General features: G+C 43.1%; 15 protein-coding genes across 15 annotated transcripts; 9 read left to right on the plus strand and 6 right to left on the minus strand.

The window, feature by feature from the left end:
- Window positions 1–707: 707 nt before the first annotated feature.
- BDB00DRAFT_875590 (uncharacterized protein) lies at window positions 708–2248 on the plus strand (the record flags this gene model as incomplete). The annotated part of the gene is made up of 7 exons (XM_053127373.1): window positions 708–872; window positions 949–1046; window positions 1132–1206; window positions 1277–1364; window positions 1452–1505; window positions 1607–1865; window positions 1974–2248. 7 exons carry the CDS (start codon window positions 708–710, stop codon window positions 2246–2248), a joined length of 1014 nt encoding a protein of 337 aa, XP_052976396.1.
- Window positions 2249–2338: 90 nt separating this feature from the next.
- On the minus strand, window positions 2339–2995 carry BDB00DRAFT_565223 (uncharacterized protein). The gene is made up of 2 exons (XM_053117872.1): window positions 2852–2995; window positions 2339–2765 (listed from the first exon to the last, which is right to left on the minus strand). Exons 1-2 carry the CDS (start codon window positions 2903–2905, stop codon window positions 2472–2474), a joined length of 348 nt encoding a protein of 115 aa, XP_052976397.1. The 5' UTR covers window positions 2906–2995; the 3' UTR covers window positions 2339–2471.
- Window positions 2996–3803: 808 nt separating this feature from the next.
- On the plus strand, window positions 3804–4755 carry BDB00DRAFT_790528 (uncharacterized protein; the record flags this gene model as incomplete). Its single annotated transcript, XM_053120963.1, has 3 exons — window positions 3804–3826; window positions 4157–4319; window positions 4630–4755. The coding sequence occupies 3 exons, from the start codon at window positions 3804–3806 to the stop codon at window positions 4753–4755; spliced, it is 312 nt and encodes a 103-aa protein (XP_052976398.1).
- A 4429-nt stretch (window positions 4756–9184) lies between these two features.
- On the plus strand, window positions 9185–9655 carry BDB00DRAFT_749236 (rho guanine nucleotide exchange factor; the record flags this gene model as incomplete). Its single annotated transcript, XM_053118589.1, has 1 exon — window positions 9185–9655. A coding segment is annotated over one exon (471 nt), but the record flags the coding sequence as incomplete, so codon positions are not given.
- Window positions 9656–16532: 6877 nt separating this feature from the next.
- BDB00DRAFT_839128 (uncharacterized protein) lies at window positions 16533–22653 on the plus strand. Its single transcript, XM_053124678.1, has 15 exons — window positions 16533–16650; window positions 16906–17075; window positions 17166–17397; window positions 17488–17573; window positions 17640–17714; window positions 17797–18003; window positions 18075–18595; window positions 18668–18735; window positions 18824–19011; window positions 19087–19420; window positions 19496–19719; window positions 19789–19952; window positions 20043–21713; window positions 21775–22057; window positions 22144–22653. Exons 1-15 carry the CDS (start codon window positions 16641–16643, stop codon window positions 22444–22446), a joined length of 4536 nt encoding a protein of 1511 aa, XP_052976400.1. The 5' UTR covers window positions 16533–16640; the 3' UTR covers window positions 22447–22653.
- A 301-nt stretch (window positions 22654–22954) lies between these two features.
- BDB00DRAFT_790531 (uncharacterized protein) lies at window positions 22955–24028 on the plus strand (the record flags this gene model as incomplete). The annotated part of the gene is made up of 5 exons (XM_053120964.1): window positions 22955–23041; window positions 23111–23288; window positions 23364–23487; window positions 23560–23641; window positions 23708–24028. The coding sequence occupies 5 exons, from the start codon at window positions 22955–22957 to the stop codon at window positions 24026–24028; spliced, it is 792 nt and encodes a 263-aa protein (XP_052976401.1).
- Window positions 24029–24547: 519 nt separating this feature from the next.
- BDB00DRAFT_565445 (uncharacterized protein) lies at window positions 24548–28667 on the plus strand. The gene is made up of 3 exons (XM_053117873.1): window positions 24548–24805; window positions 24914–27401; window positions 27476–28667. The coding sequence occupies exons 2-3, from the start codon at window positions 25041–25043 to the stop codon at window positions 28211–28213; spliced, it is 3099 nt and encodes a 1032-aa protein (XP_052976402.1). The 5' UTR covers window positions 24548–24805; window positions 24914–25040; the 3' UTR covers window positions 28214–28667.
- On the plus strand, window positions 28399–30055 carry BDB00DRAFT_769288 (kinase-like domain-containing protein; the record flags this gene model as incomplete). The annotated part of the gene is made up of 4 exons (XM_053119805.1): window positions 28399–28905; window positions 29016–29167; window positions 29255–29643; window positions 29775–30055. The coding sequence occupies 4 exons, from the start codon at window positions 28399–28401 to the stop codon at window positions 30053–30055; spliced, it is 1329 nt and encodes a 442-aa protein (XP_052976403.1).
- Window positions 30056–30621: 566 nt separating this feature from the next.
- Window positions 30622–31069, minus strand: BDB00DRAFT_839139 (uncharacterized protein). Its single transcript, XM_053124679.1, has one exon. The coding sequence runs from the start codon at window positions 31027–31029 to the stop codon at window positions 30787–30789; it is 243 nt and encodes an 80-aa protein (XP_052976404.1). The 5' UTR covers window positions 31030–31069; the 3' UTR covers window positions 30622–30786.
- Window positions 31070–32357: 1288 nt separating this feature from the next.
- On the minus strand, window positions 32358–33198 carry BDB00DRAFT_790533 (uncharacterized protein; the record flags this gene model as incomplete). Its single annotated transcript, XM_053120965.1, has 3 exons — window positions 32358–32516; window positions 32563–32666; window positions 33141–33198. The coding sequence occupies 3 exons, from the start codon at window positions 33196–33198 to the stop codon at window positions 32358–32360; spliced, it is 321 nt and encodes a 106-aa protein (XP_052976405.1).
- An 18205-nt stretch (window positions 33199–51403) lies between these two features.
- Window positions 51404–51908, minus strand: BDB00DRAFT_931432 (uncharacterized protein; the record flags this gene model as incomplete). The annotated part of the gene is made up of 2 exons (XM_053129038.1): window positions 51404–51472; window positions 51577–51908. A coding segment is annotated over one exon (330 nt), but the record flags the coding sequence as incomplete, so codon positions are not given.
- Window positions 51909–58478: 6570 nt separating this feature from the next.
- BDB00DRAFT_839199 (uncharacterized protein) lies at window positions 58479–61086 on the plus strand. The gene is made up of 3 exons (XM_053124680.1): window positions 58479–58634; window positions 58803–59749; window positions 59894–61086. Exons 1-3 carry the CDS (start codon window positions 58594–58596, stop codon window positions 61057–61059), a joined length of 2154 nt encoding a protein of 717 aa, XP_052976407.1. The 5' UTR covers window positions 58479–58593; the 3' UTR covers window positions 61060–61086.
- Window positions 61087–61948: 862 nt separating this feature from the next.
- Window positions 61949–64065, plus strand: BDB00DRAFT_769324 (Endonuclease/exonuclease/phosphatase; the record flags this gene model as incomplete). Its single annotated transcript, XM_053119807.1, has 5 exons — window positions 61949–62651; window positions 62729–62809; window positions 62913–63070; window positions 63169–63326; window positions 63408–64065. The coding sequence occupies 5 exons, from the start codon at window positions 61949–61951 to the stop codon at window positions 64063–64065; spliced, it is 1758 nt and encodes a 585-aa protein (XP_052976408.1).
- A 780-nt stretch (window positions 64066–64845) lies between these two features.
- On the minus strand, window positions 64846–66296 carry BDB00DRAFT_769335 (DNA/pantothenate metabolism flavoprotein; the record flags this gene model as incomplete). Its single annotated transcript, XM_053119808.1, has 5 exons — window positions 64846–65094; window positions 65187–65306; window positions 65383–65597; window positions 65714–65942; window positions 66102–66296. 5 exons carry the CDS (start codon window positions 66294–66296, stop codon window positions 64846–64848), a joined length of 1008 nt encoding a protein of 335 aa, XP_052976409.1.
- A 557-nt stretch (window positions 66297–66853) lies between these two features.
- BDB00DRAFT_839209 (translation protein SH3-like domain-containing protein) lies at window positions 66854–68332 on the minus strand. The gene is made up of 5 exons (XM_053124681.1): window positions 68186–68332; window positions 67980–68075; window positions 67771–67874; window positions 67519–67658; window positions 66854–67400 (listed from the first exon to the last, which is right to left on the minus strand). Exons 1-5 carry the CDS (start codon window positions 68291–68293, stop codon window positions 67264–67266), a joined length of 585 nt encoding a protein of 194 aa, XP_052976410.1. The 5' UTR covers window positions 68294–68332; the 3' UTR covers window positions 66854–67263.
- Window positions 68333–69423: the final 1091 nt, after the last annotated feature.

Here is a 69423-nt window from a genome sequence, read left to right on the forward strand (position 1 = left end):
CACTGATGTTGGATCTACGTGTATGTTAGAGTGTAATAGTTTTGCTAACACCATGGCATCCATATCACTGTCATCTAACATTGAAAGTATTGGAGAGATCACTAAAATGTAGGCTCTTTGAGTGGTACAGTTGCTGTATGTAGCTAGCATGATACAAATTACACGACCTAGAGCAGCTCATTCATTAAGAACAGCACGATTTAAAAAACTTATTCTGCAATCTCGGATGACATTAACCTTTCCTTGAATACATGGAATCAATGCCCGGTTCATTTAAAGCATTTTGAAGGTTTTCTGTAATTATTCTAAAGATACCAAGCTCTTCTTTTATTAATAACAAGCAGGTCCACGGCTCTACTTATAAAAACGGTCCCCAACAATTGATATTCGCAGATATCATTCGGTATAACCAATGATATCGCTGGATATCACTGTGGTCCTGCTATCGGGATTTCAAAAAATGGTGGACCCAGGTGGACTTTGGTGGACCTCAAGATTTTATACTTAAGTTTGCCATGATTGACGAATTTGGATGTTGCGCAGCATCCTACTTTTCTGTCTCGTTAATGGGTCGGCATTGAATTAGAGGCGCAGTAATAGTTGGAGAACCACCTGAGCGGCGCAGTAGAACTTTGGCAATAGCTTTATATGTAGCCGTTTAGCAGTCGCGCACTCCCTATTGATACTTTGTACCTTCTTTGTAAAATATGGCCAACAACCAAAACTTCCCAGTAGTCGACTTTAGCGATTTTGGAAACAGATACGACATTATTGCTAAGGAGGTGCTCGAGGCATGCAGGACCATTGGCTTCTTTTACATTAAAAATCACAATGGTCCTACTTCATTGCAATTTAAACGTGCTTTCGAAATGGTATACTAGATCCGAGCACGAGAATGCTATCTAAGAAGAGGCTAAACTAAATTATTATACTATATGCGCTTATTAGAGTGAAGCTTTCTTTACACAACCGACAGAAACCAAGATCCGATTTGGCAAGTTCGAGTTGAGCTGCCTCGAAGGTTACATTAGTCTTACCCCGCAAAGGTGCGTATCGTCAGCGGGCTTAAAGATATTATTGATTCCGGGGCGCAGCACCATTTGAGCTTCACTAATACAATTGCTTTTCTAGAGTGGACGATAAAGAAATCGTCTATGACAATGACAAAGAGCAAGTTCCCGAATATTATCTTTACCGCGGCAAGCTGTTGCATCTATACCACTTCTATTATCAGGTTACTAATACATCTAGTATTATAAATTACGGATTGTTATAGAGTGTTTGATATTTTGCCTCTTTCCAAACCTCAAAATCTCCCTTTTGCTTTTCAAGACAACAAGCAAGAGCTAGATGCGTTCTATAAGGTATAGCGTCTTCTCATATAGGCAAAACCAGACAAACTTGCATTCTGTCCACATTACCAAGTGCCATTTTTTGCGATTCCTTTATAGGGTATGCATTCAACAGTAATGAATATCTTCGAGCTTCTTGCATTTGCGTTACAGGTGATGTATAGCCTTACGACAGCTGATGTTATAATGCTTCTTTGACAGCAGCTTTATCAATCGTTTCCTTATATATGAAATATGTTATTACTGGTTATTAGATTCCTGCAAATCCAGAAACTGGAGCCAACGACTATTTGAGCTCGCGCCATCGATATGAAAAACCATTTGCTACCAGTATTTTGCGTTTCCTTCGTTACCCAAGCGTAGAGTCAACCGGTCGTGATGAGGAAGTGGTTGCTTCTGCGCATACGGATTATGGATCGATTACATTGCTTTCTCAAAGAGACATTGCTGGTTTGCAAGTCGAAATTGATGGTGTTTGGACTGAAATTCCAAAGGTCGACGATGCTATTCTCGGTTAGTATCTTGGTATAGTTGAACCCTTACTTTCTGGATCAGCTAGCTGCGTTTCTTAAAGCTCCAATACGTCGCTAATTAACTCTCTGCTGTCATACACGATCACAGTCAATGTCGGTGGTGCGCTGGAATATTGGACCCGAGGATTGCTCAAGGGTGCACTTCATCGTGTTGTCGCTACGCCAGAGTTGCAGGCCAACGATAGATATTCTATCGCATTCTTCGTCGTCCCAGAGACCAACACCATGCTCACTGGTATGCCTAGTCCGTTGCTTCCGGCCAAAATGCCAGATCTCGAGGACGTTCCTACCGACAGAGAATTGACATCGGACGAATACATGATGGAACGCTTCAAGAGCTCATCATATTTGAAAAGAGACTAGAAGCATTCATACTGCTCTACAAGAACAGAAGATAATCGATGCTTAGTTGTATACTGCTTCAAACTTCTGCTGCTAGAAAAATTTCCGCTGTTCATGTAATTTTTGTTGATGTTCCTTCTTAATACTATAGTACTGTGACTTTTGTACTGTAATAACTTTGAACAGTACCACCTCTGTTATTTTTTCTTTATACCTCGTATGACCAGCAATCAATGATGGTGGCTCATTTTTGATAAGAAAAAAATAAGGGAAGGAAGGGCCTCTTCCAGATAAATCCTCGAGATGCACATATTCGTGGCAAATACAGTAATAGGATCAGTGGAAAACATAATATGAAGAATGATTCTGTGTTGTTGATTGCTTCGCATAAAAGTACGGAAAACACGACTAAACAGACAGGGGAATGAATTGCATTGGTACATCCATTATATACGTAGACCGACATTCGACACCGATAAGGTACATGCTGACCGTTTGCTCGACAACAGTTATACAACCCGTTTTTTGGACCGTCTTTCTATTGGTATTTCGTGACCTTGTTAATTGTCTACTCCCTCTATGCACTTAATCCACCTTATCTTTATGAAATCTGTTGTTACAAACTAGTACTGGTAGCAAAAGCGACACCAAAAATTGTACCCATTGAACGTAAACCATACCAAATCACTCTTAATACACGTGATCTCTCTGTTGCCAGCATTATATATCATTTTATAGTTAGATGCATAGGGTGCATAAACAAATCTTGCGTCACACGAAAGAAAATAGCATGAGCGCTTGCATGATCATCATACATTTACAGCGAATCATAAATCAGGGATGTGCACTCTCTGTCTCTCTGTCTCACATTTTTTCTCTCATTCATTATCTAAAATGACTAACCCAAGCGTACCGGTGGTAGACTTTTAACATTTTGATGCCAAACGCAGGACCATTTCCGAGCGAGTCTTTAATGCGTGCAAAACGCTTGATCTTTCTACATTATCAATCACTCGGTGGCCTCATCGCAAGTCGCACAAGCCTTTTCGCTGGTAAAAAAAAGACATATAAGCTTTTCAAATCATATAAAAGCAAAAAAAGCATGTTCTTATCAGCCAGTTTCCTTTATAGTAGATGATCTTTGAGTTGTCGGCTGAAATGAAGACTGAGTATACCAAGAAGGTAGGCAAAGCTTATGAAGAATATCTCGGTCTTTATAGCTAGAGGTATTGTATTCTCGTCGCGTTCATGTTTTTTTTTCCATTTATCATGTATGTTTACAGTTCAATCTCGAACAAAAAAAATCAAGCATAATTCTTCCGAGAAACAAAACACAACCATATCATAAGGAGTAAGTAATGAATGAGAAAGGGAAGAACCTAATTTCTTTTTATCAATGAGCATAATTGTATGATCGTTATAAACTACATAGTGACAAAAAAGTGGCTGATTATAATCAACACTCGCCACCATCATTATGAATCACTTTGGTTGCAGAGCATACGACTTCATGACTTTCAGAGACGATACCAACCCTAGCCATATGATGTCAATGGCGCTAAAATAGAACATAAAAATGTCATTGAGACATTCTCGAAGGTATACAGTTGCTTGTACTACTGTAGTGTAAAACAGAACATGTTTTTTATATGCACACTGCTAATATGTTTTCGCTATCTTGGTAGACATCACACGCATAGGATCTACACGCCCTGGATTTGCAAATAATGGAGCTCCTTTCAATGAAACTCAAGGTAATCTGGTACTTTGCTACATGTACAGCATAAAACCTGGTTAAGCAGTAGCTTCACTTGCTCTCTTTTCCTTATGATCATTTATCACAGTGAATATTGAATGCATAACATAAAAGCTTCTTAATGAACAACAGCAGTCATGAAAAGACGATGGAACTACAAGTGATTTGCTCAGTCAGCCAACCGGTATAACATGCCCAGAGCACCGGGTGTACTCCATTTCCAACGCTATCCACGCGGGCGATGCAGAAAAACACAGAGACGAGCTCCAAGCTGACGAGCACACCGACTATGACTCAATCACCTTGCTCTTACACAACGGTGTACCTGGTTTGGAGGTAAAGTTGAAGGACAATGGTGGGTGTGTCTCTGTTTCACCTGCTAAGGAGAATGCTATAAGAATTGTTCATTATTTCCTTCCTATTAAAAAGGCAGCACGTACGCGAACGGAAACGAGAGGGGAGAAGAAACAAGAGATTGTTACTAAGACAGCTTGGATAAATGATATCAACAATCAATGTTTCTGGGACGCTGAGGTATTGGACGCATAATCTGTTCCATGCTCCTTTGCATTGTGTTGTATTTACACGCGAGCAGGAAAAACAAGATCGATACTGTATTGGTTGCATACTTTGTGCAACCTGAAAGCTGGCGGGCATGCCTAGCCCAGTTATTCCAAAGAATCAACCCGCTAATGAATATGTACCAGATGATATTCTTGCATTGACATCCGATGAGTACTTGGACTATCGCTATCGAAAGTCTGTCGAGTAAAAAGAATGAGCACATTAGCAAGAGCAATATAGCATCTTGGCAGTAACAGAATCATATCCTTTCCTTGCTTGTACAGTATCTTTGACATTTGCGAAATACTGTAAAATGAAAGAAAGAGAGGAGTATCATACATAGCTGGGGATATATTATAAATGGCTACCTGAGTTGGGCTTTTCAGGAAATAAAAGCATATATACTCGATCCAGGCCTGTGCCAGCTCTATAAGAAGTCTGATCCGGCCTCTCTGTGGCAATCTAGCGTTTGATTCATCCATTTGAACAAGCACTCACAACGTCTGCTAATTAGCAATGTTTCGCATCTGTAGACCCAGTAAAGGTTGATAGGATGATAGATGTATTTTGTGGATACAGAGGGAAAACAAGCGCATGCTGCCTCTCAGTTTTATATATGTATTATGTTGTTTTCCTTTTTATTGCTCGTTGTTGTGGGGTATCCACAGATATAGCATCCCCGATTAGAGTGATGAAAATTAACCTTCCACTAACTACCGCCCTCGATACGAAGAAAACCGCGTGTTGGAAATGGATTCTCAAAATGCAAAAATTAAGTGTCCAGCAAGGCTATAGTCTCATTTCTAGACATATTACTCAAATTATATAGCTGCTTAAACTTTGAACGGATCAAAACCAAGACTAGTTCATCTATTTATCGTCGACTTATTCCGATAAAAGCATATACAGATAATTTACCTAGTTTAGAGTGCTGCCTTAGCATGCCCGCTTACGTACCGGAGCCCCTTCATTAGGCTCCGTGTTGAAGCTGACATCATAGAGGCCTCATTTTAGTCTTTCTTTTTGCGGTGCTCGACCTGGTAGGAGAGGACTATTGCAAGACAATTTTGTTGTGCATAAATGGGAAGAGTTGACGAGTAGACTAATAAACTGAACAATGCACAGCTGTCAAGTATTGAGAGCAACACTATGCGTACATGATACGAAACGTGCGATGGTGGTTATTGCTGGCGGGGCAGTTGCTGTGAAGGTGTTTATACTAATGTTTTCTGTAAAGTACATTGGGGTCGTTTCGAGACACTGCTGTTTTCTTTTGGTGATTTGTATTGTTGTCAAAGCAGCCGGCGTCGGTATGACCGTTGGGACTGGGCTGTTGTCTCATTGGTATTGGTGAAAAATACGATATTGTTAACGGCGATCGAAAAGACATCCTTAAAAGAAATCTGCGACAGCATGGTACTCCGTAGTAGTGTCCAAGAAGAAAGAGGATTGACAGTAAGACCCCAGCATGCAATTTCGGTGGCAACGAGACTACCGAAGCTGGTTCCACGTTTGTGCATCATGTGGCTCAAACGCTGCAGCAAAGCACGGATTGATGACTCCGAGAAAGAAAAGTGATGATTATCGAAGAAAGCAGACATTTAAGCTTATCGGCGAACGACGGTTGTGTTCCGTGAGCGCATAAGAAGGAAAATAGTACCAAAATCAACACCATTTTACGCACTGTGGTATGAAACCCGAGCTTCGCCTTCTTGTGGCACCTACCACGGTGACCACCGCACTTGTCTTCTTGGGATCCATGTCCGTGAAATGTATAACAACTTTCACAGGGTTACGCATATGAGAACAAGCACTGAAAGTTTATGTCTATGAGGTCCAGACTTACAATGGAGGAAATTAAGCACAGAATTGCAGTCATGATAGGCGATGCCCAACATGTACTGCGGTGTCTGTGTGTTTGATACATACTGTATAAACATAGTCGCTTTATATGGAAAGAGTTACACACGGCCCAAATGGTAAAAAGTTACTCAAAGTTCGATAAAGAAACGTTGCTGTGGTGCAACTGACCCGTATCAAACCCGAGAGGAAGCATAGGAAGATGTGATACTAGCTAGCGCCACTGGTACTACAGCATATGATACATAGTACAAATCCGGTTTTGCATATATGTACAAAAAGTCTGGAGTTTCTTTTATGCCTATCGTCTGTCTGAATATTGACAATGTCTGATGTATTAGTAATGGAGCGACCTCCTTTATCCTTCCCTTCACTCATTCAACTATATAGCAATGAGCATAACATTTCTGCTATTTAATAGAGTTGTGCATCGGCATGTCAAGCAGAAACTTATACAAATTTTCGATTACACTCGTCTTACTCCTCATTAATCACTCACGCATAAGGAGAGAGGAAAACAAAGCAAGTCTCTTTATCAACTGCTCCTTAACGTGCAGCATCAAAACAATTATCGGCAACTTTTCACGGTGAATGACTATACATGTGCATCTGCTTGTGCGGGACAAGGCGGTGCGGTAAAATATATGGTCTATAATATCATTTATACACATGTACACAGCATGCATTAGACATCAGAGGCATCCTCATAGTTTACCCCGCCTGCATATAGTACGCACATAGGTGTAACCGTCTTGGCTTGCTCCTGCATCAAGATAATCCAGGTTCGACATAATAATCGCTTGTCAAGTAAAAAAGAGACTCGTGCAGATAGACAAATGATTAATGATGATTATGGTGATGAGGGACAAACAGTAGATCGTATGCATAGGATACGTCCTGCTCACTTTAATTATTTATCGCTACGTGAACGGATGAACTGTTCAGAATAATACCTCTTGGCGAAAAGAAGCTGCAAAAGCATTTTTTTTGGGGGGAAGATGGTGGCACTGTTGACATAGCTGTTAGAAGTTTCCTTTGTATATACTTGCGCATCCATGAGCAGCAAGCAGAAACTCCCGAAGAAGACAGCATAGTAGTGAATGATGATTCTACACGCTAATTTGTTTCGTAATTTATTGACAAATGTTCAAAATGTAACAATCATGTCATTATTACTGTAGTTACTTCCTTAATATAGATACTTCTACATTACGCGCAGTGCCATCTACGGCTGCTACCAACACTATGATGCTTGGCGCAACGGTGAGCCACGGCGCCGGGAAATGCGTCAAGAAGGAAAGGGGAGGGGGGCGGGGGGAGATGAGCTACTCTAGCTGAGAGGCTTAAAATGCGGCATGTGAATCGAAAATAGGTTGTTACAATTTGACGTGCTCAACAAATGGCACGCACTCTTTGGCAGTTATTGTGCTACCACGTTCTTTTTTTGTTTCGTGCAATGATAAAAGAAACACAGTGCACATAACGCCTTCTTTGCCACCCCTCTCTCCCCCGAAAGAAAATCCCTTTTCATTTTCTCTGTCTTTTCTTTCTCCTCCTCCTCCTTCTTCTTCTTCATTTTTACAAACTCCAATGACATGGCATTGAATGCCTCCACTTCTATCTTGGCTTCGAAAGCCAGAAAACAGCAAAAACGCCAGTCGTTTTTGGGCCGCATTGGTCAACTAAGCTGCTCCTCCTCCACTTCTTTATCATCAAAATCACCATCATCGCCACCGCCACAACAACAACAACAACAACAATCGCCACCTCAGCCTGAACCGCAGCCTTCATTGTCCATCACCACCCGTCTACGAAGGTCTATAGCTGCTTCTATTTCGCGCCGACGAGAGTCTACTACTTCCGCTCTAAAACCTGGTTTTAAAACAGCTACAGCTCGAAAGGGTGCGCCAGCGCCACCAAGCAAAGAAACCCGAACGCCAGGCAAGCAACAGCCGCGACATGAGCCCAGCACCAAGCCATTGCCAGCGCTACCACAACAGCAACAGCAACAGCAACAGCAACAGCAACAGCAGCAGCAGCAGCAGCAGCAGCATAGCAGGAGCAGATATGTTCACAGAGATCCACGCAAACGATTGTCGATGTATGCGCAGCAGGCAGCGCCTCAGATCCTACTTCGCCGCTCACATCAACGTCAACTACCGCCCCGCCCTGTCTCACAAATGGTCCCTATTAGCCACCACCACTTTCTTGACAGCGAGCTCCTACCACCCTGGAGGCGCTGTAGTACAGCTGATATCCTCAGCGACGCAGCCATTAAACGTACACGGAGTAGCAGCCGAAGCAGTTGTTGCAGCTTGTCGTCATTGAGCAGCAATGACAGTAACTTGTCTACACGATCGTCCAGCGTGTCATCGTTGCCGACCCCGAGAGATGAGGAGCAGCAGCTGCCTTCAGGACCAGCACCAATCGTCTCATTTAGTGCCATGGCACTACCATTGCAATCATCCAAACAGAAACGACAAAGAAGCAATCTCGTCAGAACAACGATTAGCAACAGCAACAGCACGACAACAACGCCACCTTCATCGGAAGAACTCAGACCGTCTCGCGCGAAATCCATGTTTGTGAACCGCAAAGAAACCAAGGCGATCTCCGTTTGGCGTGACACAATGGCCAAGCTCGAGAATAATCATAATAACAGCACATCACCTACCAACACAACAACCGTTACTACCAGCAGCATCCCTCGTCCTCATCTTCATCAATCACAAAAACGAAACAACAACTCGGCAGCGCTCGTGAGGTTTGTCCTCCATGAACTCTACACGACCGAAGAGTCGTATCATCGTCTACTGACTGTAATTCAAACACGATACATGCAACCGATGAGCGCGGCCGCGTCTTACATATCGACCACAAAGCCATTTATCAGCAGCACAACCGAGCTGATGCCGTTGCTGTTCCGTCATTTGCCAAATCTTTTGGCCCTATCTGAGAAAATCTTGGCTGGACTCAAGAGAATCTTACAACTCCAACGCCAACAGCTGCAGCTGCAGTATGTTGGCCAACTTTTTTGCTCACTCGAACAAGACCTGGTCGTGTTTCTAAAATATGCAGTGCATTATGAATCTAATATCAAATCGATCCGACGCGCTTGTGCAACCAATTCAATGTTTTTGAAAATTGAGCAAGAAGGAATCGCCAAGCGCGAGACCAACCGCATGGGCTTTGCTGATTATTTGATTGCTCCATTCCAGCGCGTGCCCCGCTACTGTCTGTTGATCAAAGGTATGTTGCTGTCTTAGTGGTGGTGGTGGTCGCGGCTGTAGTAGTAGCAATGGATGTTTCTATCTCGGCCCTTTTTCTACTTTTGTCCCTCTTCTGTGTTTCAACATTGTTGCTAATTTTACATTGCAGATCTTATGAAACACAGCACAACAACAACGGTGATGACGACGACGACGGAGGAACGGCTCTACGCCGATAATAATAGTTACAACAATAGCAATCTTGACAAGACATTGAAAATGTTGACCGGGTTGGCTATCGCTATGGACAATGTACAGAAACCCCTGCGATAATTTTTTTCCCTTCTTCCTTTCCTTCTATATTACATAACATCTCTATCTCTTTACTTCCGTATCTCTAGTCATATCAATATACCAAGCTGTACATATACTAACAACTCATATTTCTTTCTATTCGCAATCAATCCATTCTATCTCCATACAATACAATACATAGCATACATTATTATACCACCCGCTATTAAAACTATATTAACTTCTTCTGTTTAAAAATGGTTGAATGCCGAACCCGGGCCCACCAACGATATGCAGATTACCCAGGTTTTTGTGGCGCCTGCTGCCGTAACCCTGTCTATATCTTACGTTGTGACAATGCATTGCTTGGTGTTACCCAATCCCAAACAGTTGCTGCTGTTGCACAGTGTCGCACACATGTACCTGCCTTTCATCCGTCGGTCTTATTCGACAATGATCTCGACCTTTTCTTTAAAAGAAATAGACCTTTCTTCCCTCGATCGCTTATATTCATATAAGCCGTCTAAGTTTGCTCGTTCCACATTGATTTCATTTTATTTGTTAACAGCTCACGATGACGTAACTTCAAAGCGTTTAATTTATCCTGCAGATGAGTTAAGACTGATATCGTGCTTGATCAAAAGATAAATGACAATAAAGCACGCACGGATTTGCGGCGCAGTACATACTGTGGTGTATGCTCATCTGTATATGTGCTAGTCACCAGTGATGCGCTGCTTTTCCTGCTGGAAAATCAAAATATAGCACGGGGCCATCATCACCCCTATAAGTAAAATACAAATAATGCTGCAGTGACAAGCAGAATGAAAGGAGAAACAAAAAGAATTTGTTTGCGTTTTTAAGCATTCTTTACACACATAATAATGATATTCTGACATACGTGGGTAGCTATTCACTAATCCTTTCCTGAATTAGTTTTAAGTTCGTTCTTACTTTCTCCCCCTCTGAAAATCTATTCCTAAGATGACGCTGTTACTTTGCCACGAACGGTGATCCCGTTTTAAATTTTAACGAAGAGTTTAAGTGACACAGCAAAAATTACTTACAGTTACGCTACTTGACCGGTCACCGACGTAGAATTTATACGTGTAGGAGTGGACAATGAACGAATTTGGCGATCATAATGCGTGTTCTATGATATATGGATATTACACATATGCTCACAAAAAAGAGAGGACGAAGATGAATCATTTATTGGATATGGTTCCTCATAAATGTTACATACACAGCAAGATATATACTGACACCTACACAAATAAAGTATAAAGCGCGTACTATGCATCCCAAAGCATATGAGATATCTTGACAGATATACTGCACCGACTTGTTGGAAACGTATCTTTAACTTTCGGAGGTAGGGGTAGCAGTAAATACCCAGCGGACTCGCGAAAGATTTTTCCTGACTCTCAAATTATGGTTTGGCGAGTCCGCTGGAACAAAGAAACTAAATTCGCTCGCAAAAAACAATTGGAGAATCAAAGTTAGCGAGTCTGCTAAGGGTGCTCTAAGGCATTCCATAAACTGTGTTGCTGCATATGTAGCATTTGTTTATTCTTAATGTGAGACACAATCTACATTTATTAACCACTACTTGGCTTTCTTCGCTAGTAGTTTTTGTTATGCAATATGCGATGTTCTTACACTTATCACTTGGTGTATGCTACATTGTCTTTGCCCAATTGGTTCCGCGTGTAGTCAATATCGCCGTTAGTACTGCTCTTGGAAGAGCTGACTGTGATACTGATAAGATGGCTTCGATACGTAGTATCAATAAATGTTTGTAATCCAGTGTCAGTGACGTTGCCAGATTCAACGATATACAGCGACAGAAGGAACTGTTTATCGCTGAACACACCCAATGACTATGTCATCCAAGGTGTTAAAGCCAGAGAGCATCATTCCGATACAAACAGGTATATTAGTAACAAACTTGAGTCATCGGTTGGTGGTACAACTCTTCGCAGCGTTTTTCCATATTTCAAGTACGCTGTCTGAGAGAAGCACGTCATTTATAAGTGAAATTGCATCCAATGATTGCAGTGCACCAAGAGTAGCGACATTCCTGGTAAAGTGACAGCGAGGCCACTTGCTTCTTCTTCTTATTCTTCTTCATCGTCATCAACAAACGGATTGTTGCGAGAACGATATTGCTCGTTGTACAATACCAAATACATTTAAGACAAGATACTTGGCTCAATGCACCCACCAAGCGATTAGTTGAGAGCTCCTTTTCGCCAAAAATACATTTAGATATTTCTGAGGCCGCTGTCAGGGTGCAGACGTGGGAACTGTGATAAATGTGTTGATTTGATTGCCAGTAATGATTGCTAACTTTTGCAGGCGATGTATTGGGACGTCCTGATTTGACCAAAGGTACAGCTGGTGTGATGATTAATGTTCAAATTTGTCGAATTATCTAATGCTCTTTGTGATAGCGCATAGAGTCAGCCGAGAGACCAATGATCGCCAGTAATGTGGTTCATTGCGAAGTTTTGCGATCCTTTCTGGTGCTGCTGCAGCTGATCGTTGCCAGCATTAAGGGCGATGGCTTCAAATTCTTCTGGTTTAACAGCTTCGAATGATGCATAGTCTCAATAACATAGGAATCGATAAACATATTATAAAAGAAACATTCCTTTTAACACTGCTAGATATTTCGTCGACACAATGCACAGATATGTCATAGCTGCTTTTTTTTTTCGAAAAGATACTGACAATGCAGAGGGCTGACAGCCTATATAGATGTACGATTTTACTTTGAAGGGGTGACAGGTACAGATATCGCTCGGGATCAGGGCGACTACTCCAGACTAGAAATATTACTCTACGGAGTACTTTTTATATTCAACGTACAGGTCATTGTACTATCAACATATACTGTTGAATGTTTGCTGAAGGTGAACACACAGTATCGGCCGCATATGGAGGCACTTGAGCAAAAGAAATAGCATTTTTGTACGAGATTGTATTGGATATCAACACCTTCTACGAACATAACACGAATTAACCAGATTGATGTGTATCCACGAACAAAGAATAACCAATTATAGTCTACATTATTGTCTTGCTAAAAACGATTGTTCACTGACCATTACCTGGCGGTCAATGAGGAAGATGATACTTTTGTAAACGAACGGTATGTTAGTTCCTAGACTCAAAAAGACAGTACCGACGTAACAAAACGTGGTCACTCTATTGCTCAACTGAACACCAACAGCGCTCCAATGTCATCATAATCGATCAGGTTACCGATCCCAAATGGAATACAGTATGTTTGGGTTTTCTCCGATTGATAGCAGTACACTCGAAATTACCACGACAATGTTTGATCTATCCCACGACATTCGAGCTACTGGCGACGAAAAAGAGTAAATACGAAGAGGACGTAGAGAAAGCATCACCGGTTACTCTACAACCAATATTGATGACGAATGTCACAGTATTCGCTTGCAAGCGTGTTAAGTTCCATTGGTGGTCTCCTTACATTATCAGTTACACTCAACAGCTTGCTTTACAGCTACAGACCGAATTTCCTATGAGGAATGATCAACATTTTTCACCGCCAAAAGTTGATAGATCGTTACGTAAACAGCTTCTGGAAAAGTTTGTTCTCTGCATCGTCCGATACCGCTTGTTCATTCAATGGACCAGCAACTCGGTGCACCAAGGCCATAGTCTGATGTTATCGACACCATTACGCGTGAACGAAGACACTCCACTACTATCATATTTTGGGACGACGCGGCGAAGGACATAACAATAGAAGTAATAGGATACAGTAACAGCAACGATGATGACGACGATGACGATACTGCAGATGATGCAAAAGGTATAATGCCATCTTCATCAGATGTAGTAAAAAACCTAAGCCGACATAAAGATACACTTTCATACGAGTACGTACATATCTTAATCATTAACGCGTTTACGCTTAACATGATTCTCATTTTCTTCATTCTAATATTTGTAAAGAAGATGACATACTTTGTGTGCGTAAAAAAGGTGTCACCGCAACGGCAGCGGCACTAAAAATGCAGCAAGTCATGACATCTACAGCCATCTTGCCAGTAGCAGTAGTGCGCAGGACAACCACAGCCAAATGTCCAGCAGTAGCTGTAGCACAGGTTAGCATGATAACGATGCCACAAGCACACAAAAGTCGAATCAAACGTTGCTACTCGACTGGATGAAGATATATAAAAAGAACTCAGTTCAGAAACGAGAAGATTGAAACAATGGTCAATGCATAGTGACGCACATCACGCAGCATCCCTCCTCCCCACCTCTCAGGCAGAAACAAGACTTCAACGACACTTTTGTGTTATTTTTTTATCATTTTCTTATTTTTGTGGTGGTGCACCTTATTCTTTTAAACTTTCCAAGCCATGCCCGTCCTTCAAATTCTGAACCAGACCGGCACGGAATGATTTTTTGCGCAAAAGGACAACATGAAAATGAAGAGGATTACAATGTCTAATTGCATTGATAGCTTTACACGGAGATAGTGCCTCTACCGAGGTCACGACTACGAGAATTACATGCATTGCAGTACTATAGCAGCTAATAAAAGTACAATGCTAAATACATTGTCACAAAAAAGAAGCGTAAGAAAGACGATATCATATGTATGCGAGTCTGTTCGTGCCCTTTCTGCTTTCCTGTCCAAACTGTATGACCAACCCACAACAGCAGCAGCAGTCATGAGTCAGCACCCTAGACAATGTTGTTCATGTCCAGAGTATTGTATGCTACAGCTCGGCCGAGGAGTGGCCGAGCTGAAAATCACAAAAGCTATACAAACAAGCTAAAGCTGATAACCACGAGTTATAACGACGACTACAACTACTGTCGTTGATACTCAAAGTATACTGCATTATTGACAACGAACTATTTCAAGGACTAAATAAAGTTTACGATGGTAGAAGAAACTACGACTTGGTCCAAACGAACGGCGACGATAGCGTTACTATCGATATCAGCATCATCGCTTGATTCAACAATATCCGTCCGATCCAAAATAACATCAGCGTTACAGCGACCTTTCCGCCGTCGACATCGTCATCACTAAGAGGACAAGCAAAGTAGTACTACGGCACTAGTACCTCTCCAGGACACAATAAACACATTATTGACGATGATACTCTTAAAAGGGGTTTTTTTTTGTCAAGGATGGCTAATAATACGGGAGGCTACAAAAGCACTATGCATATAGTTTTATCATGTTCCGCAATAAGTGAAATAGTATACAGATGCTGTAAATGTATTTATACATTGTTATTGACGACTTGATTAAAAGTAGCATATGTGTCTCAGCTGTAGTTTTGAAAGGGAAAGGACTTCAAGGATGCTCGGAGTAAACTTTTACCCGGATTCAAGTTGGGATAACTGGCAGTCTTGATTCTATAGTGAGTATCGATAGGTACTTCAGAAAGAGAGCATAGAGTATAAAAGGTCGTGATACTAAGTAATAGCTACTCGACAATATCTTTAAAGGCTCTGTTGTTGCGTAGTAATCAACAGACCAAGCAATAACTACAGGTAAGAACAGGCAAGCAAGGTTATCACAGGAGAGGAGCAAAACACATGCATCACATGCAAGTGAGAGTTTCCGTACTACGTAATCAGCCAACAAGCAAAGCAATATATAGAAAAATACCTTGCCTTTCTTCTGGGCACTCTTTCTGTGACGACGATAAACTGGAAGCTACCACGGGAAATCACGGCACACGTTGTTGTCAACAAGTACGAGGACCATGATGGTCTCACTGTTTCGGATGTTTAGATGGGTAGAGTAACCCAAAGGTCAACGCTGTGAAGCACTGAACAAAACCGTGGATGCCTCTCTGCGGGGTTTTGGTTCTCATTACACACTGCGAAGGGCCCTTGACCCATTCCGCCCAACAACTTTAAAAAACGCTCTGGCAATCTGGTTCATCTCCGCTCCTCATTTTCTTTTCGGGCATTTTATATATTCCAGCGAAGTCCCCACGCACACTGCTGCTTTTGCACGGAAGCCTCTGAATGCTACTCCTTCCATACATCTCCACCCGCCTATTGCAATAATTTTGGTTTTTTTTTTATCAAAGGAGGCTGATGGGGGAAAAAAGCGAAATGACAACACTGACCACTGCAAACACAGATACGACAGCAGGCTAAATTGTTGACAGGTACCACAACGTCCCCCCAAGCACGCACACACACACACACATCAAAAGGCTATTCTGTACCTGACATTTCCACGCATGAATTTATGAAAAACTATTGAGCACAGACCACACAGGTCAAATCAATGACATGAAAGGTCGGATCCGATGCAATTTGCTGCCCATCGCACTGTACGACATACCCGACACTGCCGCAAACACTCACCTTTTTTTTTGTAAAACCTTTACAAACTTGCTCATTTGCAAAGGAAACGGAGTATATGATGATGAGCATCGTTCAAGACAGCGATAGAAGAGAAAGGATGGCTTAAAGGAAAAAGGATCATGGTGACAAAACGGCATGCATTCGAAGAAAACCTCGTGAGAAGCTGGAGATTTGGGGGGCAAAAAATCACTACTCTAAAACTCAGCTGTGATTATTGCGTTCTTCTTTAACGCTCTCTCTCTCCCCTCTTGTTCTTTTCCTTTACTCTTTTTTACCCTTATTTTTTGTTTCTCACTGATCAGATCGTAGTACCGAATTTGATTTAGCTACAGAACGCTCTATGGAACAAGGTATATAGTGTTTGTGTGTGTGTGCGCGTGTGTGTTGAGGAGAGAATGAAAGGAGACAGTGCTTGTTCTGGGAGAGAACCTCCCCCACTGTTCCTTTATTAATTCGTAACTTTTTACTTTTGCTTCAATTCTTTCGCGCGTCATCAACAACGCAACAATTAGAGGTACATTTAGCTACGAATTGTCTTGATAACAATCACTGCGTAATTCCATCATTAATTTTCTGCTTTTCATTTTTGAACCAATTGGAATAATAGCTTTACTACTTGATTTTCCGGTTTCTTTACGAAGGACCATGCCAAGATGCAGCGTATGCATTGGCTCAAGAATTCAAGAAGCATCGCGAACTACTGCCTAAAAGTTCTTTGTTTGATGGCTCTGGTAGTGTTGAAGGAGGTGGAGAAGCAGCCACACTACAACAACTGGTACATATAATACACGCACATATACATAAAACGTCTATACCGTATCTTTTGCATTTAACCGAAGTTTCTTGCATTATTCATTTAAAAAAGTCAGAGGCATATCCAAGGATAGGGGGAGATTACTTGCCAAATCTACTTCGACATCTTCTCCATTACTTTAGAATGACTCAGAGCCTGGATGCGAACCAACGGGCACGACTGTATCAGCATGGCGACGACAATCTGTTTACGTTGCTTTCTGCTTTTGAAGTCGCTCGTGCCAATCCGACGCGTTATACCTACATGTCTGTACCTACTCGTGATCTATACCATCTTTCATTACGTGAGTGCAGTTTCTCTAACCATTGTTTTTTGGAAAAAGGTGGGGTGGAAGTTTTGCTTATTTGACTGAATGCATGTAATATTGCTACAGATGAAATGATTCAGGCGCTTGAAATTGGCAAAAAAGTAACAAGGCCGCATGAAATGCCTACTACTATGAGTACATTTTATCGTGAAGTAAGTAGTGGGTCTTTGTTGTTGTAACATGTGTCGTGCGACTCGATAACCAATATGATTGTGTAGCGTGTCACCATGTCTGGACATCGTCAACATGTTTATTGTCTAGCATTTGACAAGGCCGATGCGCGTCTATTTACGGTAAGCTCCTCTCTGAAGAGAGTGCGTGTGCACAAGTGGTATCCAATTAGCTGACCATCCAATTGTGTGCCTCAAAATACAGGGAAGTGATGATTTTCTCGTCAAAGTCTGGAACGTGCGTACAGGCCATCTTGTATACACGATTCGCGGCCATCAAAACGTCATTACAGATATCGCCATCAATGAGGAAAACACGCTGATCGCAACGGCTTCGTCGGATGGGTATGTTCGCGTTTGGAAAATGGAGAACTTTGAACCAGTAGCACATCTCAGAACACAGACATCGGCGGTAAGTATCCTGTATCCAGAAACCCGTTTAAAGCTAAGCGAAGCTGATTATGTGTCCCTTGTTTACAATAGCAACGAAAACCATTCACGACCGTCAAATTCTCGCCATCACCGAAAGCAGAAACGCGATATCTCATGGCAACCAACGAAGATGGTTTGGTACGCTTATGGCGTTGGGATAAAGATACTTTAATATTCTATGACGTCGACTCGCCTATCACGTTCAGCTGCAAGTTTAAAGCATCCGATCGATTACGTTGCTCGTCGTTTGATGCCACAGGCACCCATTTTACTGTTGCTGGCGATGATGGATTCGTCTATGTATTCTCCACGGTCAAGGGCGACAGTGATGGAAACCATGTTGTCCAGACAATCCAACAAGACGGTTCGGGAATTCAGCCCGTTTCATCAGAGTCAGGCCAACGCCCACGCGTCGTCGGAAGAGGACGACCGCGTGTCCCTAGCGCCTTGTTTCCAGACAAGACTGGAGCATTTGAGGATCAGCCTGTGATACCCATTGCCCATCTGGAAGGACATTTTGGAAGTGTGACGGATTTGGCATATAGTCATGATGGCAAAAAGATTTTAAGCGGGTAAAGTTTTGGGGAAAGGCTCAGTTCGAAGGAGGGTAAAAATACTAACAAAATTTATGCAAAATTGGTTAGCTCTCAGGATGGTACAGCGCGTATTTGGGTGTATGACAAGATCACCCAGACCTGGGATTCAACAGTGTGTCAGTGATTTTTTTTCCTTCCTCACCTCCCAGAATTTGCTTAAATTAATTTAGTGCATTAAATTAACTATTTTGGTACTTTCTATAGTGGACATCAACAAGGATATTCTTGTCGCCCCCGTCGTGACAACTGACAGACAACCCAACAAAGCCCATGACACCGATTTCTCCGGAGTTGACAATGATGCTGCTCTAGAACTCGGATCCTTAATACCCCCTTGCTCCCCCATACCAGAAGACCAGAACAGCTCTTCATTGGCTGACACATCGCGACAGGTACCGCAAAGTGCAACATTCCGAGCATCATCGTCTTCAGTCTCAGTAAACTCAACAATGTCTATGGAGCAACAGGTCCCGCAAGATAACAGCAATAACAACAATGTGACTACCATGAACGTCGACAACAGCGATGAAGTTGGATTGAACGAAGCTGTTGATCCCATACCTTCTAAAGTATCCATGATCACATGGAGTGCTGATGATCGTGTGTGTATTATTGCGACAAGCCAAGGCGAACTCAAGGTGTACTATGCACATACTGGTAAATTGGCGTGCGTGCTTAAGGGGCACGAAGGGGAAGTATTTGCAGTGGAAAGCCACCCGACGAACCCAAGTCTTGTCTTATCCGCCGGCTATGATGGAAGGGTTATTATCTGGGATATCAAAAGGCACTGTGCTATTTCGTGTAAGTGAACCGTTTTTGTGGGGCAAGGGGAAAAGAACTATCGAAATAATTGCTTCCTTTCTTTTCTTCTTTCAGGTACGACTTATCCAGGTCGCGTGTTTTTGGACTGCAAGTTTTCACAAACGGGTCACAAGTACGCCATTACCGACGAAGATGGTCGCTGTACCCTTTTCTCGATAGATGGAGACAGTGGCAACTACAAAATGGTCAATTCGTGGCACCGCGGGCAGTTTTTTTACAGCGACTTTCTTCCCGTATCTGTTCGACCTGATGGAAGCGTTGTCGATGAACAATCCCTGGTACGAACTTTCATTTTGATTGTAAGAAGGCAGGAAGAAAAGGTTATATTGACGTTTGTTGTACCGTAGCGTCCATTGCATCAAGTCGAGCGTAGACCCATCAACGACCAAAGTGGTGTCGAGTACCCCAGTCAATGTAGAGAAGGCTACGGCACGAATCTGCCTCTTCAACCAGAAGGTTTGGAAACTCGAATTAAACAGCGGGAGCGAACATATGAAATGGAAGAGGAAGAGTAAGTTTATGTTTGAAAACATTATCTTTTCTTATATACACATGAATATTTTTTTTCTCTAACTGTAATTTCTAATATACTAACTGACAGATTCAAGAACGGCAAACCCATTAAAATGGAAGCTGTGGATCGATCACTCCTTGCCAAAAAGCGACGCAACTTTGTCAAAAACGACGAGGAGGATGAGAGTGAAGCAACATTAGCAGAAACTCAGTTCTTCCAACCGACCGTCTCCATTCCGGCCATTCTACTGCCCGACGATTCGGATGACGAGGATTATCACGAAGAAGCGAATGGTGCTGCCTACAGCAGCGAGGAAGACAGTGACGCTGAAATGTCTGAAGGTTATGGAGGAGGAAGAGCAGGAGGTAATGGCGATGAGGAAGACGAAGAAGGTCCTGTCACGCGAAGCCGGGCTGGACGAGTACGACGATCATCGACTCCAGAGGAGTCATCCGTGGGTGGAAGGGCGAGTCACCATCGTACTCGAGGCACATCCTCAGGTAGTGGTGGACGACGAGGTCGTGGACGAGGTCGTCGATCCGGCCGTGGTAGACCACCTATGCGTGATCATCAACGCGTGACACGAACAACGCGACGACGGAGAGCGACACTGGACGATGACGATGAAATACCAGTTCATAGCGACGATGACGATATTGATATTATGCACGGCGGTCGAACGGATGAAGAGGAAGCACAGAGCGATGAAGACGAAGATAGTCCAGTACGACCACGACGACGAAGGGGAAGAGTACAGATATCGTATCTCGAAAGTGATCTTGAAGATTCACCGAGCGAGTCTGAGCAGGATGAAGCTGCTGAAGATGACGACGACCAAGAAGAAGAAAAGGAAGATGGCGAAGGTGACGATGCTATTGTGGATGAGGAAGATGAAGCGGGTGGATCTTCTGAAACGCTTCAGCAACCGGAAGACGATGAAGACTCGGATCATTCGCCAGTAATTGATCGTAAAGGAAAACGACGATTACGTTCTTCCGGTGCAGCAGACAGTGATGATTATGACGATGACAGTGAATTTCGAGCCGAAGCTTCTGTACGTGTCTCCAAACGTCGCGCGATCGGACGACGGAAGCCAGAACGGGCACAGCCAGTATCGCGCCCTACTGTTACTGCTACCATTGGTGGTGGTGGTGGTGGTGGTGGACGATCACAACGAGGCAAAACACGGAACCTGAGCGAGGATGAAATTCTTTACTATGAGCCTAGAGATTGGCTGCAGACGACGCATCGCACAGTAACAAAATACCATCCGCAAACCAATGACTATGTTGGAATTTTGACCGAAGGCCACGAGCAATACTGGGAACAGTCCGAGCTCAAATCTTATTTTGACGAACGCCACGGTCCGATCGAAACAGACGAACCCGTGTTATTTGGCCAAGTGATCGGCATCCATTGGCAGGTCGGACCACCGACATATTGTCGTTTAAAGTTACGGCTCAGGAATCTGGTTAACATCCGCGAAGCGCTGGCGGGAACCGCGGATCCGATTTGGGCGACCAAGTATCGTGATGTGACCATTGACTTTAGCGATGAGGATGGGTGTCCAGAGTTCTTGGTATTATGGGAACAGTTTGTTGCGTCCATGAATATTTTGAGGACATTACGCGTTGGACAACGGGTGGATGCATTGTATGATGTTGGCAAGTATACGGGACGGATTGAATCCACGAAGAGTGGCGCAAGCTGGCGTCGTGCACGTCTTCCTAATCCGTGGACATATTATCATATCATTTGGTAAGCAGCCTTATAACTCAACAAGAAATAATGAGTTGGCTAACCAACTGTAATTATCTAGGGATGATGAAGAATCGTCGCCAGAAGATCTAAGTCCTTGGGAGATTGTGCCTTCTGGTGAAGATTTCTATGAGCGATACGATGTGGGCAACACACTCTCGATTGCAGAAACGAAGCGCGCACAAGATATCATCAATTGGCTAATGCAGAATTCGGACTTTGAGCTCTATGTACATCAAGTCGACTACTACCAGTACCGCAACTATCTACCCCAGATCGCTTATCCAATTTGCTTACAAATGATTTTGGAACGGCTTAATCATGGATTCTATAGACAAAAACAGGCATGTATCAAGAAAGACGAGGGAATTTATAACGCGGGCGAATAATTGCGAGTACCAACTTACAAGTTGATTCTGTATATGTGTAGGCTGTCATTGATGATGTTGAATTGATTCGAAAAAACGCACAGAAATACAACCATGAAACTTCAGCAGCCAACAAGGATGCGGTACGGATGGCCAACTTTTTTAAGTCAAGATTCCAGAACCCACGCATGCCGATATCGTGGTCCAAGGTCCGTGGACGGCGAGCACAAGCGCAAGAATCCGACGAAGAATATGAACAAGTAGATGAAGAGGATGAGCATTCGCCGAGCATGGATGAAGCTCCACCGGAAAGTCCCGGTGATGAAAGCGAATTTGTCGATGATGACGACGATGACGGTTATTGAAGACTATGTCTAGCTAACTAAAACAAATTATTAACACATATCCCACGCACGCACGCACACACACCACCTCCTTTCACTGAAAAACAAAAGAGCATTGTATATATGTACCATCATAAACGAATTCAACTACACACCCATTAGCACCAAACAGCAAGCAACTACAATTGTATTATCATTCTATAAAGGCATTATAATATTTTTCTAAATGTCGAAGAAAAGTTCGTATATGTATGTAGTACATGTTGTAGTGCGTCTGCATAATGTAGTACAGATATAAAAGCACTCGAGTCAACCCCGGATTTTTACTTATCCATTATGTGGCACTCGTATTTTCTCACAGTGACATGCTGAAGCGTGGGCAAGTTATTTTGTCAGCAAGAATAATTGTAGACATTTCTACAAGTTTGGCGCACCATTCTTCTCACCCGCCCATCTTTTTTTTTCTCTTTTTCTTCTTTCTCACTCAAGTTTTCAAATCTTTGGGAGCTCACAAATATAACAACAAATCATGGATATTGAAGCTCTTTTCAGTGTTAAGGACAAAGTCGTCTTGGTGACGGGCGGTTCGCGTGGTATCGGTGAAATGATTGCCACCGTAAAGTACCTTTTTCTTTTGTTTACTAGAATCAGTGTCAAATACATCAGCTAAAACAAATTCTTTCAGGGATTCGTACAAGCAGGAGCCAAAGTGTATATTAGCAGTCGTTCATCCAAGGCCTGTGACGAAACTGCTGCTAAACTGAACGCTTTGGGTCCTGGTCAATGCATTCCGTTGCCCGCCGACCTCCAGAGTCTCGATCAAATCAAAGAGCTCGTCAGCGAACTTTCAAAGCGCGAAACTAGTAAGTTCATTACTCCGTATCTGTGCATTGCTGACGTGCGTGCGTGTACTAATCATGTTTTCTGTGTCGTTAAAGGTTTGGATGTATTGGTCAACAATGCGGGTGCAACGTGGGGTGCACCCATCGACGAATATCCAGAGTTTGCGTTCCAAAAAGTCATGAATCTCAACGTTACTCGTATCTTCAGTTTGACTCAAGCGTAAGTGCTTTACACATTGCCGTGGATTCATCGCGGGGTTCTTTTACCTATCTAATAAGCTGCATATCGCAGGTTGCTGCCATTACTACGAACAAACGCTACGCGAGAAAACCCTTCGCGTGTCATTAATATCGGATCTGTTGCTGGTGAAAATGTAATATATACCACCATATAGAGTCAATAGTGCTATAGTTTGCTAAGTGCCGAACATTATCATTAGGTGCCCAATTTCGAAGCGTATGCATACTCTGCATCCAAGGCTGGCATCGCCCACTTGAGCAGACACCTGGCTGGCCGCCTTGGTCGTGAATTCATTTTGGTAAACACCATTGCACCCGGTTCCTTCCCTTCAAAAATGATTGCAGAAACATGGCGCAAGAACAAAGAGGCCTATTTGGCAAGAAACCCACTTGGCCGTATCGGAACTCCTGAAGACATTGCCGGAACATGTCTTTATCTTTCATCCAGAGCTGGCAATTATACCAACGGTGCCACTATTGTGATTGATGGAGGAAGCACCCATAGTAGCTCACGCTTGTGAAAAGAAAGAAGATAATTGATTAATTAAACATACGGAAGATCTCCCCCAGTTTTCTGTGGGCGCAGGGCCGTTATGGTACACCAAAAGCAAAATATGCGTAGCAAACCAATCTGTGCATCCAACTTCATAAATAACCCCCACCGAGTGGCGGAAGTAGAGGATGGTTGCGCAGGTCCATTGTGTGGGTGTAGTTTGGCTACCATTCATCTTTGTTCTTATGCGCTAAAAGTGATTCCATGACCTGGGTTAATGAACCTAATAAGTTCTGGCTAAACTGACCTGTAATATGTTATAGTAGCCCGAAAAAGACGTTTCTACTGCTATTGATGAGTAATAATGGACGATCATACCGCCAAAGTCTTTTCTCAATTGGACCTCTTCGTGGTATAAAATAACGGAGCTTGGATTGTTTGCGTTAGAGGTTGTGCCCTGTCATCGCCATAGCAACACGCGTGCTTGGTATGCAGGAAGAAAGGGAGAGAGCCCTTATATTCCGTGCACAGACGAAAGAGCGTTACTCATTAAACACCTGTTTGGTCTCCGCATTTTGTAGCACGTTTCTGCACACTGTAATTAATTAAAAGAGAAGGCGTGCTAGCGGGTGAGAGATGAGAGAATACTCTGTGTGTGCGTGTGTGTAGTGTGGCTCTATCACCCTTTTGTTTTCTTTTATTTTGGCTGAGCCCTTGCTTCACCTTCTTTTCCTTCCATCGTTAACTTTAATTCTCCAGCACCGTTCATTTCGTCCATTAACTCGATTGAAAAAGGACAAAGGTAATAAGCAGAGCGAACGTGTTAAAACACACGGTTCGCCATACTGCCACACGCTTAACACCTGCACCCCTTTTGTTTCAAATAAGCTAAATACCATATTACTATTATCACTTGTCAGGTCTCCTTACTTTTACTTCTTATCCTTCTCCCCGAAACGAGAGCCCGAGTCGAAACTCTAAAGGACAAACCTATATTCTTTCCTCTCTCTTTCACTGGCCAAACGTCAAAAACTTGGTTCATGTCGTCATCGACAGTGTCTGATTACGATTCTTCGTGGCCATTGTTTCGAACCAACAAAAACAACGACCGAGCAAGTAGGGCGGCACTGCTTGAACAACAAAAGCAGCAACAGAATACCAAAGACCAGGAGAGCACCAACAACAATCAACAAACAACGCGTCGAAAAAGCATCATGTCTTATTACACCTCGTTCCAACGAAATCCGTCAGAAGACTATATCACAGAGGATGGTACGCTCAAGACGTTTACAGCAAATAAAAACACCAACAGCAAGGGATCAGATGGGCACAACACATTGCCTACTCAAAAATCAACTGCGAACGTTGGGGAAACGGGAGTACGACGACGCAAGAGCTTGATGGGATCGTTCGAAACAAAACTAGGGCGTTCAAAATCACGGCAGCAGCAGCAACAGAAACAACAGCAGCAAGCAATGCCAGCAATATCAACAGAAGCTATATCACCATTACAAGCAACCTCGTCATTACCATCATCAACAATATCATCGGATGAGCCGCCACTACCCGTTCCAGACTCACTAGCAGTTTCTCCGCTCTCTCGATATTATCAGCAGCAGCAGCAGCAGCAGTATCACCAGCAGCCACAGTCGCCTGTGCGCAGCAGTAGCACCAGCCGACACATGGTACAGGAGAGCAGTAATAATTATAATTATTACAACAAAGCAGCAGCAGCAGCCTCGACAGGAGCTGCAGGGGCAGATCTAGGGGCAATAAATTACGACAATTTCTATCAACCTACATTACGCGTCCCATACGTTCCACCATCGCCATCCATCACGTCAAGCATTGAACGCAACCCGTCCATGGATTCCAACATTTCCAAAGTCAGTGCCTACGAACCAACGACTGAGGATTTGTATGCGACTGCGTCCACAGCGAATAGCTGGCTCCTAAAACAGCAAGCCGAAAGCAAAAACAACAACAAGAACAATAAGAGCAAGGAGAGAAGATCGTCTACTAGTAATGCTAGTGACACATTATACGGCAACAATAACAATGACCGCACCCAATTGGATCAAGAACAAATGCTTTATTTTAACAGCACAGCTCAGCTTCGCCCACGTGGTCGGTCATTGCGCAATGGGGATAGATCCCGTCAGCAGCAGCAGCAACAGCAGCAGCAGCAATTTGCTAACAAAGAACAAGAAACCAATAGCAAATTGACAAGGGAAGAAGAGCTACAACAACAATTCTCGGGATCAGTCTCGTCCTCAGGAGCAGCACGCAACAGCAGTCATCACCATCATCGTGCGTCAAGATCTCGATCGCGTGTATTGAAATCCCCGCCACCTCCGCCCACTGACGCAGTCGATGATGTGCCACCAAGTCTGCCAAATGTGGATGTAAGACAGATCAAGCATGAAATCGACACCGCGCCAGCTATGGTACAACAGCAGCAACAGCAACAACCTGTGCCTCAGCGTGGATCATCCTTGACCAAAGATACAGCTAATGTCATCAGTAACGTCAAGCGTAGATTGAGTTTGGGCAAGGATCGAAGCAGCAAGAGTAGTGCGGCTGCCGCTGCTGCTGCCGCCGCAAATGCAAACGATTTGGATCGTAAAAGTTTGCCTGCGAATTTTGCAACAAATCGAGATACACGTAAACGCACCTTATCAAGCAATAGAACGGCCAGCATGGTACAGCAACCTGAGCGCCGTAAATCAGCAACCGCTAGTACTAGCACTGCGTCAGCATCAACATGGAGTCGAAGGTCTGGTACAACGAGCGGTACAACGTCGCCTACACCTCCTATGCCACCAGTCCATGGCGCCACATTGACTCTCTCGAAGAATAGGTCTCATGAGGATATCGCTGCAACTGATCGTCAACATCAGCAACTGATTCCACCCGTACCGCCCATGCCTCGTCATCACTCGCTAGCACCTACCAGTACGTCCCAAGGAAGCAAGAGACTGAGTAGTAAAACAGAAGCAGGCAGTAGAGATAGCAGCAGCAGCAGCAGTAGTGGTGGTGGTCAGGGCCGCAATACCAGCAGTATTGGAGCATTTGGGTTTTCCGGAGATGAACAGCCGCAAGCAGTGAGTGCAGGAACACGAAAAACACTGCGTCGTCAAGCTAGTCGGGGCTCGTTGTTTGGCGGCGGTGATACAGATGAAGGTGATACAGGCGAAAACAACAAAGCTAAAGCAAGATCTATCACTGATCAATTCATCCATGTTGCGAGATATGGCGAGTATTCGTTATGGGATGCAAAAAAATCAAATGCTCTTGCACCACCAGAGGGAAATTCTGTGGCTGCGAACAAACCTTCTGTCAAGAAATCCAATACCAGCACCACCGCAACAACAACAACAACCACGCGACGGCGCGGTCAGGTAACTTTTATACACTTTTGCTAGCTTTCTCTTGCATAGATGATTCATTCTTACTAAATCAGAGTATTGCATAGACATTACCCGGCAACTTGGCTACACCACCGCTACTACCTCCGCCACCCTTGCCTCCCATGAAGGTTGAGCCTCTTGCCATCAATATCCCTGAAGGCCAGTTGCGGAAAAAGCCTAGCAAGTCGCCATATGGGCAAACAGCAATCACACCTACGCGTATCCCCGTTGCCAACATGAAAATGTCCTTTTCTGCCACAAACACTCCTATCGGACGCAGCGGAACGAGCAGTGAAGAGGAGATCATTTATGGTGATGGCAACAAAGTGCGACGGAAAAAGCCTGAGCGTCGTCTATCCCGAAGCAAGTCTGGCAGTGGCGGGAAATCGCCTCGTGTTCCATCCTCTGCCAACACATCGCCCAAGGTACGACCTAAGCATACAAGCAGCAGCACAACAACAAATAGCAGTGATGGTGGTGACAAGGCCTCTTTGCAAAAGTACTACCTGTCAACGACTAGTGGAGCATCGCCTCGCTTGGGCGCTCAAACTATTGCCGAGACGGCTAGAACCAGAAAATCAAGTAGCACTACAACTGGATCCTTGGGTCGAGCCACATCATTGCATGTTCCTACAACTGCAGCAGCAAGTCGCAAGAGCTCGCGCGCATCGTCCGAGTTGGAAGCCACTGAAAAAGAGAAAAGTAAAAAAACTTTTGAGATCAATTTCCTGTTGTGTCTGACACGTTTAATATCACGTATAACTGACGATATTTTTTTATTATTAACCGATTCCCCTTCGTAGCTCGTCAACGTACTCTAAGCTTGCACGATAAGCTCAAATCCATGGAAAGCGAACATTCAATTGACAAGTATTCCACAAGTACGGATGCATTGGATATGGGTCGAAGCAAGACGAGCACGTACCATCACAGTCACCAACAACAGCCACATCATCAGCAGCAACAAGAGGACTACTCATCACCTACAATGGTAGCAGTAGCTGGATCTAGCAAGGTACCTTCAACAAAACGGCGAGCTAGCGAAAGTGCTGCTGTTGACGCAAGCAGCAGCAACAAACGAACACAAGAACAGCAACAACAACAAGCTGGCCAACGTTCACCCAAAAGCTCACAAACGGTGCTGAAATACTATATCCAATTCTTATCGTCGTTTGAGCAACGAGAAGTCCGCAAGTTTGAACATATTTACTTTATGGGACCACATGCCAAAAAGATCAAGGGGAAGCCTGACGACCCAGTGTTGAACCACGGCTATGACGATGAGCGCGGCGATTATCATTTGGTGATGCAGGACCATTTGGCGTACAGATACGAAGTCTTGGATACGTTGGGTCAAGGCTCTTTTGGACAAGTCGTCAAGTGTTTGGATCACAAGACGGGACAAACGGTGGCTATCAAGTTGATCCGGAATAAGAAGCGGTTCCATGCGCAGGCCATGACGGAAGTCAAGATTCTCAAGGAATTGGTCGAATGGGTAAGATAGAAGCATAAGAAGACCCGTGGGCTCCTTTGTGCGTGTGTGTTGCTTGCTTTAACTTTGAGTGCTTGTTTGTTGAACAATTATTTGTATGTTTTTCATAACAGGACCCTGAGGATCAGTTCCACAACATTCGAATGACAGATTTTTTCTATTTCCGAAACCATTTGTGCGTGGCATTCGAGTGCCTCAGCATGAACCTGTACGAGTTCATCAAGAGTAACAACTTCCAGGGCTTTAGCTTAAGTTTAATTCGAAGGTAAGAAGACTAGCAATAGCAATACTTTATTAACAGCTTATCCGAATATGCGCATTACTAACCTTTGTATATGCTACATATTATAAGATTTACCATCCAGATCCTGCAGTCGTTGTGCTTGCTGTATGAGCACAAGGTGATTCACTGTGATTTAAAGCCAGAGAACATCCTGTTGAAACATCCGTCGAAAAGTACCATCAAGGTGATTGATTTCGGTAGCAGCTGTCTGGACAGTGAACGAGTCTACACGTACATTCAAAGTCGATTCTACCGTGCACCTGAGGTTATTTTGGGCATGACGTATGGCCTCCCTATCGACATGTGGAGTTTGGGCTGCATCTTGGCTGAGCTGTACACCGGCTATCCCATTTTTCCAGGAGAGAGCGAGCAAGAACAACTTGCGTGTATCATGGAAGTCATCGGTGTTCCCGACCGCTACCTGATTGAAAGAAGCTCTCGGAGAAGATTGTTTTTTGGTAAATTATGTTTTCGTTAAGTAATATTATTATTGCCATTATTGACTATATCTATGAGCCACGGGAGGAGAGCCGGTGGGGGGAGCGAGCGAGTGAGTGAGGATGCTAATTATAGGCTTTACATGCAATAGATTCGTCTGGCAATGCACGCATTATTCCCAATTCCAGGGGTAAAAAGAGACGACCTGGTACCAAGTCCGTTATGCAAGCACTGCGATGCCATGATCGCTTGTTTGTTGACTTTATTGAACGATGTCTTCGTTGGGATCCTGATCGCAGAATGCGTCCACATGAAGCGCTACGACACGACTGGATCAAACAAGGCATGCCAATGACTGCAAGCACTTCAGCTGGCACCACCCACCAACATCGGTCCAGACACCATTCGACACCAAAAATAGCAGCGGGGTAAGAAAAACATGAGAACGCATAAATGAATATGAATGAGGTTGTAGGGTCAAAAATGTTACTAAAAGCAAGGGGGTTTCTGTTTTGTAAACGTAGTATGGACACATACAACAACCAACAGCAGCAGCAGCAGCATCATCATCACCATAATCATGATCATCAACAACAACAACATCACCACCACCGTTCATTGGGTACCAGCACCTTTGGGAACGTACTGAGCAACAAGAACAACTTTGGCAATGATGGCGGAGCAATTGTATATTCTGGAGGAGATACCTTTACTAAAAAGAACTCGATGGTTCTGGTCGACGATTATTATTACACGAGCAATAGTAACGACACTTCAGCATCCGCAGCCAGCTATCATACAGCTAAATATCCCCATTTGTAATATATCACAGACACACACAAAGCACTTAGCACAACACTACTACTACTACTACTACTACTACTACTACGTATACACTATTCATCTCTTTATCTTGTTCTTTGTATCTTTCACCCCATTCCTTTGGACATACATCACACACTCACACACACGCATATATATATTTCCCATTCTCATATCCCATGTGTGCACACATACATATACTTCTCTCCCTCTTACTTACTCATTCTACACATATCCCAACATACTCTTGTAGATTTATTTTCCTTTGAATGGCTATTCAGCCTGTTTATTGTGATTGACGGTCAACAAAGAAAGACAGTTGTCAGATCGTATCTGTTCCTTTATCCACAGAAGTGACCAGTAGCGTTATGGGTCATTTCAGCATCGGAGTTGCAGCAAGGGTTCATGCCGGGATCAACACCAGATTTGGCACAGCAGTACTTGATGTTACTAAAAGGTCCTTCCACGCATTTAAAGTATGGTCCACAGTCATTTTCCGCATAGCAAAAAGTGGTCTTGGCCGAGGTGCTTGCAATCAAGAGGGTCAGGACGGTAATGGCAATAGGAAGAATTCGGTAGTGCATATTGGATTTTGGAGTGCGTTGTATGATGTTATGAAAAGACAGAAAACTGAAGAAAAGGAGCGTAATTTATACCTTTTTTCACACTCACTTTTCAAGCGAAGAAAAATCATGGGTCTCTCCCTTTCTCCTCCAATAAGTGTAATGGTTAATGCATGTCTAATTTTATACTTGTACCACATGCTACTAGCAATGTGACAGAGCTTTTTAAGATTCACAAAAGAGCGAATTTATTGGCGGCCTCTGAAATTATTGGCGGTGGTTGGGAAGAAAGCAGAAGAGCGGAACGTATGCTAGTGCTATTTGTAGGAGATGATATACTTGAGATAATATGCAAAACGGAATAAGAGAAATTTTTGGGAGGGGGGGGAGGTCTACATGGATGCCACGCGCTTCTATATTTTTCAGTGCCAAAATTGTGTTACATAACAACATCGTCATCGGGCCAGAAACGCTGCTGCTAAAAGACAGAAAGTCAGTGCGCACGCCAGATGGCTAGGTATGTGCAAGCAATAAAGAGTTGGGCAGAGACATGGCGTATGCCTTTGATCTTGGAGCGCGTGGGATGATATACTCAGGGGAACACATAGCACAAGTACGCACACTGATTGGCACGTACGACTATGATGCTGGATTTTCGCTTGCTTATTGTTATAATACGATCTACTGCTTATTACATATGATCTTATGTCAATTGTATCTATTAAGATTACCATTACGAAATAGCTGTATATACAGCATGTAATCATTCAAGTACACACCATGTGACCCATGAAATATAATTTTCTTTCTGCAAGTTTAATACACGGCGATTACGACGATCAATCGTTGCTCTACTTCTTGATGATTTTGCTTGTTGGCCACATATCATACCATTACTTTTTGATCACTTAATCGTAGAATTAAGTGGTATGCATACATGAAATTTATGTAATGTACGATTATCAACTACGGCTCTTTTATATGTACATACTATGCTCCTAGATGCACCCAATTGGTTAAAACACTTTTTGGATTTGAAATGTTCATAGGAAACTAACTACTGAAAGACAGTCAAAACTTCCACATGCTTGTAGTACCCAAGCAGTGGCTCAAAGCAAAAGGCTTGTCTCAAACATGAATGATTATCACCATAGTGTTAATCGTGTTAAGTTTTTTGAACACAAACTTCCAGAAATGGTTTCAGGAGTTTGAATATACTAGAATCGTGTTAATCGTGTTAAAATCGTGTTAATCGTGATTGGGTGGTAGATTTCCTTTGTAGCCGCCTTGAAGTGCCTTTGTGTCGGGTTTGTGAGGTGTCTCGAGACTTTGCAGCGGAGCACCTCATACTACGAATCTGCCGGTATTGCTTCGTGATTACCGATAGTTGATACCATGAATTCGCGCATGCAGGCACGATGTAGATAAGAGGACGGAATAGGATCTGGCTCATTTTCCACAGTATATACAGTTTTACCAACACTATCTCTGTTAGCTTCACTTCTCATCTATCCACCATCTGTTTCGCGACAAATAACGGGGTGATGTGCTTACAATGTCTTTGGCAACGACGCAACGTGGAGGGAAGATGACGAAGTCAGCATTGGCAACGCCAGGAACGCAAAATTTGGCGGTGAGGACAGTAAAACTGATGGAAACTGTATTGAGATTAATAGAAGATGGCTTAGACTAAGATCTTTTTAGATACCCTGGATATCAACAAGAGAGGACTGTCTTCGGCTCCCTCTCTCTTTCTTCTGCACATCTACAATAGATCCGCAAAGACCGTATAGATGACACACAACTTGGTCAAGTCATACTTCTAAGGCACATAATTACTATGTCAAAAGAACCACTCCATAGGAAGTATGGTTTTGCTGAGCATGAATGAATAACTTGTTGTTGAACCCTGGTCATTATACTCCATTCCACGTAAACTTCTTTTGTGTATACCGCTTTGGGAGTAACAATGTCTTTTGCCAATGCATTCGCGACTAACGGATGCTGATCAAGGATTTAAAAGTGGGTTTGGTCGAATTTATTAAATGCCTATCTGCGTCTATATAACGCATATATATTTATGCGTTATTTTTACCAATTAGCAACAAGATAGGCCTTCAAGAAAAGCTTACACGGAACATAGGGTAATGCGACAGAGTACCGAATGGGCGTGGGACACACAGAATTCATTGGGCACCTTCATTAGTTCTCGGTACAAGTGTATAAGCATTCTTTCCATGGGAGCTGTATAATAATGAAGCTTACACATCTAGAACATGCAAAGCTCTTCTTCTTCCACTAAATCAATAATTAAGCACATCACTGACAGCATCCTTTCTGTTGGATTGTGTGTAGCACTCGACAACCAGAACGTCGCTATCCGCAATATAAAAAGACATGTGATCTCCTTGCTCGCTGGCAGTATAAATATGGATTGCCGTTCCATTGGCGTTGGCTACATAATTTACCTGGAAAACTGAACATCTCCAAATTTAAGTTTAAGTTTTTAGACTCATTGGATATATCAAAGGGGCTCGAAACGAAGCTAGGCTGTGAGGTTTTCGCCCTGTAAAGTCGACAACAGGTTGTCGATCGGTTATAAAGGACTACGCACGAAGGAACGTCAGATGGTAATAAAGCCAACTAAATTGTAATTGCCAGGTTCAATAATAGCAATCAGCTTTAAATATATCACTTAGCCTGAGGACATTTCAACAGCACCCCATCATCACCACTTCTTTATGCTGCTCGTGCTACTGTTGCTACAACACAAACCGCGTAATGGCTCGCGGAGCTGTGAATGCTGTATTCGTCAGTTGCTCGGAGTACAAGTCGTAAGCATACCTTTGGGATGCATTCTGTCTATAACGTTATGTGTATAATGAAGTATGTTATAATCATTCATACTTCCATCATCCAGTCCCGTTTTTCGAAATATGAAAACACCAGTATGATCACAAACCCCTGGAAAGAGAATTCGGTAAAGCCTTCAAGCTACAATTATTTCCAAACCCTTCGTTATACATGTGTTTCGATCCAAGGGGGGAAATAAAGGAACAAAGAAATATATAGACTCCCGCAGAAGACAACGAAAAAAGGATCACCTAGTACATATACTTTCAAGTTATCACTATTCGTCCAGCTGTAGCTATGACCACAACCATACCCCCTCTATGTTTTTTTGAACAGTTCTAATGTCGTTATATATTTTCCTCTGCCATAGACTGAGAAGGAGTCAGTACATATCCCACAATCAGAGCATGGGCTTCTTTGTTATCATAGAGGCACACTACTGTTAGACAACTGGCTTGATGTTGTCGGATAGAAGCAGTGAATTTAGTCTTGGTGCCATGGGATCCAGCTGAACCTGATTTGTATGAGTGGACGCACGTACTGTATACTTCTATCTGTCTCTACATCTTTGGTTTAACGCAGGAAATAGTAAAACTTTGGTCAACGGCTATAATCATTATACTGTAATGGGTAATAAGCTTTGTTTACGCGATACTACAGTGACCCTCCATTAAGATCACCCTCAGATTATTTCAACCCTCAATTGCGTCAACCATTTTTAGGGGCTTACATCTTCTTTATTATTAAAATCTTTAAGGGTACTCTCAAGCAACGTGAGTCAACGTCGACACACCCTAGAAATAGTAATAGCGCGTTGTTCGGGAGTCGAATAAAAGTGATACAATGAACACAGGATTTTTTTGTGTAATTTATATCATATCCTTGATAAGGAAATGAAGAGCAAAACTGCCGTGTCGACCCCTTGGTTGACACAGCACTCCCAAAAAGGATATCGTCTCGGATCTTTTGTTACACGTCCATGCGACTGAGAAAATATTACTTTGATATTTAATTATCTATCAAGCAATACCCGGGAGGGTCAAGTATACCATTTTACATAACATTAGATATACCAACTTGTTGTTTAGACGGAACCGATTCCATAGTTCTACATATCATGAAATGATAAGAACATTACCGATAAGAAAATATCTTCTATATATGCAGCGACTTTGAGTAATACTTCTTGTTTTGTTCCACTCAACTTTTATTCGCACTTTTTATATCCTTCATCCTACCTTGTCTATTATTATGGATTCCCAGCAAGAAATTGTCCACAGAAGAAAGATCATCAGCATCCTACTTCTTTTGATTGAAGGCTACGTCTTTTTTTTTCTTGCGAATAATGACGACGACGATATCAATCAACTCTCCATGATCAACACTGTTTTGCCAATGTACCGAACCATTTTTTCTCTTGATCATATCCTTTCAGCTGTATCATCGCCGCTACATTTCCGTGTTATGCAACGCGTCAATCGAGTTAAAAATACGACATACTGGGAAGTTACGCATCCAGCTCTTCCGGACACAGATGGACCAGGTGGATTCAAATCGCATTATCGTATGAAACCAGCCACTTTCAATGCCCTCGTAAATATGTTGTCGCAACATCGATTGTATCAATTTACGGCACAAAACGCCACACCTGTGTTCATCCAAGTCGGCCTGATAATCTGGAGATTTGCCAATGCTCATGTCAGTTACCGTATGGCCGAAACTTTGCTTGGTACATCGCATGGATCCTACAGAAATTTTACCAAGCGATTTTTGGAGGCAATGGCCGACTGTCAAGGTGGTATAATCCGATGGCCGACCGGAAATGAAGCTATCAAGGCAACTGTTGAAGGGTTCCAATATGGAGAGCTTGGACCAACATTTGAAGTCGGACCTACTCACCTCCCAAATGTACTCGGTGCTTTGGATGGGAAGCTCGTTCGAATCTTCAAACCAGGTGACAGTGGCGATCGCTTTGTCGACAGAAAAAACAACTACTCGTTGAACATGGTTGCCATTTGTGATTCAGAAAAGCGATTCACCTACATCCATGCAGGGCAGAGCGGTAAGGCATGACATGTTAATGTAATTATTTTAGTTGCTTTTTTGGCTAATATATACGACTTTTATACTATAGGCCGAAATCACGATTCAAGAGCCTTTCAAGCTACTGCTTTTTATGACGAACTTCTTGCTAACCCAGAATCCGTGTGCCCAAATGGAACATTTATACTTGGAGGTAAAGAACAAATTGTTTAGCATAGACCATCGTTGAAATCACGGTACATATTTCTGACATTCCATTTTTTGTTCATAGATTCGGCATACCCTTTGCTCCCGTGGTTGATAACACCATTTCCTGATGCTCAAGCACCCCGCCACAGTGACAACGCGCATTTCAATTATATTCATTCGAGAATGCGTAACGTTATTGAACGGGCATTTGGCCAATTGGTGTGCAGATGGCGTTTTCTACGTAACGAGCTGTATTTGCTGGATGTAGAATCAATGACGATGACGATTGTTGCTTGCTGTATTCTGCATAATTTATGCATTGATCACGACGATCTTCATGCCGAAAGCACATTTGTACCTAATCCGATAACCGATGATTTGCTTCTAGAGCCACTCGAAGTTTCTGACTCTATCAATGACAGAGGTCGTGGTGCGCGCCGTACCGCTACGCAACTGCGAAATGAAGGTGTGCGGAAACGTAATGAACTAGTACAGTACTTGTACGAGAATCGGCGTAGCGAACGTGAGAGCTTCCGTCAATATAATCGCCATTATAGACGCAGATAGAAAATAAATATGTCTTCATAACCAGTTATCTTTTGAGGCACTTGATTATATAAAAAAACCCGAAGGAAAAAAAACTTTATTGAATTTAAAATAAAAAATCAAACAAAAAAGATTCTACATCTTGTCAATAAGTTGCTTCATTAAATCTAAAAAGCTCTGTTGTGTGTGTTGCTGTTGCTGGTGGCGCCTTTCTTGAGCTTCAAGGATTTCTTTATGTTGCTGATCGAGTAGCTCGATCAGCTGTGACCTCGCTTCCTCGCTCTGCTGGTTGGCGGCATCGATCCGCTCAAGCACATCTTCATGCCGCAATTCTGCAGGAGTCAATCGTCTACGTCTTGCGGATGGCTGCAGCGTGCTGTCGGTTGCTGTTTGTGTATCGGCGCGACGACGAATGCCTCGGAAAGAATCGAACTGGATTTCAGGATTGAACCTCGGGTCATCCTTCAGCAACGCATGCATGTCATCGTATAAATACCAGTCGTCTATGTCACCGGACCCTCCAGTCTGCCGATGGCGTTCGGTAAAGCACGAATGGTAACGACTGCACATTCTTTCCCACTTGGTTTTGATGGCGCGCTTAGTTCGTACATTACCGAAAGTTTCGACAGTACTGTTATCATTCGTGAAGTCTGAAGCCGATGGATCTGTTGCTGCTGTTGCTGCTGTTGCTGCTGCTGCTGATGACGTTGCTTGATCGTCGCTCGAAATACTGCTCGGCTCGACGACAAGAGACGAAGGTGGTGGCTGGTGCTCGTCCAAAGACTGTTCGCTTTCTTGAGTGCCATCAGTAACAATTGGTGATGCTAGAGGTGTACACTCTTTCTTGAAATCTTCAATGATTGCATCCCATGTACGGCCGCGATGATTGTTGTCTCTTGGATGCGTAAGCTCATCATAATGCTTAGAGACTGCGGTTAGCAACGCCCTTTCTTCAGCCTCAATCCAATGTTCAGGGGAGCTTTGTGTCGGGACAGAAGATTGGGATGCGGTGGTGTCGTTGTTGCTTTCGTTGCTTTGCATGTTGCTGTTGGACTGGTTATTGGCTTGAACAACAGGAGTGCTGCTTCGATTGTCGCTACTATTACCATGACCACCACGACCGCTACGACTGCCACGACCGCTACGACTGCCACGACCGCGACCGCCACGACTTCCAGAGCCACTGCCACGACCTGCACCACCAGGATTAACGATAACAATTGAGAGTTCACGAGGTGTTTGTTCTTGGGATGACATTTTGAAAAAAAAAAGTTAATTACTCATCTTCCTGCTGAACGTACCTTACTTTTATATATACCCGAATCGCTTGCGGGCGAATTACACATACAGTTTTCACAAGCTGTTAGGATTGCAAACGCAAATTATAGTATCTTCACCTTCAAGATAGGATCTTCACCTATCTCCATCATGCAATAATAGACTATCTGCCGCTTTTTTTGCAACTGGTGTTTTAGTTTTCTATCAATATTCACAGTTACATCTATCATGCTGCCGGATACAACCGTAGCTGTCAGTTATACATCGGCAAAGAAATCAGAACCCTTTTTGAAGTATAATTGATGGTCATATCTAGGGGAAACTCGCATCGGTTATCACTTATCGTTGATATCCGCTATCATTACCCGTTTTAGCAACTGTGATCTCTCAAGCAAATGGGTCGACACACGCACATTTGGAATTAGCCATGGTTTCACAGCGGCATACAAATTTTTTTTTATTTCTTCCGAATTTCCATTCTAAGAATTGTGTGTCGACGTTGACTCACGTTGCTTGAGAGTACCCTAAAAGTTAGCTGAAAAATCCAAAAAAGGAAACTCTCATCCATGTAAATTCACAGACAGAAAAAGAGAAAGTAAATACTTACGCAAAGCATTCCCCAAATTCATGGGGGACCTCGGCCGCACTTTTTACCCGTGGGCGCGGGGAAGTTGAAGATGAAGCAGGACTTACGCCCGGAGGCTGCCTGAGTAAAAAAACAGCCGTTCGCGTGAAACGATGCAACATCCGAAGATGGGTCGAGACAGAGGCTACTAGGAACTGCGAGAGAAAAGCAAAGGGGGAGGGGAGGGGAGAAGGATAAACTATATAAAGAACGCAATAGACGCTTTTAACGACTTCCTGGGTCAGAGCAAGGGGAAGGGGAGGGGGGATAAATTATACAAAGAAGCAATAAAGATATAATATATGATGCAAAGAAGAAGATGAGGCTTTTAACGACTTCCTCAGGTCCAAGTGAAAGCAAAAAGCACACGCCACCGTCCAGATGGATGGATAGATCTTAACCACAGCCGATGGACTACTTGACAGGTCGGCTTCTAGAAGCGGGATGACAGTGGAGCATCAATCTTGACTAGCATGGAGGTGTCTGTGCGCTATCGCCATTTTAAGAAACAAAAGAGATAAACAGTTAATGGGAAACTGTTAAACCACACACATACAAGATTCTATCGTGCTATGCTTACCCATACTTTTACGATGAGACACAGGAGAGCCGAGCACACGGCCAGAGCAGAGCAGAGCAGAGAAACGCAGCCAAGACAAAAACACTTCTTCTAACTGAAAATAAAAAAGGTTCATTAGAGCCTGTGCTATCTTTATTTTTTGACACGGCATTACCATTCTCCTCCATACCAAGCTGGATCCAGCTACACTTACATTTGTTTTGTCGTTTTACAGCAAAGTTATAGACAGAGAGAGATGGGGTCTAAGCCAATCCAAGTCCAAACAGATCACCGCAGAGCCATCCTCTATTTAGAAAAAAGAAAACATCTATGAGCAGCTGCATACACTTTTTGACATGTCACGGCAGACATCTTCCTGGTTCTCCAAAGACGCAAAAACAAACACAAGCACAAAATCCTTTCCAGCTATACTTACTATCATGACATCCTTGGCTTGGAGGAAGAGAGCCTTGAGTTAGAGAGAGGAAAAGCAAGAAGGGCACGACCAATTCTGAAAAAAGATTAAGAGAAGTAAGGGGAGGAGAGAAAGAAAGATTGCCATACTGCACACGTCATGATCAGGAACCCTTTCCCGTCACGCTGCTGTACACACTGCACACCTTTGACGCGTCATCCCCAACACCCATGTCATCCTACTCACCTATCATACCAATGTTCAAGTCCCCTTTTGCTTATACTTACTATCTGTTATTTGTCCACAGGACACTATTAACCCAACCAGCATAAAGCGAAACCTGAAGTAGAATGAAAAGAAGAAAGATCATGAGCAGGCTGTTCTAAATATGCAACTATTCCTGACACGTCATGGCATCAGCACCTCCAACAGACACTCGACTTCTCTCCAGCTCATCCTCACATTTCATTCCCTACCGTACTTACATTTGTTGCTTATGTTTAAGGGTGGGGTGCAAACAACAAACCGAACCAACCATTTCAAAAAGTCAGAATCCTATAGTAGTAGCAGAGAAGAAAGGAGGATAACATTAGCGACTGTATGCTGTACACACACTTCTTTAGACACGTCGAAATTCAGATCTTCTTTCGTATATCACATCCACAAGCAAAACCTCAAAGTACACTTCACACTTTCCATATTGTACTTACTCTTGCATCTGCGCTTTGAGAGCCAACGTGAGGGAGAGATGGACCAGGTTAAGACGAGAAGAAGGTTTGTGTCAAAAAGAAAGAAAGTGAGATAAACGGATTTTGAGATACTCACAACCGGTTGCATACGCTCTTCTCACTCACCAACACAAGCATACACTCCCCGATCCTCTAATCCGTTCCAATGATACTCACATTGAATAGCTTTGGCTTAGAAAAGTTGACGAGCAGGAAGAAGAGCGACATGGTTGCTGCGGCCGCGCGGTTATATAGTAGTAATGAACACGGCATTTGAGCCAGTTCAATCTATCCAATCAGATTGCTCTCTCACGTTTATGACGCGCCGAGGTGTGTGGCTCCTCCAGATCAGAAAATTTACTCTACATGAATGTACGACTCTGTGAGTAGACGGGTATCGCATCGAGGAAAGACTCAAGGGAATAACCGGCATTAACACGAGATGAAACTCACTTCACGTCCTTCATCATATGAGAAGTGGCATCGCTTTAAACACGCTGAATACAAGTATCGACGATACTTCGATACAAGCATCAACGTATTCACTGCACTATGTATACAGGAGTAACCAAGATTTCAGGAGACATGACGATCCCGCGCTTGCCAATGTTCCATTTGGTGGCAAAATTATGGTCCTTGGTGATGACATTTGCCAGGTACTCAACATTGAATACTCTCTTCTACTTTGCATTCGTTTGCTATTAAGCGGTAATACTTACGTTAAAGTATTTACGTCAAACCTGGTATTAGGTCCTTCCTGTGATACCAAATGCATCGCGCTCGCAAATCGTACAGCAGTGTCTAAATCGTTGATCCATTTGGCCCAGCGTCATCATCCACCACCTTGATACCAACATGCGCGTCCAATAGGCTGCCAACACCGATGATGCAAACGAGCTTGGCCAGTCTATGCAATATTTACTTTGCATTGGTGATGGTGCCGAGCTGTTGGTGCCAAGCGGAACTTGCACACCCATAGTGGACTCTGCAATAAGACACGACTGATTGTACGCTCTCTCCAACGATATGTACTTGATGCTGAAATAGCCACTGGACCTCATGCCGGTAATATCGTCTTGATCCCTCGCATAACTCTCACACCTTCACAAACACGTTCCCCCATTCTTTTTTAAACGCACACAATTCCCTGTTCGCCTGGCATTTGCAATGACCATCAATAAGGCACAGGGTCAAACTTTTAACACTGTTGGCCTCTACTTACCTGAACCTCCTTTCACGCATGGTCTACTCTATGTAGCCATGTCACGCGTCCGCACCCCATCATCTATTAGAATCATGTTAGATCCCGAGAACTCAAGTATCGCGGGTCAGCAAGGCCAAAACACCCGAAATGCTGTTTTCCATGAAGTCCTTCTCTAATTCTCTTTATCTTCTATTCTCTTTATTATCACCTATTCTCTTTATTATCACCTATTCTCTTTATTATCACCTATTCTCTTTTTTATCACCTATTCTCTTTTTTTCTCACCTATTCTCTTTTTTTCACGCCTATTCTCTTTTTATCAATATCACTACATCATCTTTGTCAACACTTCTTTTCGCATTGTATTCTAAACTGGAGATAGTTAAGTATCCAACTTTGACGACTTTCTATGATAGGCTACTTCTCACTGCACAATGATCTTGCTTTTGATTTTGAAAACAGACAATAAGCATCTAATATCAAAACATTGATCCAACCTCGCTCCACAGGGGGGTTTGGGGGGCTTGCCCCCCACTTGGGGGTCAAGGGGGGAACCCCCTTGCGACGCGTTTCCGTTGAATGACACGGAGCGAAGCGGAGGGGCTCATTCATCCGAGCGAAGCGAGGAAGGACCGCTAGTATACAGTATAGCTTCTATAAAACAAACTTCCTCATTAAATTCAACCTGATAAGACTCCCTTTGCGGTTAAAAAATAAAAGGAAATTTACTGTGCATTCAGAAGATCCTAGAATGAGAAATGAGGGTTATAGGCGACTATTTGGCAGTGTTGGAGTATTATGTCTCGAAAACGGTTTGAGGTGCGTGTCTGTATACTGAAAACCAACGCATTTGTTCATCCAAAAGCTGGCACGTCAATCAAAATGTGTCTCTGTTTTGGTTGTGAGCCGCGTCGATATTGACTAGCAAACGATTAGCAAACGATAGTTTGCATGTTAAAATTATTTACAACGCGACCACTAGTAAGGATTATGAATTCGATAGAGCAGAGTCAAGGTACACAACAGTATTTGCTTTGGAATACACATTATGCTGAATGACTCAGCCAGCGTTTAAATGGGCTGAGTGAAGGTAGAAATTCTCAGCCGGTGTTGTATCAAGCATTATTTTATTGCCGTGTCTGTTGTGTAGCATAAACAATAGACTCTCTGCTGTAGGTAGGGTCCAAAAAAATGATAGTATTTTGCTGCTACAGCTCTATGGCCATGTAGACAGAGTGCATCTGAGAGAGGCTTATATACGATTGTAAACAGGCCCACCCACAGCAATCCACACGGGCTGCTCGTAGTTTAATTTGAGCACGGCAAAAGAATAATGAGCATTTGCACGAAACATGCTGTACCCAATCAAACCGCTCATGATGGTTGGCTGGGATCGATGGTTTTGAATAGTCTAAATGGCAAGTTGGAGAACGCAGACTCTCGCAAACACTAGAGCTGCAAATACGCAGCATGGCCATACTAACACATATATCTAATAGAACATAGGTCATATTAACACATAGGGGAAACTTAGGTGCGAAATAAGATCAGTAGGCAAAGATCGTAAGCGAAGGGCTATTAAGCGCTTGAGTAGTGATTATCAGTCAAGGAACATGCACAATCTATACAACTACTAGCACTTTAAGATGGTAGTTCAACTAGCCCCATAAATCAGCGCCGCTGCAGGGTTTCTCAATCACCCCCGCTCTTTTCATCTGTATTTTGATAATTGCCATACTATCGCTTTAAGCATAAGAGAAAGACACGTATTTTATTACAGAAGCAAAGCAAATTAAAAAGAAGAAGGAAAGAAAAATCAATCCGACGAATCGCCGAAAACGTCCGCCAGCCAGGCATCCACGTCGAAAGGCTCTTCACTGTACTGTGCGAGCTCTTCTTGAGCGAGATGCGGCTCCTGCTGCTGCTCCTGCTGTTCCTGTTGTTGTTGTTGTTGTTGTTGTTGCTCTTGCTCTTCTCCTTGGTCACCAGGGCTACTGATTCCGTTGTTGTTTCCATGGCTGCTGTTGTTGTGATTGTGATTGTGATAATGATTGTGATTGTGATTGTGAATGTGATAATGATGACGATGATGGTGGTGGTGGTGGTGGTGATGGTGATGGCGTCTGCTTCTGTTCCTTAGTGTCGTGGACACTTTCGTCACACGACCGTTCTCAGAGCCAGTGAGAATCTCAGTGATTTTCGTGATGATTTTCATGTTCAGAGATTGAAAGAGAGAGAGAGATTGAGAGAGAGTGTGTGAGTGAGGAGAAGCAGCAGAATTTCTTTCTAAGTAGTGCTTTTTAATATCTTTTTTGCTCTACCGTCAACCGAGCCCGAAAAGGAAAAGATAAGAGTTGACAGCGTCACCTGCCCAACCAGCTCATGTCTTGTTACACAAGCACACTGTGGACACACCGACCAACGCGTCGCTCATTTCCGAAGCAATGGTAGTCAACCTGACATTCCCCATTGGATTGTGCATGTTCCAAGCTACACGTACACACTAGTCTCGTCTTTCTACACTGCTATGACGAGGTGTTTTGGTTTACTCAAGCTAGGTCAGCGTGCTTTTCTTCCACTCGACATCAAAGTTACACGAGGTCTACACGATCCAAAACACGCATGAAAGCAACATGTCGGCACGGTCAAAGATGGCGCCATCGTCGTTCCTGCAACTGCAGTTGCCAGCACTAAGGATCGATTAAGACGCCCAAGGGGGATGTTATCTTTTGCGAGATCGAACGACACTCTGATTAGCTCTACACATCACCGCTTTTTGAAGACATGGTCGTTTTGGGGCATGTAAGAGGATGGATTGCTCTCGCCCCAATGTCAAAGCGCCTGGAACTTATGAGCTGCAGCTAAAATGACGAGCCAAGTGTTGATCGCTCCCTTTGAATCTTGTGGTCTGGATGACATTACAGTATGTACGTGCTAGTGTGATTCATGCAAACCGTCTGGTTTGTTTATCTTGGGTTGCACAAACAGTTCTGTCGCAAGCAATTTACTACTTTAATAACAGCCCACTTCTTTATTGATGGAGTTAACTTTTTAAGGAAGAAAAGCCATGAGAGAGAGAGTGTGTGTGTGTGTGTGAGGGAACAAGGTGATCAAGTCGAGAACATGACCTACGAAGCAGCCATTTTGGCATCCAAATCTGGAGGGTAGCGAGACGGGGAACTCTTTTGAACAAGGCATGTGAGCTACTTAATGAATGAATTTCCTTTTTCGGGGCATCGGGCATTTGACCTTTGAGCCAATGATGGCGATCCCTCTTTCATCATGACGCCTTTAAGCAACGTGTTGGATGCAGCATCCGAGAGATGCAGCGGCTCATCATTATTCCAAGTCATGGGAAGCGCCTATCCTTTAGCAGCTTATTTTTCCGTGTCTTTACGATGAGCTACAGCCACGCCACTGGCTTTTACGATGACGACAACGACGGCGTCGCTACTGCTCCTTATGAACGCGTCTTCTCCTCCGCCTCCTCTCTCATCATTGACCCCAGTCAAGATGATGATGAGCTCGGTGCTCTGTCGCGTGTCTGCGAGCTGGTCCTCAATGACATCACTCCAGCCAAGCCCTTCTGTCTCCTGTGCTCCCTCTGTCACCGCTTCCACCGCAGCATCAGCGCTAGCTCACGTTTGATATCCTCTCACCGCAACTTTAGAACCTAACTTTACTTCTATGAATTATGTTGTAGACTCAAGAAAAACTCCAGAAATCTTTCTGAGAAGTAAGTATCTCGTCTGTATCATTTGTTCTCTGCACGCAATCGCTGACAGTTTCTCCCATTCGAGCTTTTATCTCGTAGAAAAAGAAAACAGAAAAAGTACTTGAAGAACCTACAAAAGGACAAGCAGCATTTATTTATATTAGTAAATTGAGTATAGGCCTCGTAACTACGCTACTTTTACGCGGATGCAAACAAAGCTAATAACATTGCTGATTTTAACAGGGCCTCCTTTGCGTTCTGCTTTCTATCTTTTCCGCTGCTTTCGTTTCAGTGTAATATCCAATAAACCAAAGAGACAGAATAAGTCAACGAGACCCGAAAGGAATTGAAACTGCTTTATTATGATAACAAAAGTTCTCACTATTTATAATAATTGGCTTATCCTTGGCAACTACCACAGCGTGTGCCTTGAACGAATGAATTGATGTTATAAATCAATTTTATAGGATTAAGTAATGTATGATGCATGAGTAAAAGGTACATCCGGGTAAATGCCTCAGATAGTAGCTAATGTGAATTACGTGATCCCAATAATGACAACTTCTTCCTGAGCATAGCTGATCGGTGTTTCACCAAGATGTGTATGAATAAAGAAATGTCCGCACAAGTGAGGTTATGAGGGAAATAACAGCAATCGTTAATGACCGATTAAAGAATATGTGTTATTGATCATGTTGGATACAACATTGCCCCCTGCCAGGTTGGAACAACCGTAAGATAAGTTGTTGCATTGCACTAGCTTTCAGTATTAAGAGAAGTGACGGTGTCAGAAAACTCCAGTTATGTAAAAACCCAAGGGAATTTTGATGGGAAAAAGATATGGAGAAAGACGATGTCTTTAAGTGCGTCTGCGTTTGACGTTACGTTCAGAACGACGTAGTGGTGTAGTCTGTTTGCGTTTGCTTTGCGTTTGGCGAGGCTGAGGTGGCTGTGCCTGTTTTGCCTGCTTTGCTTGGTTGTGAGTGTTACGAAGCCGAGGAGGCAATCGCTTACCCTGATTTGAATTGCTATCGTCTCGACGTTGCCAATATTTTTCAATCAGCGTCAAGTCATTGAAATGCTCGATGGGTTCCCAGGTATCGTCTTCAGGCCCATATCCTTTCCAACGAACAAGATACTTATAATTGCCAGGAGAACCTTGGTGATCCACAATAGACTGAACTTCAAAGAAATCTTCACCAGAAGCGATGGTGTCCTGAGAAATCAGTTTGATATAATGAGGAGGAACATCACGACCCAGAAGGGCGCCTGTAGAATCTGTAAGAACGTATTGACCATTCCCTTTGTTTTTGCCATGGACAGTGTAAGGACCTTCATAACGAGCATCGGTCTTGGATCGACGATTCATGCTGACGACCATAACCTTACTGCCGATAGGGAATTCCTTCAAAATACGGAACTTCTTTGCGAATTTCCCTTCTTGTGCTTGGTGTAGAGCTTTGATCCGGTCACGAAGAGCAGGAATGACAACCTCCGCCATCTGTTCCTCTCTTTTGTCAGTGTAACGAATCTGATCCTCAATGCCTTCCTGTATCAAATTGCTGTAGTCTTGCCAGAGATTAGGTTGACGAGCGAACATGACCGAAAACGGACGGGAACGATGCAAGGCAGCATGCTTGTTATTGATAGCAAGTTGTGCACTTGGAAGGAACAGATCCCAATCATCCTTTTTTCCGTGTAAACGTTTAACGATCACGCTCTTCGTCGTATGAACCCATTTTTCTGCGCAGCCATTTGCTCTAGGATTGTATTGCGTAATGAGGCGTCTGTCTACGGCACAGTTTTCCAATAGATGACGAACGACTTCATTGCTGAATTCAGAACCACGATCCATTTGTAGGATTTTTGGGTAACCAAAGTCTCCAAAGATTTGAACGAGATTCATAGCAATGGTAAGTGCGGTCTTGTCAGGAAGAGCACGTAAAATAACGTAGCGAGAAAATAAATCAACCATGACCAAAATATAGTTGTTACCACGAGGTGTAGTGCAGTTTAAATCGCCTAGGTCAATAGCCCAGTGATCGCCAGGTTTATCTGCAGCGATGCTACGAAGTGGGTGATAACCGTGTTTGCCAATATTGAAACGTTGACAGTCTGGACAATTAGCAACGGTGTTTAAAGCGTCTTTCTTTATAGTTGACCAGTGTAGGCCTTGGCTATGCATTTCATTGATGATTGAATCAGTACCGAAATGGCCATTGAGATGCGCTTGTACTAGGAGATTAGCACGTTCATTCTCGGGTGGTGTCATGTATTCGACGAGTGTTGCAGCACGTTGAGTGAGGGATTGAGAAGAAGAAAAACCGTTTTTGTTTTGGTGTGACTTTTTGAGTTCACCCAAATATGGTGAAGGAGCGATTCTTTTTCCTGTAGTATCATCCCCCGCCAGCTTCTTTGGCATAAAAAGACGGCTGAGCGTGTCCGGTAAGATGTTTTGCATACCAGGTAGATGAACCACTTCAAAGTCATAGTCAAAGATAGTGTCATACCAGGTAACCATCATCGGATTTGCTACAACTTGTGTGTGCAGATAAGTTAAAGCTTTATGATCAGTAAAGAGTGTGAATCTGTTACCCCATAGATACTTGTGAAATTTGTGAAAACTGAAGACAACTGCTAAAAGTTCACGCTTTGTGACACTATATGACGTTTCAGCTTTGTTTAAAGCACGTGCCATGAAACCAATGTATTGATATCGGTTGTTTTTGATTTGGTAAAGACAGCAACCAATACCAGTGTCAGAAGCATCCGTTGCCACATAATAAGGCAAAGATTCATCAGGTTGGCTTAAGACAGGAGCAGATTCCAAAGCAGCTTTGATATTGTTAAAAGCGATGGTGTGTTCTTCTGTCCAGTGCCCGGATAAATCCTTTATGTTGCGGAGCTTGTCAAGGGGAGCTGTGAGCATAGCCACCTTGGGAATGGATTGTCGGAAGAAGTTCACTAATCCAAGAAATTGTTGTATGTTATGGCCAGTTTGAGGTAATTTCCAGTCATGGACGTTAGCAACTTTGCGTTTATCCAGAGAAATACCACCAGCATGAAGGCAGTAACCAAGGAGGTAGACTGACTTTTGAGCCCAGGAGCATTTGTCACTGTTGAGCACGAAGTTGACCTTGGAGAGACGACTAATAGCGTCTTGTACGTGATGTACGTGTTCTTCCATAGTGTCAGAGAAGACAATGATGTCATCAATATAAGAATCCACGTGCTTCACACCATTAAAGATTGATATGAACACATTTCATAAATAAACTGCATAAAAAACGGATACCAAACGGACATCCCACAAAGGAATATTGTCGATCGTTAAAGGTAAATGAGAGTTTCTTCGTGTACTTTGAAGCGTGTGAAAGCGGATTTCAAATCAAGACAAGTGAAGACAGTCGCGTTTTTCATCCGTCTTGCAATATCGGAGCAAAGAGGGATTGGATAGGACTCTTCAGTTGTACATAAGGCGTTCAGTGCCCTAGTATCAATACAAGGTCGATAGGATGTAGGCAATCCTGTTTTCGGATCCTTTTTGGGTGCAAATGTCATAGGATTGTTCCATGCATTACCAGGAGGAGCGTGTTTGATAATACCATCAGCAAACCATTGATCTATCTGTGTTTGAAGAATAGGAATCAATTTGTCCACTAAAGGATATTGACGCCGATTTACAAATTTTCCTTCAGGTGTGTGAATACGAACAACCGATTCGGGAAGAGTGCAAAAAGCAGAAGGAGGAATGTTTATATTTACCTGTATGTAAGGTTGAATAGATTCAAGAAATTGTTTGTGTTGCTCTGGTGTACCAGCAGGAGAATTGTTTGGTTCAGGTAAATCTTCTGGTTCAGGCAAGCTAGGACGAGAAGAGCGGTGCCAGCAAGAGGCGAGCCCTTTCAAGTAAATACCAATAAGAGGCATGAGATCTGAGCCAATAGATACTTCGGCATCAGCATTGAATTCAAAGACTTCAAAAGAATGTGAGGCAGTGATTCCGTTGTGTAAAATCTTTATTTCGTTTGTATGACCAATTCTACTAATGCTCGGGCCAGGAGCAGCCAAGTTGACCTTTCCTTTCATCGGAGTGACAGACAGACCCAGAAACGACCGCAGCGAAGGAGTGATTGCCGAAAATGTGGCACCCGGATCAACAAACGCCCAGGTTTCATACTCCTGTATAGTAACCGGTACATAAAAAGCTTTAGTATTCTTGTAAAGATGACGTGAAAAATCATGTGAAGACTTAACAATCATAACAAGCTTTGTGAAGTGAAGCATCGACCTCTTCCATAACCGCGTCTTCCAGAGAAAGAGACGAGAATGGGGCAGAAGATGGTGATGGTGCTGTGTGAGCCACGGAGGCAACAGCAGCAGGGATCGACGCGGGAGCCGAAGAAGGAAGAGAAGGGATTGGCTCGGAAGCCGGGGTGACTGGTGCGGAGCCAGAAGCAGACGATGACTCGGAAGCCAAAGTTGCTGAACGAATAGCCAAATGGTTGACTTGACATCTGTGCGTTTTGTCCCAAGGGGCACCACAGCGGAAACACTTCTTACCACCTGACGATGGCGACGACAAGCCTCCCAAACCAGCAGAACCAGCACTCGGAACCACACCAGACGAAGACGACGACGCACTCAAGTGCTTCGAAACCTTGCTAGACGAACCATTGTTGCGAACACCTGTCAGCATGCGGCATTCTTCTGTCGAATGGCGGCCAGCACCGTGCAAACGGCAGACCTTGCCAGCAGAGACCTTCTTCTTTCCCTTGTTGTTTTTAGCAGCGACAGGCGAGGACCAAGGGGAACTTGAACCTACTATGGAAGTAGTATCCAGAGAAGCAGCTTCTTTGCTGTGTTTTGACACAACTACCTTGCCGTACAGCGTGCGCGCCAAGTTTGCAGCTTGGTCAGTGGAAGCCCGTTGGCTGGCCGGCAGATGAGCTTGGCTCAGAGCCATTGTAGGCTTCGTTGAAACCAACAGGGTGCTCATACTGAAGCACACACAGTTCGGTGAAAATGTAGAAGATAAATGGGTGAAGGTGTTCAAAGAAGTCGCAAAGAAGCACGACATTGAGTTGGTAAGGGACCAATACATACAATGGATCCAAACTTATGTTACTAACTATTATTATTGCAAAGATCAAGAAAAGAGTGAAGCCAGATTGGGGTGCTATTAAGCTTGAGATATGGGAGCGTCACAGTAAGTATATATAAATTTTCTTTGTGGAGGAAGTTTCCCGAATGAGAGTTTATCATGCTCTTGAGTCACGCGTGCCGCTCACAGTAAGTATATGCTAACGACTTGTGCGTGGAGGTACGCTGAATCAACCAATTGCAACACCAATAACGCCGTCGGACAAAACAACGACAAAGTCCATAGCTACAAGTTTGAGAGTTCTGCTGTCTACCCAAGATAAGAACGCTTTAAGGCAGAACTTGGAAAAATTGGATTCAGGCACCTTCTGGGTGATTAAAGACAGCAATGATGGTGAGGCATCAACCCAAGGTCAACAACCATTGGTTGTAGATCGAATCGTAATGGACTACGCGTTGCAGTGCAATTACCATCAGTACGTATAAGAGTTGTGAGACGCGTTAAATCATCCATGCGTTCTGAATATCTCCGTAGTCCTATGCAATCCTTTATCCTAGATTTGGGCGATGACAATTTGTCATCAATTTTTTCCGAGGCACAGCTTGATGCTATTGAGGCTTTTGAGGATCCATTGCTCCCGTCCTTATCTCCAGAAATCACTAGTATTCTCGACGATGTTGCAAAGCTGGTAAGAATAAAGGAAATAATAGCAGCAATTGTGGCGGTGGGTGCTCAGTAAGAAAAAGCTATTACCCGGGAACTCTATTAATTATTTTGTGGTTTGACATTTTATTCTCTTACTATGTTAGGCCACGCCGCTCCAAGCCTATGAATATGGCAGATCGTTGAAACATAATCTGGTTGAGGAGCCACTAAAAACTTGGTTATCCTCAGTGTAATATCCAATAAACCAAAAGAGACAGAATAAGTCAACGAGACCCGAAAGGAATTGAAACTGGTTTATTATGATAACAAAAGTTCTCACTATTTATAAGAAATGGCTTATCCTTGGCAACTACCACAGCGTGTGCCTTGAACGAATGAATTGATGTTATAAATCAATTTTATAGGATTAAGTAATGTATGATGCATGAGTAAAAGGTACATCCGGGTAAATGCCTCAGATAGTAGCTAATGTGAATTACGTGATCCCAATAATGACAACTTCTTCCTGAGCATAGCTGATCGGTGTTTCACCAAGATCTCTATGAATAAAGAAATGTCCACACAAGTGAGGTTATGAGGGAAATAACAGCAATCGTTAATGACCGATTAAAGAATATGTGTTATTGATCATGTTGGATACAACATTCAGTATGTTCCGTATCTGCCTTCCGTTCCGGCCCCCCTTTCTTTTCTTCCGCCATCTTTGGTATTCCTCTGTGGTGTGCGTTGCGCCTTTGCGTTTCGTTTGCTTGCGTTCTGGGTGCGCTCTCGTTGCGCACGGCGGCTATTCCCAATATCATAACCAAACGGAAAAACATCTGCAGGCTCTGCTGATGGTGCGGTCACGGTGCTCGTGGGAGTCAGTCGATGAGGTGCAGTCCGGATATCTGGGTGGATGGTTTCCTCGATGGCTGGACTAACATGGCGATGACACTTCTGGTAACAGCCTGTGAGGATACCAGGGCCATCGTGGCACTGCAGTGTTTAAGTGGGAGTGGGGGAGGGTTTACCTAAAATAGTTTTGGGCTGACTGAGATATCATGAATCCAAGTACAGTAAGGATAACCGTAGGACCAACGGAAACGAGCCAGTGCTTTGTGTGATAGTGCAAATGTAGATTTTTATTATGGAAGACTTAGTGACCTTGTGTACAGTATCCGCTCGTTAAACCGATCACCACTGTTTTTCGAGAAAGTGATCGGTTTAAAGAATTATCGGTTTGAAGATTGAGGTTCCACTATATGACATACATACTGCTTACCAAGCTGGTATTTTCGGGAAGTGATTGGTTTAACGAAATATTGGTTTAAACGTGATTGGTTTAACGAGTGGGTACTGTAATTGGTCGCTTCCATGCGGTACAATGAGGAGGGGAGTATTTACAAATGAAGATACCACAACTGAAAAAAAACAACCCCCGTAAAATGGGAAATAAGTTATGGTGGAGATTTATGTTGAAAGTGAAGGAGACTAGGTAAGAGAGTAAAACAAATTACAGAAGAAAGAGGGGACAAATAATGAGAACGATGAGACAAACACTTTGAGGTATGCTGTAAGGACGAGTATATTACGTATGTATGTGTGTGTGTGTGTGTGTCTAGAAAAGGGCAACTCTGCAGCAGGCTATGGATCCGATACATCATAGTCAACACTTGGATGGCTGAGGCGGTCTATTTCGCTTTGTGTGATATGTGCCACATTGTACGGATAATCCTGGAACGTATTGCCAGCAAGAGACCATATGCCTCTTATAGTACAGCTGATGAGCATCGTAGAATATGGTGCGCGGTGTGGTTGTAGACCTTGCCCAAATGCAGTACAATGGTACGTGGAGAAGTGTTCCGGCTGTTGAGAGTGGAGCTGAGTCGAGTTGAAGTTAGTCTATGTCTCAATAAAACATAGCGATGATTTTATCTGAGGATTCACATATTTGCAGTGGACCGACTGCTGTTTCTATTACCTTTCAATTCAGGCTCAAAACAAATCTTACTGGCATTAGCAAACATATATTAACCATGAAGATTGTACAAAAGAAAGAACGTGGCCGACTTTAGATACCTCTGCAAAATACAGCATGTCTTCTTGAGAGCCCAGAGGGTAGCCTTGGCTAGCAGAAGTGTTGTTCGGACCGTGAGCTTGGTAAAGAGGAACACGGTCCTTATCAACGATGCTGCCGCCTGCACAAACGAGACCGCCGTCTCCACAACCGAGACCGCCGCGCTTAAGACCAATGCTAGATCATCAGCAGTGAGCTCAAAAGCGTCCTGGTTGTGGTTGTTGTCCTTGGTGGTGGCGATGGAGGAGGAGGAGGAGGAGGAGGAGGCACAGGAGGCGGAGGGGGAGGAAAGAAAACTGGCGAACCAGCGGAACGCAGATTGCAGTGCCGAGGCAGCTGCAGGCAAAATTGTTTTTAAAAGATGCATATTTGTTGTGTGTGTGAGTGTGTAAAACGAAATATAATAGTAATTGAAGGGTTAAGAGATACCCAGAATCGAACGAAGCTTGGTATTTATAATGCTAGAACAAACCTTGGTATTCAATCCATCCATCCGTAGCAGCTGATCAATCACCTTTTGCTCACTCAACTTATCATTCTTAACTCCATCATTACTACTTCTACTTCACCCGAGGTTTTTTCTGACACTTAACCTTGTTCTTGTCAAGTTTCTCCCTTGTCATTACTCCTGTGTAATTTCTTGTGACAGAGCATCGGGTAGATATATCAACAATGGAGAATCAGCTTTCAGAAATAGCAGGAACCCAATAGAGAAAAGTAGAGAGATAAATTGGCAGGTCGGAGGCCATGTGTCGCTTCACTGAGGGTTTCTTTTCCTCTTTTATGTATTGGAGCCCGTTCCCATACAACCAAGTTTAGAAAAGATAATATGTCAGCTTTTAGCATCATAATGACATGTTGTTCTCGAAAAAAGAGTAGCAACGAGAGGAGTTCCTTCTCAATATATGCCGTTGAAAGCTTGACGCATAGTTCCTTGTCTTCTGATGTGCTGAGTTAACGGCCGTCCAACTTTTGCACTGGCTGTCTTCCTGTTTCTTTCACGATACTTTCGTCTATGTGTACCCTTTCCCTATTTCCTGACATCCTTTCCCAACTCTTTCCAAGCAGCAACGACACTGCCACGGCAAAAGAAGAAGCATAAAGTTATAGATCCATAGATGTAATAACAAATGATAGACACTAATGATAAAATTAAAGTTCCATGCTTTTCTAGACATGAGCTTTTACACACAAGCCATTCCTCTTGTCCAGGGCTACTAGTACTACACATACAGTAATACTTTGATAACAACTCCATGCGCGTTCTATTTTGATAGATTAACAAATCGTTGCGACATTATGATGGAATAACGTGTATTTCACGTTACCCTTACATTATTTCAGATGCCCGGCGCGCTGCATTATTGATGTTTTCATTACTATAGACATTTATGACAACCACAATCAACAGTGACAACGAGATATCATAATCAGAAACAGCATTTTTACGGGACAAATTGCAGCCATGAAACTAACTTCAAAAATTTAGAAGTTTGAATGAGTCCCTCAGTAACGCTTTCTGTGTGCAGTGTAGATGAGCACGCTTATTCATGAAGTTGTCATTATGATTATTTATCTGGATAACGCCGTCTGGCTTGGACCGTGTATGTTCGTTTCCCAGATCCTCCTGCTAGTTTTATAGTAATCAAGTTAACAACAGATGCTACATCTTACGCAGCACTTAATATTCGTTCCAAGTTTCGCAATCGGTCTTGTTTTTCCCTGCTTACACGAGGTCCGGTGCCCGGTATTGCTGTTGCTATTCTGCGATGCCAGAAACTCAATTTTCACAGCAGGCTTGTACGTTAGCTTTAGCTTCTGTACCGGACGATATTATGTCAACTTCGTGTATTTATACTTGGAGCATTGTGACAAACACGCTTGATTTGATGCTTTATCCCGTTCTCGAGGTAATGCTGCTTACAAATTATAGGACGGGTCATCCTGTCATTTCTATTAATTGCACCAGCTTATCTGGATGGTGTTTCCTGAAACGCCCTTCAACCAGAGCAGCGTTGTTCCCTCAATCCCTGCCACCGAAAGCTCTTCCGGAGCTATCCTCGCCCTCATATACAGTATTGGATCTCCACCGGCTGTATCCAATGTCACCGCTATGTTAGTCCAGCACCAGTCGCTCACCTTTGCCTCGAAATCCCTGAATGAGGTGTCTGGGCTGGGGTGTCTGGCGTGCGGTGTGGTGATACACCGCGATAGGGAAGCAACTTTCCAGGCTAGCCGCCTAAAAAAATCTTGGGAGTTGCGAGAATCTAGCCTTTGGCTTGATCATGTCGTTTCGTGCGGTCCTTTTGGATAAGCTCTGACGAGCAGTCGTGGTGGTTATGCTGTCACTGATGGTGTCATATCTCCAGGCTAGCCGCGGAAAAAAAAGCTCGTTTACGTGGTCCCAAGTTGAGGATTGTTAGAATCCTGTCTTTGGCATGATCAGTCTTTTTCTATAGGGCTCCCTTTTTCATCCAATGTATCTCTCTATGGCAAATTCTTATGGATTGGCACCGTCATTCGCAATAGCAACTACAACCAAGTGCTCTCTGAAGAAGCTGGCCTACGGACAAGGACAACCTGATACACAAAGAGCAAGTGTATCATCTACTGCTTTGGGATACGTCGATATAAAACTATTAAAGCTTGTGTGTACATCTATCTTCAAACAAACCCACAATACAGACCCTCGTCATCGTCGGCAGCCAGCTATTTATGATTCAGCATACACGCAAAGACGGATCTATCGTAAATGGTGACTAATAGACTCGGCTAGGAGAAGCAGACGTTATATTTTGTCAAAGAAAAAAGAAGACAAAGCTCAGCACATGCATTCAAGGTAATTGCATACTCATGGAGAGAGCTTTAAAAGATGAGTACTGTATGTCAGTTTTGAAAGCAGAATTTACGAAGCACCGCTAGAGCACACGTACTGTACTCATTAAATCGCGAATCATTGACAATGAGAAAAATGGCGGCTGATACACAAACACGTACGTTGAAGGGTCATCACAGACGACACCAGAGAGAGGGAGACATGCCTAACTCTTTACTTACTTTATTCAAAAATATCACCTTATATACCAATAGCATTAGAAGTCTAAAGGAATAGTATATGGTGCATAAAAGGTTCTCTCTAAATAAACAAGGCAGTTAAATGTATGTGGGCCACTACTATTTCCACCTGTGTGATGTTATCATTTACTAGAAGAGATTGCTGCCACCATACTTTACATACTAGGAATAACACAGGCGTGCTCCAAGGAGTTGCAAATACAGCCTGAAATTTCGGAATCAAGGATTGTGTGTAAGATGCATTGGTGCGCATAAGCAAAAAGAAATGTTGTGTTTCTGACCTACTAATACTCAATTTCTTATCAGAGTTGGCCTACAGATACTGAAACTCTAAATGGTCAAATCTCATTCACTTGGTATGCGATGATGACAAAGAAATCGTTTATATACACAGAACACGCCAAACTATGGGTATTATCATTAAGATGATAACCATAACACAACGGTTCACAAAGAGGTTGGGCTTGCGCTAGTCATTGGCGCCGGTTTCCAAAAGGAAATGCCTGAAATATACCACTCAAACATTATTTACCCGATAAAATCTGTTGCCGAAAATAGAGAAATGAGTGAAAGAATATAAATGGCGTACACATTTCACTAGTCGGCAAATTATCAGATTCCTCCCCTCTGTTTTTCTCAACAACACGGCCTTATTAAATACGTATTCTTTGTTTTTCTGGCAGAAACAACGTCGGTCATATAAAATGTCAGGATTTTGGAGTAAAAGTTATCAATTGTTTGACAAGCAAAAGCGACGAGCATTGAGAAAATCAATGGAAGTGAGGATTTTTCTTTGGAGAAAGAGGCAACCTCCAAAACGGCTACGATTTTCTGCTTTCATTTATAGCTTTTATGAAGCTCAATGTCAATTTATCCGTTAAAATAACTCCTGCTATCATAATAAGCTTCAACATATGTGAGAGCATAATAATGCTGCTAGCCATACGGCCGTAATTCCAAAAAACAGCCAATGATAACATGAGACAATGTGCTTTCAGGTCTTCTACTAACAGTAACTTTATGTAGTAAATGCTGATGGAAATGTGTGTTCGCTTCAAACAGTCGATCGTGTCACAACTCAAAGAACTTTTATTATGATGACTACCCCATCTTCCTTTATGTATGTGTGCAAACACTGAGTGTTAAGGTATGTATATACATAATTACGTGTCGTGAACAGAGTAGGTATCTATCGTAAAGATGTATGGTATTATCCTAAGTATTTTATGAATTTAAAGCGAGTATTGGTTGACTTCCAAATTTTTTGATCATTCACAGACGAACGCGTGTGCTATTTGCTTCCCTCTTGACAGCTAAGCTGGAATTCGTTGTACTCGGGTATGTAGTACAATGAAAGCTGCATATGCAATATCCTTTACGGGCAGTATAAAAATCTAGCATTGTTGAAGAGAATGTTTTACTATTAAACTAGCTTGGCAGCAGATATATATATTGAAAACACTTGACTGGTAGTGGACTGATTAGTGGTCGAGTACATAGCAGACGAGAGCATCATCCGTACGGTACATCGTGAGTGCGTTCTGCATAATTCATTGTCGTCAACAACGTGTTGTATTCTATAAATGGCGATGCATCAACCGGGCTACAGCACTTGCTAGCGGACCAACGTGGTAAAGCATCGGCGCGTTACTTTATTTTTTAGAATCTGCGCTACAATGTCATGTCATATGGATCAACATAAGAGGAAAGCGATCTAAAAGCAGGGGATTAGCATAAAGCATGATGGAAGTTGCGGGTGGCGTCGGTATTTGCAGTAATTTGCGGAAGGGGGATGTTGTAGGAGTATGGGGGGAATTGCCTTCATATCTTCAACAAGATGAATATATAGCTGCAGCAATAAAAACCACCGCGTTCAACGATTATGAACATAATCAGAGCTGGCCTAGTCTTGCTTTGTATAGAATAATGACTTTGCTTTACAGCAAAGAAACAACAACAACTATGCAAAACATGTAATACAGCAGCTAGTGTTGATGGTACACGACGCTGGGTTCAAAAACTGTATGTAAAACATGTCTGAAAGTGTACATGACATCCACACACATGCATCTCTTTGGCTGCGATTCTTTATTCTGTGATGCATTCCTCAAGAAGAAGTCGAACATGCCTGTATGCCTGTATGGTCGCCCTTCCCCAACTCATTGCCTTAATACTCCTTCCCTTTTACCTCTACCCCCACTCTACCTCTGTGTGCAAATTAGGGTACGACGACAGCTCCCCTTAAAAACTGCCTCTGCTATACATTGTACATGCATCTCGCAGCTGCTGCTCGTCGTGTGAGTGGATTCGAATGTATGAAAAGTGCTGGTACGCTGCCAGGAGCATAATGAAATCTTGCTTTAAACCGTTTTAGTTATCCTTTGAATTTGTCGCTTCTCTTGTTCCTGTTCAGGCACAACTACTTGCTTTTCTTTCTTTTTTGCTCTCTCTCTCTCACACTCCTTTTGTCTGTTTCTAAGCGTTTACACTACCGATTGCTGCTACTGCTACTACGTGTTGATAAAGACAATGGCAAGCGTCATTGTAACTTTTTCGTGTTTGGTTGCAAGGTAAGAAACAATAAAACATAGACAAATCCGGGTCGGGCGTTTATTTACAAGTAGAATTGTCGATCCTCCTCCATGGCGTAACGGTCTATCATGCTATTAGCATTGTCATTATATCATCTCAAAAGAAAGGATGAAGTTTATAAACACATGTTTGTATCGGTTATTTAGATTATCGAACAGCAACAACAACAATTCGCAGCAATACAAACACTTGAAAAATTTGGATCAACTTGTCACATATGGCCAGCGTTTATATTTGGAAGGCGAATACGAAGAAGCCTATCGTTTGTTTTTCAGACTTGAACAATGTCAGCCACACATAAAAACCACTTGCAGACGATACCAGGTCCAATGCTTGACTGAATTGGCCTATTATACACGAGCCTTGGCCACGTTGGAATCTTTCATCTCACCAAGAGCAGCATCGGGTTCAAAGGCAACACACAAGTCAGCATCGTCACACTCTCCTTGTTCCTTAGATTGGTATATTTTGGGAAGCGATATCTGTTTTGCTCAGGGCAACTATGCAGCCGCGATTGAATGGCTGCGTCGCGGTTGTCAACAAATGGCACCCAATGACGATACAGTGCAAGAAGCGATCACTTTACGAGAACGACTTGCTTTGGAAAAATTGGCCCGATCAACAAAAGGATCATTAACAACTACACAACACCAAAGACGAGGAGTTGGACATTGTAGTAATATCAGTGAAAATAGTCGGCGAAGGCGGCTACAGCAGGACAGTATGCAACCACAACGCCAACTACAAAGACAGAAAGAAAGGGAACAGTCGACAATACGGATCGATTTTGTAGAAATGCTCCCCTACGACGTCACGAGTGCGATTTTTCAAATAATGTCGTTTGAATGTATCGTCCAGTGCACTTGGGTATCACGGCGTTGGCATACGTATCTCATCGAAAGCGTACATCTATGGCAAGATCTCGAGTTCTCCTACAATGAAATGCCCGTTGAACCCGGATCCTTATGCCTTTATCTATCTCGCTTGAATGGCGCTCCACTGAAACGTATAAAGATACACCATGAATGTGTGGATGGGGATGGGCTTTTAGGAACGTTGTTGAATCATACATCCTTGCGATTACAGGAACTCGGTAAATACTTTCTCCTTTTTTTTGTCTATTAATCTTACAATATTCCTTGTGCAAGTGGATACAAAGAAATGTGACGGTCATATTAACACGCATCATCTTTTACTCTCTCTCTCTCCTTGAATAAATAAAAACAAACCTGGGTAGACTTATCCGAAGTAGTATGCACGCCATCCTTATTCTATGACTTGCTAGCGCATGTCGGACCATCACTTCGCGTGTTGCGGTGGCGGGGACTTATTCTTAAACTCGGCAAAATCATTGACTGTGTTGCAGAATCATGCGTACAGCTCAAGCATCTTGAAGTCCGTTCGTGCTTTGTCTCAGATACGCCTTTCGACAGCGAGACACGTTCTTCCTCCCTCCTGGACCATTCCAGCGGATATTTCCCAAGGTCTTTCTTTGACAAAATATCTGCACTCAAGCCATTGTCCATTGATACGTTGGATTTGGGCGGTATCCATGAACTGACCATGGTACAACTCGCTCGGATCTTGCACCGAAGTCCAAAGATCGTCAATCTCACTCTAGAGAACTGCATCCTGGATATCGTGTCCGTCGCCAATGTGTTATTCCATAGTTGTCCTTTACTTCAACGGCTCCGGTATTCGCGCCATCGATATGCACAGCAACACGAAGCAGAAGGAGGAGAAGATGATGTAGGAAACAGCAGTAATATGATGAGTTGGTCATTAGCGTCGTCAACATCAATAACTACTGCTGGAGGACGGGGAGCAAGGCACTTGCCCCTGACGGCAATGGCCAGAAAACACGTGGGGAAAGCCTCGTCAGTTGTCGGAAAGAGGTCTTGGCGCGAGATTACATTGGCCAAGGCGCAAACTACAACAGATGCCGTAATCCAGCGCTTCATAGGTCAATCTGATCTGACACGACTCGAGCGACTCGACTTGACAGGCAACACAAATCTTTCAGACAAGGCACTACAAGGCGTCTTTACGTTAACAAAAAATACCAATTTGATGCACTTGCGGACATTGTGTTTGGGCGGGTGCACGGGGTTCACAGAACAGCAAACATTGTTAAATATTCTCAAGGCGGGTCCGATGCTAACGCACATTGACGTTGCAGAGTCACCGGCAGTAACAGATATGGTGCTAGATCAGATTACGGATGGATCCAACGCGGCATTACACACCGTGTGTATTGCTGGGTGTCGATCCATCACAGACGCAGCTGTCAGGAGACTGGTAGACGTACGGAGAGACACGCTGGTCAAATTGGATGCGAACAGAGCTTCAATCTCTGTAGAGACGAGTGGTTACATAATGTGTAAATTAAAATTATCTATCTAGTAATACAGTATATCTTCTCTAAAACAGCCTAAATCAACATTGACGTGTGTCTGTTTCTTTGTTATAATCTCTATGGCAAGCAACAAATCAAAAACTCACCATCTATCACATCACGGCGAGCACAGCACAGCACAGCACAACTCCGCTGCTGGTTCGGTTCCATTCATTGAAAAAAATCAAGCGAACTGGAGAGAAAAACGTGTTGCTGGGATTCTTCTGCTTCTTTCCATAATCTGTTTATCTGCAGTGATTCTTCCTTTCTTCTTGTTTATATTGTAAAGAACACCACCATCGAAAGAGAATATATCAAAGCGCTCGATTTATAAGCACCGTCTCTCTTTTTCTTTATTTTCTTCTTTCTTTTCTTTCTTTATTTCTATAAAAGAAACACCAATCTTGGGCTCTCCTTTGCTGGACTTCCTATGGTCAACCGTCTCTTTAGCTCTTTAAACATCACCAAGTCAACAAGATCATGTCATACGAAAGGGAAAATGAAGCAGCTCTCGGCAGCTACTCTGCTTTGCACGGACACTCCTTGCAACAAGTGTACAATTCGTCATCGGGGACTCCTCTAAATCTTCAGCGACCGACGACACGCAATGGCTCGCCTGCACCTCCGCCCACCGCTTCTTCACCATCGGTTGGAGGAGCAGGAAACGGCTATCCTTCATTTGCAATGTACCCCAATAACTCTTTTGCTCGATTCCCTGTCTCCATGAATGTTGGTGCTGGTGGAGGACAGCAGCAACAACCGCAACAAAACCGACAACAGCAAAAGCTCTCACAAGCAACACCCACTTTAGCAGCAGCACAACAACACCAACACCAAACTACGAATAATAATACACCAAATCAAGCATCAACACTTGGAGGAGGATCCACGAACTCAATGGCTTCCGACTTGACCGCACAACTGGCAGGCAACTCAACACACCTTGCTCGTCAGCTTACGTATGCACAGATTTCCCGTCAGTCTGCATCGCCGCATCACCATGCTCGTACAGCAGCTGCCATGGCGCGCAATGCTCCTGTCGCCTCTACCGTCACTATCACCGATCCGAATAATCCCTCCAAATCGTTCAATGGACTAATGAAAGGAGGAATTGTCAAACACGATGAAGACAGTGGACGAGGAAACAAATTGCCGACTCACAACAACAACAATAACAGCAATGGTTTACAACAAGCAACACTCGTTCCGCAAACGTGGACGACGTTGGACCTGGGCGGCATGGGTCTCAAGAACCTTTCACCGGCACTTTGCAACTATACCTTCTTGACGACGCTTTATTTGAACTACAACAATCTGACACATCTGCCATCCTCCATTTCCAACCTCGTAAGCTTGAAAACGCTCGACGCTTCAGGCAACAAGCTCACATCGATACCTCCCGAAATGGGTCTTTTGATCAATTTGCGTGAACTGCTGTTGTTTGATAACAATATCACTGATCTGCCAAATGAAATGGGATCTTTGTATCAGCTCGAGACGCTTGGATTGGAGGGCAATCCTGTTCAGCCAGAAATCAAGAATATTTTGATGAAGGACGGATCGGCTGCTGTTATTCTCTCCTTGCGGGAAAATGCTCCAGGTAAAAAAGAATTAGAAAGAAATAGTGTTTCTTTGTTATATGATTTGCTCATACACGGTAATTGCATACGATATCAGTGGGAATGCCACCTCCTCAACGCGAATGGATTACGGTTGAGAGTAGCTCTTCTGAAGAAGATGGAGGTAAGTTTATAAGTTGTCATGCTGCATGACAATGAAAATTTCATAAGGGGTGAAGTAATGATAATAGGAGAGTAGGCATCATTTACTGACATATGTTGTTTACTTTGTTGCACAATAGATACATTCTCTGTTTTCTGTTTCAATATTCTGTGTCAAAAGTACGCTACTGCTCAAGCATACGGCTACACGCCATCATGGGCATTATCATGGGATTATCGTAAGGAGCTGATTCTATCTGAAATCCAAAGCCGGAATGCAGATATCATTTGTCTCCAGGTGAATACAACTTTCAAACTCTTAAATACGTGTTTCACTGTGGTTGCCATGGCGACAAAGAGATAAAGAGACAAAGTTGCTTAAAGTCGATATTATAGGAATTGGCATACAATCAATATGAAGAATATTTCAGGCATGAGTTTCGGGAACGTGCTGGCTACGACAGTGTGTTTTACCCTAAATCCCGTGCAAAGACAATGTCTGATAAGGAACGAGGAGAAGTCGATGGTTGCGCCACTTTCTTCAAGTCATCCAAGTAAGCCTCTATATTAACTTTGTCGTAGAGATCGTTCTTATATTCGAAAAACAGACAGCTAACATTTGATCGGGCTACTAGATTTGAACTTATTGAAGTGAGCTTACTGGAATACAACCAAAAGGCATTGCAACGCGCTGATTTCAAGAAATGCCCTGATATTTATAACCGAGTAATGACCAAGGACAACATTGCTGTACTGACCATGTTGGAGAACAAGGACACGTTAGCACGAGTACTTGTTGCAAACTCGCATATCCATTGGGATCCATCCTTTGCCGACGTGAAGCTTGTCCAGGTCGGCATGCTAATGGACGAAATAGACAAGTTCGCCACCAAGCATCTGAAACCGCCCACATCATCACCCACTGGCGTAGTATATCCTAATACCTCCAAGCTCCCTACTATCATTGCCGGCGATTTCAATTCGTCACCGGATTCGGGTGTCTATGAATTTTTGTCAAAGGGAGCCGTCAAGCAAAACCACGCAGATTTTGGCGAGTATCTCTATGGCGATTACACTACCGATGGCTTGTCGCACAAGTTGTCGCTAAAGAGCTCCTATGCCCAGATTGGCGAGTTGCCCTTCACAAACTACATCGCTGACTTCGAAGGTGTGCTCGATTACGTTTGGCATTCAACGAACACATTGGACGTCCTGTCGCTCCTTGGTCCAATAGATAAGGATTATCTCAGCAAAGTGGTTGGCTTTCCCAATGCACACTTTCCATCCGAGTAAGTCTTGCTTTAGATAGTGAGCGTGCCATCGGCAACAGCAGCAACAAAAAAGATGTGAGATGACTGACAGATAGCATTTGTGTCATTACCAGCCATATCCCTATTATGGCAGAGTTCAAGCTTCGAAGTCCACGGCCTGAAAAGAAGCTGGAAGAACCTAACTTTGGAAACGCAAGCCGCCGGCAGCCTGCTAAAGAAAACAAAAAGGATCATTCGAATAGATAGCAATAGTCAAAAAAAGATCTTTTCATATGTTGTTTTTTGGTTTTTAAGAAACGTACACCGTTCTTGTAAAAGAGAGCATGTTCGTTTTTGCGTATTTGTTATTTTTTTCTTTCGGTCATCATCACCTTACTATTTCCTCCTCCTACCATCCCAATCCCCCCGGCAAATTCCCTATCTCGCCCGTCATTCGTCCTCTTTTACTTTTTTATTCTGTCTGTTTTGCTTCTCGTTTAGTACATACTGTCTTCCACTCACACACACACTCTCTCTCTTTTCTCTTTTGTTTGGATGTTTTGGGTATACTTTTCTTCACGTGTAAATGACTTCTTTCTTCCTTTTCCTCCTTCTCAAATTACAAAATCTGATTTTTTCCATCTTTCTCATCTTGGTTTTACTGTGGGCTCTTGCATTGCTAACACGCACAGGTAGCGACGTACTCAAACACTGGTATTTGAAGGAAAAACATAGAAAAAAAAATCCGATTTACAGAAGGAATATATTATATTTATGTATTTCGGTCCACGGTGTGTCTGTATCGTCTTAAACGAACATCTCTCTATGCAGTAACACCCGTTTTGATCCAATGATCATGAATATGTACAAGGTCTGGTATGATTTTGCTCTCGATTTCGACGTTCTCTTTCAATTCTTCAGGTGACAATGACAACACACGCTCCTTGTCGTTCATGATCATTGTTACTGTCTGCTTGCGAGTTGCCAGCATGTTACCAATCACAACTTGATGGCCATATCGGTTCAATGCTTGTCGCGCCTTTGGTACTAATAAGTTGACGTCCGTTTCGAGCTACAAAGTGAAGGTGGGGTCATTGGATTAGCTTTTAACGCTCAGGAATCGTCATCCCTCTCATCAACACTTGGAGATCACGTTTCTTGTACCTTGAAGGAAACGATCATGCCTTTGGCTGCCCAGTTGCTAACTAACGGCTTCAAAAATTTGGGCACTTGATCCAATGTCAGCGTCAGTGCACCACCTCTTGATTGAATCTTGTGCTCTGCCTACTTGGCCAAATTATACAATAAATATCTTGACTTCCTTGGAACAACTTGAAAAAAAAAAGAGAGAAGACATTACCAGTTTCTGCTTTGGAATAAAGAAATCGCTCACAGCAGCAGCAAGATAGTACATTGCCTTTTGCTGTAAACGGGCCATGATCCGTGTGCCGCTCTGCAGCTTAAACAGATAATCAGATAAGGTGACAAAGTCCAACAGCAAGATTCGATTGGATTCTTTGGCCTTGTGATATTTCAGCAGGATTTTGTTCATTTCGCCCGCGTATTTAGGATCCACTAAGTTTGAGTAGCGATCACAGTATGAGCATCTTCATTACCAGAGTCATGTCATCATCCCAGGAAAAGAGGGCCACTTCCATCCCATATCATCTTCAACATTTGATATACTTTACCACATACGGATCCGTCTTCTTTGGGCAGTAAGTAGTCCAAAAAATTATGCGCCGGGTTATGCGTGTAGTGGCGATGAAATGGCTCCAAACTGAACTGTCGATGCATAAACACGACAGCATAGCCTGCATCTAGAAAGTATTCAGCCGAGACTGCACCACGATTACCATTGCTAAAGTTATCAATGAACCGAACAGTTTGATTCTCTAGAGGAACTGTTGTGCCTCCACTCTATAATGTTTTTAGGAGGTTTTGGTATTAGAAGGCGTTAGTATTGAGCTGACTATATTTGCAGTGACGGTTTCCAGCTTTTATCACCAGTACTACTATTCTTGCTACTCCCCCCCCCCGCCCCCCACTCCCCACTCGTTAGACAGGTAGGAAACTTACGGTGATTAGAACCATTCGAGTGCCAACCTTTTCGTGATGATCCACAAAAGCTGTCAGCTTTTCTTCAAACTCGCCCAAATTGGCTGGCGGTCTGTTCATGCTAAAGTAAACTTCCGGGTCAATCACGCCTTGACCATTGTCTAAAAGTTGCTCTTCAGAATTCGCTGTTGACGCAGAGGTTGCGGATGCAGGCATCGGATAAGTTTGTTGAACAATCGTGTCTCGTTCTTCCATTATTACTAAGTCGATATGTATCGTCGCGGAGTGTAGTACACCGCCAACGCCGGTTCTCACGACAAAAATGATTTAAAGCTCGGCCTTTCCTTGCCCCGCAATCAGCTACGTCAAACAAAGTAAATAGGCGGCAAAACAATCAATTTGTTCACTTGGGGCGTATACTCTGTTAGTAGCAGTTAATTTGATCAGCTTTAAATAAGGGTTTGTCTCCTTGTCCTTCCATCAGTTTCTGTATCGTGAGAACGGTACCAGAACTTGATGACATTTAGTAAGAATCATGCCGGCAATTTCCCGATACATGCGTAGTAGTGATTAATACAACAGATTACCTTTGTTGTATGACATAGGCGATATATCGGATGAAAGTTCGTTCTTTTCAATTTTATCCAACAATGGTTTGAGATACACGAATATCGAAGCTACGAGATAAGCTAATTTGACCGTTGTGCAATGACCGGTGCATACCCCAAAAAAACTGAGAACAGATGATCCTCCGGTAGAGACGGTCAATATATCACACAGTAACCTATGCATTCTAGTACGTTTATTTGTTTCCAGAGCATTTGTTTGCGACCTATCCATCCATACTCGTGTCAGCCAACCTGACAGATATCATACAAAATTGGGCAATTCCAAATCAAGTAGCCCATTGAATGCTATAGTTAATAGTTGTCCATCTCACAGACAGCCCCTGCTGTTGAGCAATAAACCTTCAAATACGGCATAACTCGAATTCCTGTTTCAATATGCAGCCTCTGTGTATGAACTTGCACAGCCATCTTGTCTGGCAACGATGTTTCCGGGCCAACACTCTGCCTCTTCCTTAGTGTGTTATTACTGTACAAAGAACAAAAAATTGAAGGAAGCTTTTAATTTGCATTATATGAGAATATGGATCTATGTATGTGTTTTTGTTGTTGTTGTTTTATGCAGAAGCCACGCGCTTTTTGTATGGATTTCGAAGTTCTTTGACAAGTCCTTCAGGAAGAGGCGGTACGTCCAAAGAAAGTCCACTGAAGCTTTCGTGAATGGCGTTTTCGGGCGATGTGCTGAATTTTTCGTCTTTGATGATAAAAGAAATTAAAAAGGTATGATTAGAACTTTTGCCTCGTTTTACCTTGACAGCACACGCTCTCCTTCTTCCAGTTCCTTCTATACTCTTTGTTTAAACAAAACGTACCACCACTTCTCTCGTCATATTTCTGTGATGGTTTGGGAATTTCGACATCTGTGCCCTGAACAAATCGAGTCCATCTCTTTGCTACTCGTCCGTCATCCAAAGTCTTTTCCACCTGTCGACGTTCGATACGTGTAGGAATTCTACGTAACAACGTTCAACGTTGTCGTAGTCGTAAAATTGAGTATAAGTATGGACACCTTTGCCCAATATCCAGGTCGTTGCCGTTGTTGTTGGTGCTGTTGATGAACTTACTGTGTATCAGGATGTAACAACATGACGTTCGAGTAGTGGATAGGCATTTCTTTTCTCATGATACCCTCGGGAGCGCCAGGCTGTTGGGGGACGTGCTTCTTGGCCTACATGTCGTAAAAGCAGAAAATGCATGTTGGTGATATATCCCGTAAGACATGAATTCGGGTTTTTTTGACAGCTCAATAGTGACAAGTAAATATTGGCTTTACCAATTTTTTGCCTTCAACGATAACCGTGTTCGTCTGGCGATTCACCGACTTGATTTCGCCAATGGTATCCTTATCTTTGCCAGCAATAATGGCAACCTATACAGTTAGAAATAGAGAAATGAGTCTGTGGGTCAGTAACCAAGAGGACGCGGAACAGTTTTTTGTTTATTTTTCTTCTACTTCAAATTATCAGAGTACGATCATACCTTGTCCCCTCGAACAATGTTCCACTGTGTAATTTTGTCCTTGGGATTCACCCATTTTGGTTTGGACAAGTGACGAGAACTGATTCCCTGTGCTTTGAAACGGTGCATCGTTTATGTAGAAAAAAAATATTTGAAGAAAGGTTGCAGGTTTCAAGGATTGGGCTGGGCTGGGCTGGGCTGGGTTCTTCTGTGGTTAATATCATGTGACTGTGATATATAGTTTAGCGCACTTCAAACATGAACTTCCTATTAAAATTGCGTGTTTCTTGATGAGTCTGCTTTTGATATGAACAAGGCTTGGTCTAAAAAAGGTACGCATGCCATTGTTACCAGGCCTACTACGAGAGAAAATACAACATCTATACTAGGCGCTATCTCTGCTGCAGGTTCGATTACAGTTGGCGTTAAAAGACCAAGACCCACTAGGACGAGAAAAGCTGAAGGATGCGCCGTTAGTTCAGGAGCAGTAAAAGGTCACTATATTAGTTTATTAAAATGGCTCTAATGAAATGGATAAGCACCCAGAAATGAAAGGTCATTATGTAGTCATAGATAATGCACCTATTCACACGCATGAAATCTTAAAGAAGTATATTGAGTGCCGTGGTCATAAAATGTGTGTATCTTCCTACGTACTCTCCGGAGCTTAGCCCAATCCAAAGGGAGTGGGGAGTGACAAAGAGTAAGATTAAGCGGCATAGATTTTTGCAGGAAGATACGCCTGCAACAGTGTAGAGAAAAATCACTTAAAGAATGCTGGGAAAATGTCGAACTAAAGAGTCAGTTTAATATCCTCTAATGACTTCAAACAAACAAAAGAATCATGCAAAAAGAGAAAAAATTGCCGGTTGGGATATTCTATTGGCAGAGAGAGAAGAGCACTATGCTTCAAAGGACAGAGTGCTTATTTATTTCTGGTGCTGTCGATAAACTGGATATAGTAGAATAGTGTTGTATGATAGTATGATGAATGAGAAACGTACGGGTGAGTGTTTTTTTGTGGGATTTTTGCGGGGTTTAATAAACTCGTGTTCCTGAGGAAAAGCACTGCAGTAACCTGGATCAAAACCATCCCTTCCCCTTTATTTGCGACCATGTCTTTCACGCGTGTTCCGAACGGCAACATTGTTTAACACACTCAGATCCTCAAAGATGATGAAGGCCATTTGGTGTACGACACAGACATTGGCTGGCAACTTCTCCGAAAAAGCTACGATCACCTCAAGCTAGGCATTAGC

This window comes from Zychaea mexicana (genome assembly GCF_025766255.1).
Source record: "Zychaea mexicana strain RSA 1403 chromosome Unknown BDB00scaffold_75, whole genome shotgun sequence".
Taxonomy (NCBI): domain Eukaryota; kingdom Fungi; phylum Mucoromycota; class Mucoromycetes; order Mucorales; family Lichtheimiaceae; genus Zychaea; species Zychaea mexicana.

Coding starts and splice junctions, on each gene's coding strand:
- BDB00DRAFT_839128 (XM_053124678.1), top strand. Junction 17,076..17,165: donor CAGCCACACTACAACAACTG/GTACATATAATA, acceptor CATTTAAAAAAG/TCAGAGGCATATCCAAGGAT. Junction 18,736..18,823: donor GACCTGGGATTCAACAGTGT/GTCAGTGATTTT, acceptor TACTTTCTATAG/TGGACATCAACAAGGATATT.
- BDB00DRAFT_565445 (XM_053117873.1), top strand. CDS start 25,041: ATGTCGTCATCGACAGTGTCTGATTACGATTCTTCGTGGCCATTGTTT. Junction 27,402..27,475: donor CCACGCGACGGCGCGGTCAG/GTAACTTTTATA, acceptor AGTATTGCATAG/ACATTACCCGGCAACTTGGC.
- BDB00DRAFT_839209 (XM_053124681.1), bottom strand. CDS start 68,293: ATGCACCGTTTCAAAGCACAGGGAATCAGTTCTCGTCACTTGTCCAAA. Junction 67,875..67,979: donor TCGTTGAAGGCAAAAAATTG/GTAAAGCCAATA, acceptor TACGACATGTAG/GCCAAGAAGCACGTCCCCCA. Junction 67,401..67,518: donor ATATGACGAGAGAAGTGGTG/GTACGTTTTGTT, acceptor TTATCATCAAAG/ACGAAAAATTCAGCACATCG.
- BDB00DRAFT_839139 (XM_053124679.1), bottom strand. CDS start 31,029: ATGCACTACCGAATTCTTCCTATTGCCATTACCGTCCTGACCCTCTTG.
- BDB00DRAFT_839199 (XM_053124680.1), top strand. CDS start 58,594: ATGGCAAGCGTCATTGTAACTTTTTCGTGTTTGGTTGCAAG. Junction 58,635..58,802: donor TTTTCGTGTTTGGTTGCAAG/GTAAGAAACAAT, acceptor TCGGTTATTTAG/ATTATCGAACAGCAACAACA. Junction 59,750..59,893: donor CTTGCGATTACAGGAACTCG/GTAAATACTTTC, acceptor AAACCTGGGTAG/ACTTATCCGAAGTAGTATGC.
- BDB00DRAFT_565223 (XM_053117872.1), bottom strand. CDS start 2,905: ATGGTTTACGTTCAATGGGTACAATTTTTGGTGTCGCTTTTGCTACCA. Junction 2,766..2,851: donor CGCTTTTGCTACCAGTACTA/GTTTGTAACAAC, acceptor AAATACCAATAG/AAAGACGGTCCAAAAAACGG.